The sequence below is a fragment of the Lactuca serriola genome, chromosome 6, assembly GCF_051521515.1.
Source record: "Lactuca serriola cultivar US96UC23 chromosome 6, Lser_US96UC23_V15, whole genome shotgun sequence".
Taxonomy (NCBI): Eukaryota; Viridiplantae; Streptophyta; class Magnoliopsida; order Asterales; family Asteraceae; genus Lactuca; species Lactuca serriola.
Genome location: NC_136413.1, coordinates 14,966,522 through 15,038,610, shown reverse-complemented (window position 1 = coordinate 15,038,610; position 72,089 = coordinate 14,966,522). Strand labels below are relative to the sequence as shown.

General features: G+C 34.9%; 4 protein-coding genes and 1 non-coding gene across 5 annotated transcripts; 2 read left to right on the top strand and 3 right to left on the bottom strand.

Moving 5' to 3' along the window:
• Positions 1-21,825: 21,825 nt before the first annotated feature.
• LOC145058335 (Nuclear transport factor 2 (NTF2) family protein) lies at positions 21,826-23,830 on the bottom strand. Its single transcript, XM_079006254.1, has 3 exons — positions 23,158-23,830; positions 22,425-22,621; positions 21,826-22,354 (listed from the first exon to the last, which is right to left on the bottom strand). The coding sequence occupies exons 1-3, from the start codon at positions 23,551-23,553 to the stop codon at positions 22,099-22,101; spliced, it is 849 nt and encodes a 282-aa protein (XP_078862380.1). The 5' UTR covers positions 23,554-23,830; the 3' UTR covers positions 21,826-22,098.
• A 5,328-nt stretch (positions 23,831-29,158) lies between these two features.
• On the top strand, positions 29,159-29,242 carry TRNAY-GUA (transfer RNA tyrosine (anticodon GUA)). The gene has a single exon. It is a non-coding gene; the product is annotated as a tRNA-Tyr (tRNA).
• Positions 29,243-55,247: 26,005 nt separating this feature from the next.
• On the top strand, positions 55,248-59,250 carry LOC145057762 (polygalacturonase At1g48100-like). Its single transcript, XM_079005652.1, has 6 exons — positions 55,248-55,641; positions 57,308-57,439; positions 57,565-57,840; positions 58,010-58,217; positions 58,292-58,482; positions 58,617-59,250. The coding sequence occupies exons 1-6, from the start codon at positions 55,303-55,305 to the stop codon at positions 59,007-59,009; spliced, it is 1,539 nt and encodes a 512-aa protein (XP_078861778.1). The 5' UTR covers positions 55,248-55,302; the 3' UTR covers positions 59,010-59,250.
• On the bottom strand, positions 58,647-66,059 carry LOC145057761 (RING/U-box protein). Its single transcript, XM_079005651.1, has 14 exons — positions 65,870-66,059; positions 65,680-65,748; positions 65,047-65,147; positions 64,822-64,912; positions 64,650-64,699; positions 64,388-64,457; positions 63,978-64,087; positions 63,811-63,876; positions 63,533-63,741; positions 63,166-63,445; positions 62,092-63,085; positions 61,940-62,014; positions 60,784-61,668; positions 58,647-59,794 (listed from the first exon to the last, which is right to left on the bottom strand). Exons 2-14 carry the CDS (start codon positions 65,746-65,748, stop codon positions 59,576-59,578), a joined length of 3,219 nt encoding a protein of 1,072 aa, XP_078861777.1. The 5' UTR covers positions 65,870-66,059; the 3' UTR covers positions 58,647-59,575.
• Positions 66,060-67,406: 1,347 nt separating this feature from the next.
• Positions 67,407-69,605, bottom strand: LOC145057763 (GDSL esterase/lipase 7-like). The gene is made up of 5 exons (XM_079005653.1): positions 69,012-69,605; positions 68,749-68,876; positions 68,429-68,668; positions 68,084-68,339; positions 67,407-67,854 (listed from the first exon to the last, which is right to left on the bottom strand). The coding sequence occupies exons 1-5, from the start codon at positions 69,526-69,528 to the stop codon at positions 67,634-67,636; spliced, it is 1,362 nt and encodes a 453-aa protein (XP_078861779.1). The 5' UTR covers positions 69,529-69,605; the 3' UTR covers positions 67,407-67,633.
• Positions 69,606-72,089: the final 2,484 nt, after the last annotated feature.

Here is a 72,089-nt window from a genome sequence, read left to right as displayed (position 1 = left end):
CAAGCTTAAAGATAAGCATCGTCCCCGATGCTCGGAGAGGGTGGAACAACCTAATCACCGGAAGGTGGTGCGGGATGGTAGTCGGGTCCAAAACAGTTATAAGTACACACATATTAAATTTTAAAGCAAAATATGAACGATTAAAGATATGGAAAGAATTCACCGAATCGTTCTTAGAGCCTTGCAGTTGGTGGTGACAACCTCCTCCTCAACCTTCCCAAGCTTGCCTACATAAAGTATCAAGCCCAAAAGCACAAAACAAATTGTGAAAATTTCGGACCTAGGGGTTCTTGGAAGAGAGAAATTGTTTTGGGGTGAGTTATGGGTGAATGGGGGTAATAAAAACCGACTTTTATACTTATAACACATTTGGTCTGCAGCACGAACATGGCCCATGTAGGGGGTTTAAAATTCTGAAAATTGTTGAACACGGCCCGTGTTGGGCATAAGGGAAAAATGACACGGGTCGTGTACCCCTCTGACTGCGAAAATGTTTGCCTCGTTTGAACAAGACCCATGTTCAATATATGACAAAAATGAACACGGGCCGTCTACGGCTCTGTTTGCCACTTCCCACTTTTTGAACCCAAAAAAATCCCTCTCATTCAAACGAAATGGTTTTGCATCCCGAGGTCCGTTTGGTGATTTGAAAACATGCTTAAATGCATTTGGAACATTAAAAACCAAAAACTTCAAAGAAATGGAAATTGTTTTTTTAGAAATGACAAAAATACCCCTGGGTTGCCTCCTGGTAAGTTGCCCTTGTTTTAAGTCGTTGGCTCGACTTTGCCCCCGCATATGCTTCGTTCTAAGTATGTGGGCCTCTCCAACACATCAATCTTCTTGCCACCTCCTTCAAATGAACCTTCAACCTTCCGTTGGATTTCTTTTTACGAACAAACCAAAAAGGACTTAACCCTTTAATATCATAGATTGTCCACTCAATCCTTTTTTGGTATTTGTTCAGCATGGTTATCAACTCACTCTCTTCCTTCTTCGATAGTTTATTTGATTTGATGACCGGTTGAGTGCTCTCCTTCTCGACATGTATTAGCTTTATAGGGTCCTGTGGAGTTTTTGCTCCCGGATCTAGTGCTTGTTCCACCGGTGGAAGGATTTTAACTTTGGTGGATGGCTTAGGTTTTATATCATCACTCCTCACATGCTTCTTGTCATCAATAAACTTCAAACTCTCCAACACCTCATTGTCCATATCGACCTCCTTTGCAAGCTCCTTGGCTTTGTCCCTGTCTAGTTTTCCTTGCAAAACTAACTCTAGAAATTCATTGTTAGACAAACTTAAACCCTTTTCAGTTGAAGGCTCGATCAAATTCACAAAATTGACGGATTGAACCTCGGAAGGAACCTTTTTTGCTTCATCAACATTGAAGTTGATAACTTGACCATCAAATTCCATACTTAAAGTTCCATTGTAGACATCAATTTTTGTTTTGGAAGTTTTAAGAAAAGGTATACCTAAAGTATGGAACTTGAACATGGAGAGTCATCATCTCCCATATCTAAGACATAAAAATCAGCCGGAAAGATAAATTCATCGACTTGCACTAACACGTTCTCTAGTACACCCTTTGGGTGTACCAAAGACCGGCCGGCAAGTTGGATGCTCACACCGGTTTTTCTCAATGTTCCTACACCAATTGATTTGAAAAGAGAATATGGTAGGACATTTACGGATGCACCTAGATCGAGCATGGCTCGGGGTACATGAAGATTCCCCGATTTGCAAGGTACGGTCAAGACACCGGGATCCTTGTGTAGGGTTTTGAGCAATCTAACACTTCCTAAGTGTGCATGCAACCCTAATAAACCTTGGATCTATGTTTTCTTCTAAAATACATGCAAATAATAACTTCCAAGGTTTCTTCCTAACTAGCATAGCATAAGGATTATGAATCATAAAAGTACTAGTAGAAATACATACCTTTTGATGATGGTTGATTGTTTGGAGTTTGAGGGCCAAGCACCAATAGTGTGAATGCCTCAAATGGAATCACAAATCACCACAAACACTTGGAAAACTTTGAGAGAGTAGTATACTTTCTTGTGGAATCGGCCACCACTAAGTCTCACACTACTAGTGTCCCATTTCTTGCATCATATGCTTCTTTATATAGTGTGCATGGTTAGGGTGAAACCATAATAACCCATGTCTTTTCCTTTCCAAGGATCCATGGGTTAAAAGCTCCATGGACCATCCATGGACTTCCATATTAGCTTAGCCCATTAACAAATGAGTATTAGCCCACACTATATAAAATATAATAGCCCATAATTTAATCAGTCTTCTTTTTAATCTCTAAATTAATTCATAATTAATTTAAGACTAAAACTAATTAAATAACATGACTTCATATTAATATATTATAACTTATAACATATTAATAAATCGTAAGTATACAATTCTCATAAAATTATCCGTAAATCGTTTGGGTGAAGTGCAACCCAAATGGACCATGTCGAGCCGGGTCAAGTATCTACCAAATAAGTTATGGACTTAGACACATTATCCAACAGACTCCCACTTGGATAAGTCTAATAACTATATTTGCGTATGTTACTTCAGGAACCAACCAGCAATCGTAGCTCTCGAAAACTCTGTTGAACTATGAAGCGCCATTTTAGATAAGTGATCATATAATCCTCTGTTCTCATGATATCAGCCGGACAAATACATGGAACAACGTCGTACTTATTGTCCAGCAGTTTGTTTCCCGATTTTCGATTTGTTTGACAAAGAACTTAATCGAACACATCAATTTAGTTCTGACCGGCCGGTACATAGGTCACAACAAAATCATCGAGGGGCCCAGATATCACTTCTATTTCTAGAAGGAACAGATAAACTTCGACTCATATGCTTGTTCTACTACTTGTTGAATTGTACACAAAGGCACGTTTTATAACATCAAGTTACTGATGCGTTTACGTGCAATCAATGCACAACCAACTCATAGGTAACAACTCATATCTCTAGGTTTGAAGATTTATATGATATTACCGTCTCACGATCACTCGAGATAAATTCCATGAAGTGATACAAGTGAGCGTGGGTTTATTCCAATACTCATAACTTATGAGCACTCATGAATGTTGTAGCAACCATTGCTATGACTAAACCCATTTAGCCATCTACAAACTCAATTCATGACAGTCTTGATTCATACCTACTTCCAACATATGAACGATTGTGGAGTGTTTAAATAACTTAGTCATTCGGAAAGAATAACCTAGCTATTTTGGAAGTCAAAACATGCAAAGTGAAACACAATAATAATCGAATCCAATATGGTCTCAGAACCCTTTTGAATATAAATAGAACCACCTTTTATTTATCACCATATTGATTACACATTATTCATTGTATAATGTTTCAAACAATCAACTTTAAGACTTGAATAAAAAAAACAACAGTCGTCCCATGCTCCTAGCATGTACACTTTGTTTTTCTAAACAATAGTTATGCCATACTCCAAGTATGCACACTATGTTTGTCTATGATCCTTACATTGTGATGTAGATCAATTGATCTACATCAAAACCTTGATTTTAAACTTGTATGCAATGTACCTCTTGTAATGATTATGCACCAAGTCACCAAAACCTTGTCACCAGTCATTACAGAGTATTCCAAAGAAGGTCAACCTCTATGGAACAGAAGTCTCATATTCAAAGTACATTGCTTTGAACATCCTTCTTGCATTAAGGTTTTCTAATCTTACATAGATTGAATAACTTCCACCTATGGAGACATTTCCATAGTCCCATTTTGACTATCACTTCCGAACAAGAGTTACTTCTTTTCAGAATATGTCAATATGGTCCTTTCCGATAACTTACATCATACTTCCAACTGTCCCTGAGCAACCAATCTTTGGCGAACCTCAGATTTGTCCTCGACAATTGCTTAATCACTTTAGTCATATCCAGTTCTATACTTTTCCCTTCTCAATGCCTTAAGCATTTGGAAAATTTAGAAAAGATGAATATTATAGCACATGCAATCGATCCTATATCCGAAGCATATGGGACACGATTCATGATGTTTGACATAAAGACATGACACTAGACCAGTCTTTTGCTACAATATTTTTTATTTGTCATGTTTTCAAAATTTAACTATGAAGGGGGATGTCGTAGTCATAATTGAATTTTGATAACGCAATATATATAGAATTTCCTTAAGTCGAACCATTCAGACATAAAATTCATATATATGTCCTTGACTAAAGATGATTAAAATCTCAATCTAAGCTTCTAGAATTGAAATGAAGTATAATTTCTTCTCCCTTAATTATAGCAAAACGACTTTTTCAACCCCTGCAACTTCATGAATTGAAACTTTTGTTTTTCTATAATTAACATTGCTAGCTTGCAATACTAATCATAATTATCATGCTCCCACTAACATGATGATTATTAGCAAAACACTTATGCTCCCACTAGCTCTGACATATTTCTAGAAATCTGTTGGACTTCTGAAATTTAGATTCATACACCCTTTCTTAGATAGCTCACATGTGTGTCTAATCAATTTCAAGAACTATGAAAAGGGATGTCGTAATCATAGTCTCAATTTCTTAGACCTTTGTCATTTCTCACAAGTCCATGTTAGTGTGCCGGTTAACCACACACACTCCACTAACGACTTTTGAAAATGCGAATAACACAATTGATATCTACCTAAAATCTACTTAGTGAAAGCGTTTCCTCACCATCATTTTCATGAATCGGAGAGAAACCTTATGACACTTAGATTTTATAGTGTATGAGTTCCTATCCATGTGAATTTGTCAAAACCATAATCACAAGATAAGGTTAGTGACAAATTCAGCCTTACATGGATTAAACTTGTTCAATCTTAGTTTCTTGTCACCTTGGTAGCACAAGGCCAACCAATGCTTCCAATTTGATCTCTGATAACTCACATGCAAATTCAACTTATTTGAAGTAGGTACAGAAACAAGGATTATGTCAACACGATAGGTTGCAAACCTTAAGTTGTGTGCTAATGATAAATTACAGGTTTTACTCTTGATTAAATCTTGAAACTCTTTCAGGATCTTTAAGGCTCCCACTGTCCCCTTAACATATAAGTTTCCCCAGTCAAGAACCATTCCTTGACAAAACAAATATTCAAGGGATAGTGCGGATTCTTATCAAGACTAACACTTCACACAATTGGTCTTAGTTGGTCTTTGTCTCATCCAAGACATCACAGCTTACCAATCTCAAATGTACAAGGGTAGAAACATTCTACACTACATTTGATAAGTGTTTTAAACCTTACTTTATGTCACTCAATGTTACAATCTTGGAGTATGACTCTAAGAATTGTTTTGGAACGAAGTATGACTCATCTTCTCGATCTTAACCAATCCAGCAATTCATGACCTCTCTTCTTATCCATAACAATGCACTAAGACGTCCTTAGAGTATGAATTTGTGATATGGTTTCATAATCATTAAGATGATCATGAAATACGATACTAAAGTACTCTCCCATCCTTTCAGATTTGAGAAACTTTTATCTTTCTGCTTAATTTGATTCTTGTCATTTGGTTTGTCATACATTGTAACCTTTCCAATGTTACAGAATTATACTTAACCTTATAAGTATAATCATATTTACTAATCTTTAGTAAATCATGACAAAAAATAATCTTTGTGGTGGACCTTGACCAGCGCACACCCAGTGTACCTAATTCCTTAGTCCTTCAATTGGCTCACATATACATGTGATCAAAGAATTAGTCTTAATTTTCAAATATGAAAATTCTCATTCATCATACAATACAACTTGTATGATTCCAAGTTTCTGTCCAATTGAAACTTGGGTGATGAAAAACTTTCTTCATTTGGTAAATTCAGACACTACCACAAATGAAAGAATCAAATCCACTTTCCAATATTGCTATTACTAGAAACATATAAGCAACAATTTTCCACAGATGCCATTGTAAGGATATTTTTAAAATAAATAAAATTAAAACCCCTTTTTTTCTTTTATTTTAAAACTTTGCGGAAAAACTTATCCTTACAATCCACATGAAAACCTTGTTGTTATCTATTCATAAGCAATATATTATAACTCTTAAGCAACAGCTCAAAATTCTGATTGCCGAACCATGCGATCGAAACCCACCTTTGCAATCAGAATCAACATATACTTACTTTAAGCTTCCTATCTTTTCTTTGATTCTTAAAAACATCAGCATGTGACCCATCCACATTATGTAATAAGAATCTCCAAATAGGAACTTAATAGAGTTAGACAGTGGACCTTACCCGAAGTAGAGTCAAACCTCTTGACTTGATCAACCTTATGACCTTTCAGGTGAATAGGGCAGCTTCGCAACCAATGCCCCTTCCTTTGGCAACAAAACACATGGACCCTTTGGTAATGGCACATGAGACTATCTCAGACTTAGCCTTTCTCTTTACCATTTGGTTAACTGAGTTGACTATGGCCGATCCCTTTCCATTGGGAAGAGAAATCCTTTTCTAGATATCCAATGCTACCATTGTCAATGTCCATGTAGACTTGGGAAGTTGTTCTTTTAATCAAATTTGCTTTACTGGTGTTCCAAATCATTGCTGATTCCACAACACCAAGAAAAAAGATAACATCATTAAGGGTCATGTCATAGTCTGCCTCATAGTAGTCCCAAAGAGACTCACTATGTTACTAAGAAAGTGATTGAACATCCAACTTTCACGAGACTTTGACACCCAACTCTCCCGACTTGTCAATATGTGACTTTATCTTCAAGATGTGAGCACACATAGACTATGCTTGCCAATAGGGATTGAGTGACTTTAAACTTTTCAAGAACTTGTGGGTGAGGTAGAATAATTGGAGGAGGTGGAGGAAGTGAAGCATGATGTTGAGGGACACCATCTTCAAGAGATTTGGGAAGATCATAGTTGTCTGAACCATACATCTATAATGGGAGAAAATCAAGTTAGTTGATTCAAAGTCCTTAATATAACACCCAATATGAAATATTAAGGCTAGGACCCAACACAATATTTTATAATTTGGAAGAGGGATGCCGTAATCCAAGCTATAAAATATTTGAAGGTAGGCGAATGACGATTCACCAATTTCCACCATGAAAAATGAAATAATTTATTAGGTTTTAATTGGATTTGAAATTCCTAGATCTTTTGAGATTCATTGAACTTTTCAATGACATGTTTCAATCTCGAGTGTGCCCTCTCAAATTTTGTGACTGGGATGCCGAGGATCACAAAACAAGGTGTGAATAACCATACCAATTCACTTGGTACCCTTAATATTATCACCCAATCAATGTGTCTGTTAACCACACACGCTCCATTGATCTATGAAAAACATTAAGTCACCCTTCGTAATCCTTACTAGTCCAAGTTAGTGTGTCGGTTAACTACACACGCTCCACCAACGACTTGGTAAGGTACAAAGTGTGAATTCCATGGGCTAGCACCAAATTCACATTTTTCCTAAAGTAACTAAGATTGGGAATTAAATAAAACATTTAGTTACTTTATAATAATCATTATACTTTTAATGAGAATTTAAAGTCATTGTCCTACCCGTTCGGCTAACGACCCTCCACCAGTCAAGCAAGCGGTGGGTGAGAGTGGACACTCATTAAGTCGCCATTTTATAGGCAACAACCTTATACCCACCTTATAGACCGGCTTCGTGAATGAGGCCTACTAACGGTAAAACGACTTGTTCTTATACATATATATAATAATTAACCATTAATCTTATAATAGTATAAGGGTAGAATTTTAACTTTTAAAACTTCTAGCGTATGGAATTAAAGTTTGTGTGAGACTTTACAAATTCCAAAACTTGAGGGCAAGTTTTGAACAATTCATAAACTTTTGGATATTCATAACTTATGAGTTTTAATTAAGTGTTTAATACTTTTAATGAAGAGTCTCTTGGAAATCCATAACTCGAGGACAAGTTATGAAGTCCATAAAAGCATTTATTAGAAAAACTCTTCTAAAGTGTAACTTATGACTTCTTAAAAAAAACATTTAAAAGAAAAAACTTTTGGAATTCCATAACTTGAGGACAAATTATGAATTCCATTAAAACACATTAAGATCAAGAATTAACTAACAAACAATTTGCAAATAATTCCTATGATCTAACAAAACTCATATGAACATGAACATCCACATCAACAATTTCAAGAATCATATGAACACATATAAACTTGAAATTTTGATTATAACTTTGAAATTGGTCCACCATCATCATTACCACATCAAAAACAGGTTTTATGAGTCCAAAACAGTTTAAGGTAATGATTCTAGACCAATTCCAGCACCAAAACTCGAAGATATGCTATCTGGGGTTCCAACTTGTCGAGTGCATGAACCAACTCGCCGAGTTGGATGAATTTTGTTTTGGACTCGTCGAGTCCCTTCATGGACTCGACGAGTCTGCTGTGCAGACAGCACATAAACTTCGATTTTCAGCAATCTGCATCAAATATTCAAGAAAACAAGCCTAGGCTCTGATACCACTGTTGGGCTTTGAGCAATCTAACACTTCCTAAGTGTGCATGCAACCCTAATAAACCTTGGATCTATGTTTTCTTCTAAAATACATGCAAATAATAACTTCCAAGGTTTCTTCCTAACTAGCATAGCATAAGGATTATGAATCATAAAAGTACTAGTAGAAATACATACCTTTTGATGATGGTTGATTGTTTGGAGTTTGAGGGCCAAGCACCAATAGTGTGAATGCCTCAAATGGAATCACAAATCACCACAAACACTTGGAAAACTTTGAGAGAGTAGTATACTTTCTTGTGGAATCGGCCACCACTAAGTCTCACACTACTAGTGTCCCATTTCTTGCATCATATGCTTCTTTATATAGTGTGCATGGTTAGGGTGAAACCATAATAACCCATGTCTTTTCCTTTCCAAGGATCCATGGGTTAAAAGCTCCTTGGACCATCCATGGACTTCCATATTAGCTTAGCCCATTAACAAATGAGTATTAGCCCACACTATATAAAATATAATAGCCCATAATTTAATCAGTCTTCTTTTTAATCTCTAAATTAATTCATAATTAATTTAAGACTAAAACTAATTAAATAACATGACTTCATATTAATATATTATAACTTATAATATATTAATAAATCGTAAGTATACAATTCTCATAAAATTATCCATAAATCGTTTGGGTGAAGTGCAACCCAAATGGACCATGCCGGGCCGGGTCAAGTATGTACCAAATAAGTTATGGACTTAGACACCTTATCCAACACCTTGCACTTCGGGGGTATCCTCTTTTGCAAAACCCCAGATACATGTTCCCCAATTGTTACGACTTGATTTCCTTTTAATTTCTTTTTAATACACAAAGATCCTTAAGGAACCTTGCATATCTAGGTACCTGCTTGATGGCCTCAAGGAGTGGAATGTTGATTTGAACTCTCTTGAACATTTGCATGATCTCATTCTCCTCCCGTTCTTTCTTCATTCTCTTTAATCTTTTGGGAAATGGAGCAGGTGTGGATTTAGACTCAGTGATGAAGGGCTTCTTTTCGATTGTTTTCTCTTCCTTCTTCTCTTCTTTGGCTGCCTCTTCGACCACTATTTCTTCTTCCTTTAGATCAACCGACACTTTTGGACCATCATAACTCTTTCTGCCTATCAATGTGATGGCACACACGTTGTGCCTTGGGTTTCTTTCAGTTTGTGCAGGTAACTTTCCTTGAGATTCTAATTTTCTTACGGAAGTAGCAAGTTGTGAAACTTGTTTATCTAATTTCTTTATGCTTGCTTTTGTCTCTTGTTGGAAAGCTTGTGTACTAGTTGCCAAACTCTTCACTATGTCCTCTAAGGACATACTTGATGAACCTGATTGTTGAGGAGGGTGTTGTGGTTGCCTTGGCTGAAAGTTTTGTGATGGAAAAGGTGGTCTTTGTTGGTATTGATGTGGTTGACTTGGTTGATAATTTCCTTGTTGATTTCCTCCCCAACCTTGATTGTTACTCCATCTTTGATCACCCTATGGCTGCTCATATCCCCTTTGATTAGACCCAAGAAAACCTCCCATGGCGTTTGCTTCTTCATAATCTTCCTCTTGAAGTTGAGGGCACATGTCGGTTGGATGCCCCACTTGAGTACAAATACCGCATGGGCAGGGTGTGGGCTACACACCTTTGTCTTTGGCTAGCATCATAACCACTTTCGTAAGCTCGGACAATTGAGCTTCAATTTGAGGAGTTTGGACCTCCTTTACACCTCGGGGTGCATCCGTGTACCATTCTTCATCATGGCTTGAATGTTTGGAATCTTCAGCCATGTTCTTGATTAGATTGCGGATTTCAGTAGGAGTCTTGTCGGGTAAAGATCCGCCACTGGAGGCATTAAGAAGCCTTCTTTCCATTGGAGTCATTCCTTCAATGAAATATTGGAGAAGCTAAATGAGTGAATTAGATTCAGATTTTGTAAGGACTCCAATTTCATGTATGACAACTTAGCAATGTGACTCAAAGATGACACAATATTCGTTCAATTCTATCTAAGTTGGTACTTGAAAGTGCTAATAAGCTTTAACACTTCCCATTCACCATATTAATTAACCAAAACAAGCTCATTTATTAACACTAACCTTATTAACCTAATCTAAATAAGCTCTTAGAATTAGATTATAAGATTACATGAAGCTTTAAGTGAATGTTCCCAACAACACCCAATACTCCTCATAAGCTCGGGAGTGTAAAAGTGTATGAATAAGATTTACACTAAATTCATTCAATAGAGGTCAATTTAATGCTTGTTACTTGTTCAATTTCACAAAACAATTACATATTTTGTAAAAGAGATAACTTAAATGACCTAACCCTAATTCAAATGGCCAATAAGAATCACAATTAGAATCAAACATTCGATTGAAGCAAAATCAAATTCATTAGATAGAAATTAAGAACAAACATCATGTCATATGATTGAAGTCACTACTAAGAAGTTAAAACATGAAATTGGAGAAACTAGGGTTCTAGCCACACATGGCTAGAACAAGATCACAAGAATAAAAGATGGAATTAAAGTGCAATTACAACTTACAAATACTAAAAATAATGTTTCCAAATGATTGCTAATCAAACCATTGCAAAAACCTTTGAAAATCCTCCTCCAAATGTGCTCTGATATGTTGTCTTCTTGTAAAAATGGCCCTTAACCCGTAATATGAAAGATAGGAAAAACTGCCAAAAGTTGGTTTCTGGGTCGAACACGGCCCGTGTTAGACATAGAGTAAATCTGACACGGCCCGTCAACATAGTTCGTGTTGGACATTGAGTAAAACTGACACGGCCCGTGTTCAGTATGGTCAACAACTCCCATTTTGGTCAACACGGCCCGTGTTGAATTTTTAGTGTAAATCCAACACAGCCTGTGTACCCCTCTGACTCCGAATCCAAACTTGATTTTTCCAACTTTTTCGTTCTTCGCCCGATCATCCTGAAATCTTCACCAATGCTTCCCGACACTTCCTAAAGCGCGCTCCAACCTCCAGTTTACCTGAAAAAGACATGAAAATGTGCAAATAAGGTTGTTCTAGAGACTAGCATGAAATATGATGAAATGCAAGACAAATGAATGACAATTATGCTAAATAGATGCATGAAATGGGACTAAAAGGTGCACAAAATGCACCTAACACTGAGGATGGAATCAACACCAGTAGTGGAAAGTAGTTGGTTGCTTATAATGTTATCCGGAGTTTCGGAAATCATGGTTTTCCCAATCATTTGGAGTATCACAAAGGTTTGGGATGTGTGATCGGATTTGGAATCCATAAGTTCTTAGTTACTGTTCGGGATGTGAGAACTATGACAGCTCGTTTAAGAGGAATGGAACTTAGAGAACCCACAAGGGGTTCAGAGGATGTTTAAGACTAAGTTGTAAGAATGGATTTCGAGGAAGAAATCTAATTTAAGTGGGGGAGAGTTGTAACGCCTGGTTTCTCATATCCTAATTATGAAGTTATTGCCATTTTTGGGTTGGCCACAACGTGGTGAATGGATCGCCACGACGTGACAACGTGCATGATACATTCTTATCATTAGTGCCTCCCACGATGTGACAACGTGCATGATACATTCTTATCATTAGTGCCTCCCACGGCGTGGCCATAGGGCACCACGACATGGCGACAACTGTTTGAGCAAAACCCTAATTTTCGGACTATAAGCCATATTTAAAGGAAGTGGTAGCTAGGGTTTCACTCCCTTATCGGCCTCCATCACCCCCCAGCACTAAGAAACCCATTCCCAAGCATCTTTTGTTTTTTGTGAGCTCATTTTTGTGCTTTTAGTGATCTTAGAGGAAGAAGAAGGAAGTATGGTGCAAGACTCGGCAAGAAATTCATCTCCACTCCTTGTGTTCACTCTCTGGACCTTTGGTGAGCTTTCTAGTTCCATTCTTGTTGGATTATCTTCATAGATCTAGATTTCTATCATATTTTGGACTCTTGTTTGTATTTGGCAAGATAAAAGGGATAAATTTTGCAACTTTATGACTCTTAAGGATCCCAAGAATATTATATCTCATGGATCTGAGATTTGGTTGTTTTTTGACATCCATGCATGAATTTTGGTCACCTTTATACCCATTTTGACCTAATTTGGGTTCTACATATTTTTTGGGTATGCATGTCTATAAAGCTTCCACCTTTATGATAGACCAGGTATTATAAAACCCTTCTGGAGTGGTTTGGTTAAGGACTTTTCAGATTGAGGACTTATTGGTTAAGAAATTGTGGTTTTGGCTTTACTTTGGACCTAGGGTTTAAGTTTGGACCTTTTGGATGGTCCTTAGGGGTAAAGCTATAAACTTTGTCCTTCTAGATCATGTTTTGAGTGAGATCTGAGCTTTGTAGCTTGAGAGATTGTAAGAAACAACTTAATCATTTACGTTGTTTGGAACCCCATTTCCACGACGTGGTGTCAGGTCACCACGGCGTGGCGCCTGTGGGTCATATCGTCTGTTTTGTCCTTTAGGGACCATGACATGGTGAAGGACCACCACGATGTGACAAGTCAATGTTGACCACTGACTTTTTGACCAGTTTTACTTTTTGTCAAACTTGTGTATAATTGAGCATTTAACTAAGGATTTATCTTATTTTGGCTTTAGGAAGCTTGAGTTTACTATTTTGTTGCTGAGGTAACGGGTAGAGCTGATATTCAGAGTCGTGACTTATTCTGCTAATGGTTCATACTGAGAGGTGAGTCTCATCCTAATGTTTAGCGGGTCGAAGGCACCAATGCCAATCCATGGATTATGGTTATTATTATGCTAGTTGTATGTGTGACTCTTGCATATGTTGTATGTGTTTGTATGTATACCAGGTGGAGCCTGATGAATGTACTAGGCGGTCCTGATGTCAGGTGGGTCCTGATAAATGTACTAGTCGGGGTCTGATGAATGTACCGGGCAGAGCCTGATGTATGTATGTATGATATGTATGGTATGTGGTATTTTGTGGAACTCATTAAGCTTTGTGCTTACGGTTTTCTGGTTTAAACATTTTCAGGTACTTCCAGTTTTAAAAAGAAGAGCATGGCTTGATCACACTGCATCTCCTGAAGATTTGTCCCACAATGATTATTTATCATTTTACTCTGATGTTTTGAAAATACTTTTACTCTAATCGTCTTTTTGGAGAAGATATGAATGATTTTGACTTATTAAAAATGAAAATTTTACTCGGTATTTTGTGACTTTACAATTACAAAAAATGATACATATAGTTTTCAATTCGATTTTAGCCTAAAGCATTACAAACAACAACATATTCAACTCAAATTCATGCTCCCACAAAAGAAGGTCACAAAAAGCCAATGATTGGAACAAAGCACACACCATCTTTCTAATTGTTAATTTGTTATACTTGTGGTATTATGTAAACTAACCATTATATATTAAAAGATTAAAAAACTATAATATGTTTGTATAAACAATGTCATGTTCGCTTATATATAGTTTAATCACAATAAGAACTCAAAAATTGTTTAATGGTTAATCTCTTAAGAATATAAATATTTCTGTATTTTAAAGATTTTGATTATATTTAGAAGTAACAGTTGTAAACAAAAAAAATCTAGATGCATGTAGACATACAATTCCAATTTTTGCATTTAAATAATATGTTTAATTATTATCATCGCAAATTAGAGTGATTAATTTATAATAAAAGTACAAATTCAATAATTTATCAATAAAAATGATAAAACATTAAGGTTAGATTGATTGAGGAAATTAGCACATGGTAGGAACTAGGAAGGGACAAGGAAAGAAAAGAGCAAATTTGGGTGGGACTTCATGTGAATACAATCATGAGAAGAAAAGATTTTCTAATTAGTGGGAGTGGAATCAAGTCTCCATCATCATACATCTTAGTAGATTCTTCTTATGTGCTCTCTTGTTCGCATTTCGTTCTTTACTAATAAAATCAGGCCAGATTAAAAACTTATTTTATGTGCTCTCTTGAGAGTTACGTATTCATTTATTTGCATTTATGGTCCCTAAAATATAGTTTCTTTGCGTTTTATCGTCCCTAACCCAGTAGCTTCGACCACATTAAAAAGCTGATCCAATGAGTTTAAGCAAAATAACTAAATAATATCTGGTTTAGTGGTATTATTGTAGCGTTTGAATAGTAAAAGAAGAAATGAAAAGGAACATTACAGATTTACATCCAAATAAAAAAAATTGTTTGTTGACACTATAAAACATTAACATATTCTCTCTCTCTCTCTCTCTCTCTCTCTCTCTCTCTCTATATATATATATATATATATATATATATATATATATATATATATATATATATATATATTAGGTTATAACCCGTGAAAACCACAGTTGACAAAGTAAAATAAAATAGCCACTATAAAAATCATAATCATTAATTTATAAATTACCAAACAATTAAAATGGTACAACAATAATATTGAAAATGAAAAAACATGAAATTAGTATATTACATGAATAGTGCGTGTCAAAAATATTACACAAATGGTTAAAAACACAATGTGTAACATGCACATCCTAAATACAATTTACAGAATATGTCCATGTTCAAAAAAAATGGACAAAAAGGGAAGAAATGACATTATTTAAAAAAAAATATTTATACTAATTGTTTAATTATTTTTAAATTTTGGTATACAGATAGAATAGTTAATGTCAACATTTTTAACAGCTTAAAGTTGGATTGCTAAACGATTTCATGAGACACCATGGACAATCATAAGGGTCGTTATGGATATCAAACAATATTATAACATGATACTTGCATTTAATGTTACACAATTCGGAGACGTTACACAACTTCAAGCAAATCAAAGGCCGAAGCAATTCTGCTATATTTACATATCATATAATTTGTTTTACACATATATTCAAGCAAATCAAAGGTTGAAGTAGATGTTTCAATACACTGCTATAATTGGCTAGATATTTCAAAGCATAATGACTTAATAATAAATTTATGAGATATTATGCATGAATCATTAGACTTACCAACTGGACCATTAATTAATGGCAAAATAACTATTTTGATATCGTCTTTTATGTGTCTTTCAAGAAGCCCAAAATCAAACATAATCATGAAAGTATGAAAAAATTATTCAGATAATAGTATGAAGTAATAGAAACATGAGATACATACAGGGCCCATACATAGAAACGAAAATTGAGAAGTAGCATTACATAAGGATGAAAGTAGAATGTTATAAATGATAGATTTTTCAAATTCATCATCTTTATAAGAATATTTTAAAAATACAATGTTGTGAGAATAAGAAATGGAATTATGATGTTATAGTAGACAAATAAATGAAAGTGTGTTGTTATTTCTTGCACTTAGGCATGTTTATAAATAAGAGTAAATACGAAATACAATTGGAATGCTTAGTATTAGAGAAATGAAAACAAAGTTGGCCATATTTGATTTTTTTTTTAACTTAATGATATACCATTTGCAAGCGTTGGGGTAAAAATCAAAAGACAGAAAAAATGGGTTGTAAACTGTATGAGTCGGTTTTCTCCCATGCACTCATGTTTCCACCATTACCAATAAATAATCAGATTATATAACAAAATTAGCTAATAATATATTGGATGCATATAGAAAATATGAATTAAATCAGACTTTAATGGTTGTTGAAAACAAATAAAAGTTGCTATATTTATCATCAATGAGATCATTAGACTTCAAACGTTGGTTGCTACTTATCATCTTTTTGACCAAGAATCACCTGATTTCCAGTTGGCTTATATGAGCTCTTAAATTTTGATTATTTTCTTTTAGCCCTTCAATTATCTTGTTATCGTTATCTTTAAGAAACAATATTGGATTTAGCGTTAAATAATATATGTAGGTGGAGTTAGCAGTACCCAAGCATAAAAAATGGGGAAACCAAACATTTCATGATATTAACCGTATAACCAACATTAAAAAGTATCAAGTCAAAGGTCAACACTCTGGTCAAATTCAACATTTGGGTCCAAGTCAACATTCTGGTTGCCTCAACTCGCCGAGTTGGTCCATCAACTCGTCGAGTTCCATGATCCATAAAACCCTGAAATCTAGATCCTACTCGTCGAGTTCTTTCATGAGCTAGTTGAGTTCCCCTTCATATAAGTCGAGGCATTTCACTCACAACTCACCGAGTTCTTCCTTAAACTCGTCGAGTTCCTCTTCATATCAGTTGGGACATTTTGCTCTTAACTCGTCGATTTCATCCTTAAACTCTTCAAGTTCCTCTTCATATCAGTTGGGACATTTTGCTCTTAACTCGCCGAGTTTATTCTTGACTCGTCGAGTTCTTTGACATTCAAGTCCATAAACACGTCCAACTCGCTGAGTCATCTTCTAAACTCAACGAGTTTGCTTGGTATCGGAAAAGGTTGGGGGGCCACGACCCAACTCACCGAGTCATATGAACAACTCGTCGAGTCCCCCAAAGTCCAAATCCATACAATCAGGCTTAATTCATCTAAAACATAGATCTGGCCTCCTAGGGTCGATACACGTAAAGTTACAAACTTTACGTTCATGCATGGGCTATCTAGCTCAAAATCCCTAAAAAGTGGTTCATATGATGCATGGGACTACCATGGCCATAAAGTTGTGACCTTTATGTCATGGAGTCCCTCAAAGTCTCTGGATCTGAAGTTATTACACCAAAACATGCTTGCCTCCATGAATGGTTCCATAATATGCTCCATATGGCCCTAAACTACCTGATGAAGAGATCTAGTAAACAAATAGACAAGGTACAGACTTTATACCTCAAATGAACTGGAAATGAAGTTCTTCTTCTGGATCCAAAGCTCTTTCCTTCAACCATACACTTCTAGCTTCCACTCCTTCAAGAAAACACCAAATAATCACTTTTACACTCACACACACTCACAAAGCTCAAGATCACGATTTAGAGTTTTGGAGTATGGGAGGCGACGAGGAAGCCACAATGGGGGTGGTAAGGTCTTTAAATAGGGTGCAAACCCTGAAAATTAAGGTTTCACTTTGGCAGCCTTAAGTGTATAAAGATTTATCCATGTTATTGCATGTAAAACCCATCAGGATAGACTCGGGGGCAACGAGTCAAATATGTAAAGATCACTCCAACCATGTATTTTCCCGCCAAAAACCCACTGATGACATCATGATCATGTAGATATCGGTTGTGTCCAATAACTACCATGTTTTTGCATGATTTTTGGTTTAACCGATTTTAACCACTTTTTCCTCAAGTATAAATCAGATATGGATGTTCCCAAAAAACGATTGAACATTCATATACTCAAAATTATATCATAATTTCTCTATCTTTTAAGAACACATGAAGCAATGTATTTTGTGTTTTCAATTCAAATTAGACATGTAATTCGAATTAGTTTATTCTTGGATTATTCCACTTCTGAATTCGTGTACCCCAGACAAAATGGACGAATTATAGATTTTTGAAAGTGTTTGATAAACATGATCCTTGAATCTATCCAAGTTTGTTTTTATTGTTATTTTGATCCCTTATTTTCTAACAACGTAAACATGTATCCATAGCTATGCTTGCAACATAGCGAATAGAACAGAAAGGATGAAGTATGGACCGAAGAAGATAAAATTACATTGCTAACAATTTAGTTTAATAAATTTGTTTATGCTTGATCTTTTCTTTTATGTACGTTAATAGGCTATTTGTTGTTTCGTTTTTTTAATATTTTATCTAATTTGGAATTTAAACTACTATTCCGAGGACTATATTAAATTCTTATTGCTTCAAGATGATTAGAAGAATCATGCATTAATGTGAGTAGATAGTTTTAGTGCTTGGCTCGTTTTAATATTTTTATTATTTGCAACCTTTTTTCAATATTCAATGTTCCATCTATCTGGGGAAGTCTTAAGGTCTAAAGAACATATTTTTAATCTTCCATCTACTCGGTGTAGTTTTTGTGTCACAAATTTTTCTCCTCTATTCATCCTTAACCCCCTTGAAATTCCAAAAAAAATTGGTTTGATTCTTTTATATATATATATATATATATATATATATATATATATATATATATATATATATATATATATATATATATATATATATATATATATATATATAGTAATTAAAGTTTAAAAGAATTTTACATTCATTTTACATAATGCCTCTTATTCTGTTTGCAAGTCAGATTATTTTTTAAAAAAAAATGAAGGCTTTTTTATTTTATTTTATTTTTAGTAGATACACGTTGGAAACGAATCAAGAAGGAGATGACGATTCTTTCAAGAATTTCAAGAATGTTTTTTTAAGGTTTTTTTTTTTTTTTTTTTTTGATGTATTTTAGTTTCTAATTGTATTTTAAATTCATTATCATCAAAATATTCTCATAAAAAAGTAAACTCTATTCTGTAAGAATATGTTTTACATTAACATCTTTACCATTCAAATTTTATGTTATTCGACCCATTCTTAGAGATTAATTCATGAATGATATGATATGATATTTATACTTACTGTTGTTCTTAGTTCCTTATATTCGTTCTTACTTTTGTAGTTAGTTTCTTATGGTTGGTACTTTTATAGAATGTTATTCTAACAGAATAAAATTGGTTATGATTAAAGATTACGTTAGAATTAAAACAAATTAATTGAAAAAATAGATTTTTAAAATTAATAGAATCAATTAACCCTTAAAATCCGATAAATTCTTTTTTTAAAATATAGTTTGATTGACTAAAATACACTTGCAACGAAATTTGTATGATTATATAGTAAATATTATCCCATTGTAATATCATAGACCTTCATATCATAGTGATTCATTATTTTAATCTATTGGTTTAGAATTGTCATTATGATTACACAATAGATCACATTCACATTATAACCTCTATATATATATATATATATATATATATATATATATATATATATATATATATATATATATATATATATATATATATATTGCTAGGTTATAACTACATGATGATAATCAATGATACATAAGAAAATTGTTTAATATTAGCAAAGCATGTTTTTTGATTTTTTTTATTATAAAAACTTAAATTTAAAAGTGGTTAAGGATGTGAAAAAAAACCGTTTGTTAAAAACCACATTTAAATCTATATTACCATAACACCCTCTCATTTAATTTATTATCTTTAATTTATTGCTAATAAATTTAATTACCAAAGTACATGTGATTGATTTTTATAAGGGAAGTGATTCGTACACAATAGTTTTTTTTTCATATACAACAATTCATGCATTATATAGTTGTACAATACAACATTTTAAAGCACCAATTGTTGTGTATGGAGAAAAACTGTTGTGTACGGATCAACTCCCTTTTTAAAAGATAAAATTTATTTTCACATTTTCGCAAAGTACGTATGTTTTCGCATTAACATATATATATATAATGAGAAGGAGAGAGACCTAAGGCCGCCCCATGGATTTGGGCAAGCTGGGCGCCCTAACTCCCCAATTGCCAAAGGACCCCCATTTTATATAGTTATATAGGGTTATACATTGACAACACATTAAGTTTAAGCCTAATGGACTAGTTTTCAAATGCCAAATACTCTAATATGGTGAGGTGACAAGTCCAAAAGAGGGAGTGGAGATGAGAATTATACCAACATTTCCACTTTCCAAGGCGTCGTTATCTTTTGATTCCCAGAAGGCAACTCCCAACAGTTAATAGTAACTTCTCCTTCTTCCATTTATTAATTCGTATTCAAGCTAATCGATTTCTTTCATATGTAAAATTCGAGAATCTGATTGTGATTTGTGAATTTGTGTAAGTTGTAGCCATCTTCAAATTCAATTTTTTATGTTAATTAGTAATATATCTTATTGTAAATGTTAATATATGCAATTTGCTTTTTCCATTGAATCTCAATTTTTGTAAATATGATTATTGCCTATCTTTCTAAACATTAGATATTTGTATTGAACTTTTCCAACAGCTCAGAGGATATTAACCACAACCACAACACCCAATATGTACTCTCTTAGTTTTCGTTTCACTTTTTTTTTTTTGTTATTTAATTATCTATGATTGTTATTTTTTTAAAAATGGTTCCTAGAAAATATGTCTAGACTTTGCATCTAAAAAAATTTGTAAATGTGAAATTCTTTATTATTCTTTTTTTGCTATGTTTATGTATTTGAGTATGTTTTGGCATTTTTAATTTATTATTTTGTAATTTATAGTTGTTAGGTTGTTTCGCTTTTGGGGCTTGTTTTGGAGCTTTTTTTCTATATATGGGTGGTTTAGGGCAGTGGTTCAAGGGTTTAAGGTTGCAGAGGGAGAGGCGGAGGGAGGTGATGCATGAAGAGGAGTAACGGAGGGAAGTGGAGAAAGTCACGATGATGTTCTGGAGGCTTCGACTGACGGTTTCGATGACATCGACTGATGGTACAAGAGACTGGTTCCACGGTGACATTCGAAGATTCTGGTGGTGGTGCATCTTTTTTAATGAAACAGAGAATAGGAGAATGATATCTGATCTTAGGTTTTAGAAATGGTATTAAATTGAGGGTGAGAATTTGGCAAGGTTTTATATTACTTGTTTAAATTACAATCATATATAAATAATATATAAATTATGAAAAAAAAATAAAGATAGTATTGTCTTTTTATCTTTGTAATGAACGAAAATGTAAAAAATAGTAATGGACTAAACATACAATTTTAATAAAATAAGGATGTCTATTTATCTTTGAAAAGGACCTCAATTGTCCTGGAGAGGCCCTATACCATGGTGGTGGTGATGTTTTCAATTACCACTTTACAAGAAATTGTAAGCGGAAGATCTTTTTTAGACACAATCGACCACTTTTTGGTAGTGGAAAGATTTTATATACTAGTCGCTTAAGAAACAATTTAAAACGGGAGGTATATATGATATATCCATCAGCCCTTTTACAACCTAAGTTCCCTTTGTTTTTTTATATATATGAGTGCAAGTGCAAAAATGAATATTCGATTTGCGGAGAAGATGGAATTTTGGTCCAAAAGACGCTATTAAACCCGCATTCACTGGAAGAAAATGACGACTTTAACATTTATACTATTTTTAATTGGTTCTAATAGAAACCCAACATAATTATAGAAAGATGTAAATAATATCGGTAAAAGCTGAATTATTTGCATGAAAATGCAGCAAGTTGGAAAGGTTGAGAGCCTAGTGCCTATTGTATTGTAGCATAAAACCACCTCCATTGTTACCCTGATAAATCAAAACCAGAAGGAGAAAGCAAGCAACAGTAGCTTTCCTTTATTTTTGGGTTTAATTTTCTCCATCTCTTCTTCACCTTTTAGTGTATGAGTTATAACTTTTAAGCATATGCATATTACAGGTGGAGACTTCTATCTTTAAGCATATGCAATAAAGATAGAAGATTGGGTTTGCCATTATATGAAAAGTATGTCGAACCCTATTTGGGAATTCCACCTGCCAAGTGTTTGATGAAATGCCCAAAAGAGATTCCCATTACAACATGGAAGTTTGACAAAAACAGTTCAACCCAGCAAAGGTGGCAATTCACCATCATTGAACATCATCTCTGAGCTGTGATGGTGAACCAAGAACCAGTGACCATTGTGAAACTCAAACACATTGGTCAAGTTCAAACCACTATGGTCCATGGCAATGTAGGCTTTCATGGTGACCCATGCCATGTCAGACATAACACGTGCACTTACATCTTGAATCTGGAAATCAATCCCTAACTCCCAGTTAAAAGCAAGCTGCCAGCTTCTTATAACCCTGGTATAACTGCATGCAAAACTAAATGTCAGGTTTTTTTTTTAAAAAAAAATGGTGTGATAAATGAAAAGGTTGTTACCCTGTGAAAATATCCCCGGATGCATGAACACATTTGACATAATCAGCATTAAGCCAAAGTTGTCCCATTTGTATAATAGATCTTTCTCTAATGATGTCAAAAAAACGGTGATTGATGTTTACTATTGCTCTAGTGGCTGCGTAGTATGCCTTCCATCCATTACCAGGTCTTATACCATCTTGTTCTGTTGTAAAATCCTGGGAATTTCAATATATATATGTCAATTGTACAAGTGAAGTTACAGTTTACAAACTGAAATGTATGATTAGCTGCTATGATCATCTCATCATCTCCTTTGATCAAGGGTTTGGCATATCAACAAGTCCTCGGTTTCTTAATGTTTATCACTCACACAATTAAAGCACTTGAAAGTCCTTCAATGATATTGATTTCGATGAAACAGAATGCAAGAATTTTTCAATCAATTCTACTCACAAATCCATACAAGCATCCCAAACTTAGCATACGTAATCCAACTCCGATCAATAAAAGCCACATAATGAAAATACTCCAAGTTTCATACAGATAGAGGTAAGGTGTTAATCAGCATAAAGCAATCAGTTAGTTATTCCATCCCACCTCTAGCCAGCCGATCCCCAAAAGTGTAATCAAATATGAATTGTATAAAAAGAAAAAAAATCAACGATTAAGTAAGAATTCTAACATACAGTTCAACAGACAGATGATACGAGTAGCAACGTAACAACGAGAAGTTGGAAAAAGAAAACACAACCTTGTGATAAAGCGTTTTCCAAGCATTATCATCGTTTGCAGCTCTCCTCATTGAAGAATTCGTCATTGAAAGACTACAGAGACTCCGGTAATCCAAGTAACTCAAAACATGTGTCGTGATCTCCGGAACCAACTGTTCCATCATCGAGGCGCCAACCGTCTGTTGCCGCTCCCTCTCCAACACCATCAGCTCCCCACCACCATTCAACATCCTAGCCATCAAATCAGAACTTGAACAAACGCACTTACAAGCCTTTCGTTTGTTCGATTGGGAGAATGCGAGTATGATGAAGGGGAAGAAGAACAACAAAGAACAGAAAAAAGGGAGCATTAGGGCTAGAAAGAGAGAAAGTAATTTGAAATATTCGTGATCGGAGAAAGTAAACGATATCTCCATTGATGATGATTATGAGACATTAAAACTTCAGCGAACGTAAACCCTAAAGCGATAGAAGTGTTTAAAAACCGGTGACGAAGCTCTCTGTTGTTGTCTCTGAAAGGTCTAATGTTGCGGTTACGCGATGGCATCATAAATCATTGATCGATGATCATAATTCATACATCCATTTTAAGGGAGTAAAAGTCGAATCAAACTTCTTGGCTCTTGCGGAATATAACTGCGAGCCGTGTCCTTTTTCGTTGGGTTGGTTGGGTCGATCTTGTTGTTGGAACTCGGAACAAGGGAGTAAAAATGGTTTACTTCCATAATCAAATCGCCTGTACATTTTTTTTTCTGTAAGAAAATTAAATAACTTTTATTTATTTTTATCTACAAATTAAAATATTATTAAATAAACACTAAATATTATAAATATCACTACTTAATTGGGTATGGATTTGTAGAGAAAAAAATATATAAAAATATTTAATTTCTCTTTTTTTTTTTTTAAGTTTTAGTCTAAAGGGTTAATGGCATAAAAGCCCTCAAGTTTTTATGAAATATTTTGTTTTACCCTTTTAGATATTTTAGGTTAATTCAAGCTTGAAGTTTTCGAAATTTTTTTGCGTTTTAGTCCTCTTAGTCGGTTACCCGGTTTCCAACCAGTTTGCTAAATACGTGGAGTGTCACATATGCGATTGATTGAGCTGATGTTGCGTCGTTGAGGCGCTGTTTCTTATTTAAAAAATTATGCACAAAATATTATTAGGAAGAGAAAAATTCGCTTTTTTAGTAAGCCCTATTAGCTAGTAGGGGGTGGGTTGAAAAAGTAAAGAAGGAAGAATCCAAACGAATGCATGGGCAGGTGAAATGAGCCCTTTTTTTTAATATCATCGTCACCTACTAGTGAGTCGAAAAGCCTAGGGACACCTCTTGTTCCTCTTCCCCCATTTGACAACCGTATCTCGTTCGGATGATTTTCTGAAACCCCCTTAACTAAGAGAGAGAAAAGCGAAGGGAAGTTCGGAAAAGCTTAGCAAACGAGACTATCAACTTCTTCCTATTAAGAAAGCGAGACTCGAACCAAACACCTCCTAGAGGACCTCCAAGACAAACGTCTTACCATTAAGCTGCAACGATTTTGCTGTCTTAAAGCCTATCATTAAATATAAAGTATAACCGCTTAAAAATAATAATAATAATAATAACTATTATTATTATTATTATTATTATTATATAATTACATTATACAAATATATAAATATATTTATAGAACATATTTATATATTTAAAAATATAGTTTTTTATGTTTAAAAAACATATTTATATCTTTAAAATCGTAGTTATACATTTAAAACTATATAAAGAAAGCGGGCAAACAAGAAGATCTGACTGAGTTGATGATGGACCGGATCTCGAAAGGCGAGAGGCTTTCATAAAGACGTATGAGAAACGGAGGGTCGAGAGAGGCTTATTGCACGATCCACCCAACCGCTAATAAATGTTGCATAAGATAAGAGAGTGGGAGGCCGGCCCCCGCCCATCTGGAAGTGCACACCCATTTATGAACATATACAAAGGGCTAAAGAGAGAAGTCCATGGAGAACTACCAAATCCAATGACTTTGATTTGTTCGTACCATTCTGTCATCGATCACTGCTGGGTCGGTTGGTGAGTCACCCAAAAAAAGCATCGAGAAAGGTCAAGCATATATGTTTTATGAAATGATCAGCGGTTTCATTTATGCTATGCCCTGCATCGTGTTCGTTTGTGTTTATTGAGCTTTCAGCGCCATGCGCTTTGCTTCGCTTTATAAAAGAGAGAGAGCCTTGTCTTGAGAGTGAAAAGAAAGGGCAAGCGATAGAAAGGATAGTCCCTCGCGCGTTCGCGAGAACTACTAGAAAATGGTGAGATCATTAGATCATTAGTGAAAGAAGGACCAACGACGATCCTATCCTAAAGGAGAAGAAGGAGTAGGAGGAGTCAGTTTTCTTTGAAGATCGAGGAATCAATCTCCCAGTTATGCCATTCGGAAGAAGTCTTCTACAGAGGGAAAGCCTGTTACGAGTAAGTGGAGACGTGAATAAGTAAACAGTTAAATTGGTTGGTTGAACTTGAAAATTAACTCATTGAAATTGAATAAGTAAACAATTAAATTGGATTCGGTTGGATGGTACTAACAAAATCGTGTGCTAACTCTCCTTTCTTTTGAATTAACCGATCAACTTGACATCAGAGATTTATTTTGAATGCGATCCTGTTCGCAAAAAATTTCGAGATTTTTTACTTTATTGTTATATTATGAATATGAGAATGAATCCTACTACTTCTGGTTCTGGGGTTACCATGCTTGACAAAAAGACACTGGGGCGTATCGCCCAAATCATTGGTCCGGTACTAGATGTAGCCTTTCCGCCAGGCAAAATGCCTAATATTTATAACGCTCTGGTAGTTAAGGGTCGAGATATTGCTGGTCAACCAATTAATGTGACTTGTGAGGTACAGCAATTATTAGGAAACAATCGAGTTAGGGCCGTAGCTATGAGTGCTACAGATGGTCTAACGAGAGGGATAGACATAATTGATATGGGAGCTCCACTAAGTGTTCCGGTTGGTAGAGCGACTCTCGGACGAATTTTCAACGTGCTTGGTGAGCCTGTTGATAATTTAGGTCCTGTAGATACTAGTACAACATTTCCTATTCATAGATCTGCGCCTGCCTTTATACAGTTAGATACATAATTATCTATTTTTGAAACCGGAATTAAAGTAGTAGATCTTTTAGCCCCTTATCGCCGTGGAGGAAAAATCGGACTATTCGGGGGAGCTGGCGTGGGTAAAACAATACTCCTTATGGAATTGATTAACAATATTGCCAAAGCTCACGGAGGCGTATATGTATTTGGCGGAGTCGGTGAACGGACTCGTGAAGGAAATGATCTTTACATGGAAATGAAAGAATCTGGAGTAATTAATGAAAAAAATATTCCAGAATCAAAAGTAGCTCTAGTTTACGGTCAGATGAATGAACCACCGGGAGCTCGTATGAGAGTTGGAATTTCCTGCCGCTACCATATAGTATTCATCTCTGCCCGGTGATAAATAAAGCATCTGCGCCCCTTTTGATCTCTCAGAAATTTTATAAAACGGACTTTCTAGAGACCCCCAACGACCAATCCTGGCATGAATTGCTAAGGATCCAATAAGTCCAACATTTATTCCTTCAGATGTGTCAATTGGGCAAATACGCCCATAGTGACTAGGATGAATATCTCGTATTGGAAAAGTAGCAGTTCGCGCAGTCAATCCCCCCGGGCCCAAATAACTCAATTTTCTCCCATGAACTATTTGTGTCAATGGATTAGTTCGATCCAAAACTTGAGATAATGGGTGTAAACAGAAAAAAACTTTATAAGTATCTGTTAATGGGGTTGAATTTACCAAGTTCTGAGGAGTTGGTGTCCAGTTATGCTTAAGTGCTGCATATATGTTTCCTCGAGCCATATTTTCTAAACGAACCAAGGCCAATCCAAATTGCTCTTGTAAAAGATCTGCTACAGAACGAATACGTTTATTTTGCAAATGATTCATATCGTCAAGTGTACCCATTCCAAATTTGATTCGAATCAAACGATCCGCGGCTGCCAATATATCTCGCGGTAACAAAAATGTATTGTTCTGGGGTATATCAAGGTTCAGTCTCCGATTCATATTTCGTCGACCAATCCCTCCCAATTCACATCTTTGTTGAAAGAATTTTTTTTGTAAATCCTTAGATAAGGATTCAGAAAATACCGGATCTCCCTCTACACAAGCAAATTGTTGATAAAACTCCAAAATAGCATTTTCTTTTGACCCTATTTGGTTTTTATCATTCAGAAAAGACAAAAATAGTTCAGGATAGCAAACATTCTCTAGAATTTCTCTTATATTTAACCCCATAGCTGATAATAGAACTAGAATAGATAGTTTTTGTTGCCTACTCACGCGAACCTATATCCTTGTTTTTCTATCAATCTCTAATTCTAATCTTGCTCCCCAATCTGATATTATGTTGCCGGTATAGACGGAAATTCCATTATCGTTCAATTCTGACTGGTAATAAATACCGGGACTTTGCAATATTTGATTGATCACAATTCTATATATTCCATTTACTATAAAAGCTCCCAGAGAAGTCATTAGAGGGATCTTTCCTATCAAAATTGTTTGTTCTTGGATATACCTACGCCTATCGTTTTTCCAAATTAGTCTCGCAGATACATATAATTCAGAAGAATATGTGAGTGATTCATACACAGCATCTCTTTCCTTTATCGAGGGTTCTACCAATTGATATCTTTCCAAAAATAATTCAAAGTCAATTTCTTGATTTGTATCTTCAATTTTTGGAAACTTAGAAAGTTCTTCTGTCAAACCCTGATCAATCAACCTACAAAATCCTTCAAATTGTATCTGATTAAATCCAGGTATTGTGGACATTGCGTCTATCCCGGATTATTTTGAAATTGTCAGTTATTTATATTCATCCATCTCGAATTCTCCAAAAACAAAAAAAAACAAAAAAAAAGAAATACCATTTTGGCTGGCTCATTATCCATCAAATCCTATAGCAATGATGGAATTTCGATTCCATGAATCTTTGACTGGAATCTATGAGATAGGTGGAATTCAAATTTATACTTAATTTCAATTTCATTTAAATTGTCATTTTTAAGAGATGCAAATGGAACGGAATTGAGAAAACAGTCCTAGAAACAGAATTCTCCTGCTTAGTCTTACTATGCTTTGGGATTTTTTTTATAATATAAAAACTGAGTCAGTTTCTTATATTATAATGTAAAATGTAAAACGGTATTGATATTCTAATCTACTTGAATATTTAATACCATAAAACTAAAGGAATGTTGTATTGATGAACCCGGCGGATATACCTAATGTCTTTTCTCTTCTTTTATTTTTTATTGTCCTCCTGTCGTCAATTGACAGTTGACAGTATTATATATATATATATATATATATATATATATATATATATATATATATAATTTGATATGGCTTTGATATGATTTAGGGCTCAATAAAATTCCCAAATCAGACTTTGGTAAATCATTTTTTTTTGCATCTCCAGCTCTGCTGATTCAGAGGTACCGTATCTTGGATCCAATGCAAAACTCTTTCTGAATGAGAGAGATAAAGACGAGAAAAACCAATGAAATAAAGTTGAAAGATTGTATAGTTTAATGGTAAAGTTTGATTACCATTAACCCCTAGAAAATTTAACGAGTTTTTCGGTTTGATTCATATCCTATTCATCTTCTAAAGGTGTCCCTCGGCTGATTTATATTTAAGTTAAGGTGGCCTTAGGCCTTATTCCCTATTGTATTTGTATTGTGTAGTGCTTTTTGATTTCCTAAAGGTGGCCATAGGCCCCTATGGTCCATTGGTGACCTTATGGTCCAGTGGTTACGACCTCTCTCTTTCACGGAGAAAATGAGGGTTCAAGTCCCTCTAGGGGTATACCAAGACCATAGGAGTAGGATTTTATCAAAAGTGAAATGTATTTGTCAAGTCCGCCTGGTAGACGAAAGGAAGTTGATTATGGAACGTCTAATTAGGCGTTGGGTCGATGCCCGAGTGGTTAATGGGGACGGACTGTAAATTCGTTGACAATATGTCTACGCTGGTTCAAATCCAGCTCGGCCCAAAAATTCGCCAATATACTATCAAATGGTAGAACCCTCTTGTTCTTAAGAAATACCTGATAAGAGAGAATAAAAAAGAAGCCAAATTTTCTGTTAGATCTCTTCTTATTTCCCTGAGATTGTAGTTCAATAGGCAAGAGCACCGCCCTGTCAAGGCGGACGTTGCGGGTTCGAGCCCCGTCAGTCCCGACGGATCCAATAAGTACATCAATTCACCTCTCCATTTTATGTGAAATGAAAGAAGGGACAGAGATCATAATTTAATTCCGAAGGGGTTTCCACTCTTTTTTTCAGGATTCTGTCGAAGAAAGAACAAACACTAAACTAAAATAAAATGAAAATAACTAAAATAGTGAAGTTGATAGAATATTCCATCTTTTCTCCCGCGACTCCTCTTTCTCATACTTCTTTGTCTTCCAAATAAAATTGGATCATTCAAATTTACAACCTAATTCCTCTCTTTTTCCACTTCGCTTGTATTTTTTGTTGGCGTTTTGTAGTTAATGGAAATGGAAACGGACGAGGATACTTCATTTGATGGTTCTATACAGAAGACCTAAGGTAGGTTATAGAAAAGAAAGAACAGAAAAGAAGGATAAATAAAGGAATTTTTGATTGGTCCGGGAATCCAATTTTGGATTCGGTATGGATAAAAGATCTTCGTATGTTATACTATTCAATTCTCGACGACGAATTAATTTAATAGCTCAGATATTGTTATTCATGATATTGATCCGATTCAAGATCATCGATAGGTAATGCATTCATGGAATTGACAGGTGAAAGATTTATCATCTCTATGGGATTAAATCCCGAGTTATTGTGAAATAAATAAAAAACGATGAGATTGAGATTATGGAAGTAAATATTCTTGCATTTATTGCTACTGCACTGTTCATTTTAGTTCCTACTGCTTTTCTACTTATCATTTACGTAAAAACAGTCAGTCAAAATAATTAATTACTTGAAATGAAACTTCACTTCTAAGTTCTTATCAATAGTTGAAGAAATCAAATCAATAATGTATAAATAAGTTTGTAAATGTATTCAAACATACGTATATGTATTTATTCTTTTAAAAAAATATATGTATACATATTTTTTTATGTATTTATATATTTTAAAGCATATTTATGCATATTAAAAACTTATTTATATGTATCTATATAGTTTTTTAAATGTATAAACACATATAAATATGTATAATTACGTTTAAAACATTAAACTGCATAAACATATTTTTAATGCATATAAATATGTTTTTAATATATAAATAAGTTTTTATAAATATAAGTCATGTTTTTTTTATATGTATAACACTTTTTATTTGAAAAAAATACATATTCAAATGATAAAATACACAGATAATATGTTTCTATACATATTTTTATATAACGTTTGCATATGTTTTTATACATTTTTTATACATATAAAACGCTAAATATGTTTAAACAAGTTTATATATATATATATATATATATATATATATATATATATATATATATATATATATATATATACTCTTAAATATTTTTAAAAACGTATTTATGTGTTTATATATTTAAAAAATATATTAATATGTATATACATTTTTAAAATATAAACATACATATAAGTATGTATAAATACCTTTATACTATATTTATATCTTTTAGAAAATAATTTATATATTTAAAAACATATTTATACATCTATAAACGTATTTTATATATTAATAAACATATTTGTACTTATATTTAAAATAATAATAATATTTTAATTCTTTATGTGTTTGTTAGGTGCAATTTGTGCACCTTTTTGCACACCTTTTAGTCTCATTTCATGCATCTATTTAGTATAATTGTTCTTCATTTTTCTTGCATTTCATCATATTCATGTTAGTCTCTAGAACAACTTTATTTGCACATTTTCATGTCTTTTCCAGGTAAACCGGAACTTGGAACGCGCTTTGGGAGGTGCCGAGAAGCATTGGTAAAGATTTCGAGATGATCGGGCGAAGAACGAAAAAGTTGGAAAAAAATCAAGTTTGGATTCGGAGTCAGAGGGGTACACGGGCCGTGTTGGATTTACACTGCAAAATCAACATGGGCCGTGTTGACCAAAATGGGAGTTGTTGACCATGCTGAACACGGGCCGTGTCAGTTTAGTACAAATCAACACGGGCCGTGTTGGCTGCTGAACACGGGCCGTGTTCGACCCAAAAACCAACTTTTGACAGTTTTTTCTATCTTTCATATTACGGGTTGAGGGTCATTTTTACACACATACAACATATCAGAGCACATTTTGAGAGGAAATTTGGAAGGTTTTTGCAAGGGTTTGATCAGTAATCATTTGGAAACATTATTTCTAGTATTTGTAGGTTATAATTGCACTTTAATTCCATATTTTATTCTTGTGATCTTGTTCTAGCCCTGTGTGGCTAGAACCCTAACTTCTCCAATTTCATGTTTTGACTTTTTGGTTGTGAATCAAATCATACGACCTGATGTTTGTGTTTAATTTCTATCTTGTGAAACTGATTTTACTTCAATCGAATGTTTGATTCTAATAATGATTCTTATTGGCCATTTGAATTAGGGTTAGGTCATTCAAGTTATTCATTTTGCAAAATCCGTAATTGTTTTGTGAATTCAACTAAGTAACAAGCATTAAATTGATTTCTTATGAATGAATTTAGTGTAAATCTTTTCACACATTCTTACGCTCCCGAGCTTGTAAGGAGTATAGGGTGTTGTTGGGAACATCCACAATAAGCTTAATGCAATCTTTTAATCTACTTCTAAGAGCTTGTTTAGATTAGGTTAGTAAGGTTAGGATTAATCAAAGAGCTCGTTTTGATTGATTAATGTGGTGAATGGAAAGTATTATAGATTGTTAACACTTTCAAGTACTAACTTAGATAGAATGAAACAAATGTCTTGTCATCTTTGATTCATATTGCTGGATTGTCATACATGGAGTTGGAATCCTTACAAAATCTGAACTTAATTCATTCGTTTAGTTGTTTACTTGCGTTTTAAATTTGTTTGCTACATCATTACACGCAACCCCCCTATTTAATCTTTTGTGAACAAATACCTTACGCAAAGAGGTATATACTAATTATCCCGTGTCTCTGTGGATCGACCCTACTTGCCTTGTACTGTCTTTTAGTGCAATATAGTAGGATTATTTTGGAGTATATCGTACCCCTATTATTTGTTGGGTTTGACACACCTAACAGTGTTATACATTATATACGATATATGAGGTTTGAAAAAACAAAAGATTCTCCGGTCTAGGGGTAAGTGATGTTGTTTGTGAGTAGAAGATGTTAAGATCATTTCTTGGTAGCCCAAGGTCTCACTCTTTTCGAATTTTTAAAATAAGTAATGATGTGGCACTCGATATCTTCGTCATGTCAGCCAAATTAATCTAATCATCACCGACGTGTCGTTGCCACGTGTCTAGGCAACCGAATTGTAACCGGCTAACCCAATGTCAGCCAAATTAATCCAATCAGCACCGACGTGTCATTGTCACGTGTGTAGGCAACCGACTTGTAACCGGCTAACCCCTTAAAAGAGGGTTAAAGTACAAACTTCAGGCTTTAATGAACCTAAAATACCCAAAAGGGTAAAATCGAATATTTTGTGAAAACTTAAGTGCTTCTATGTCATTAGCCCTTAGTCTAAATCTTGATTTTTTTTTTGGCTACATGATATTTTTGAGCTAGTTTTGTTGTAGTTTATAGTCCCTCAGTAAACTGAAATTGCTGTAATACTTTTGGGGTATTTATTTTCTATATTTTTTAAAATTTTTTAAATCCAATACTTATTAATTTATTTAAATAATTAAAAAATAAGAAGGTCTCTCTCTCTCTCTCTCTATATATATATATATATATATATATATATATATATACTTGTTCTTTATTGTTGAATATTATGAACACCAAGGCAAATTTTTGCAGTCTGCAGACCACATCTATAAACATCTGCAGTAGAAGAAGTGGACCAAACGTCCGCAGTCTGAAAGAAGAAGACTGTATGTTTTTTAACATATGTAGGCTGTTAGAATAAACTAAAATCTAATTAAACCGATTTTTTTAACTTCAAAGATTTTTTCAGTAATTTTATGATTTTATTATAGATAATTAACGAATGTAGATCAACTTTTATATATTATTATATAAAAATTGAAAATAAAATTGTACAAATTAATGAATATATTTGATAAAAACCAACAAATTTTGGTCGTAAAGATATACTTAAACATTGTAATTAAGGATAAAAGAATTTAACATGTAAAATGGATGAAAATAAACCTTGATTTTAAATGAAATTTTCAAAATTTTCATTTTATCTTTTCAATTAAATCAATTAAAAACTGGCTATAAATATTTATCCTAAGAAATGAATAATATTTGCAATAACTAATGTTTTATAAAATTTGGCAGAAAAAATACGAGACAATATTACGATTTTTTTTCATATCTATATAAACAGCTCCAACGACCATTATTGTAATTAAATTTTTATTTATAAATTTATCACAAAAGTCATTATTGTGTTGTCGAACCTTTTTTCTTCAAGTATTGTAACTTTTTTTTTTCAAAAGTGTTTATCATAGATAAAGTTGGAAAAATCTATGTTTAAGAAAAAAAAACCCAAAGATATATGTGTTTTTTAGGCTAGAAGATGTCTGAAAAGGTTTGAAGAATCTGGTCTACACCTGCGCCAAGAAGAGGACGTACAGACCATTTTAGGTCTGCAGTCTTTAAAAAACAAAGAGTCTGTGAAGCCTAATGTTTATGTGTGGTCTGCGCGCCACAGACAGAGGAGGCCAAGAAGATCTACAGACAAAAAACAAACAGCACCCAAGTGTTCAGAGACTATATTTCATTTCCTACCTTCCATCACCACTAACACCATTGTCCACCTCGTACCACCTTCATGAATAAAAGATTTTTCTGCAAACTAAAGTTTTTCAAAACACTCAAACTAGAAAAAAAAATTCTCAAGAACATTTAAGAATAGAATATTTCTATAAACTTGATTTTTTTTAGATCACAAGAACAAGAATACATTTTTCAGATTTGTAAAATCAAAAACCCTAGAATCAAGAACTAAATTTTACAGATCTTCAAACAAAAACTCTGAAAATTCAGTTTTCGAGATCTGTAAACCTCCAGAAAATGAGAATGACAAACAAATTGATTATATGAAATGTCGTCGCCGCCATACTGTCATCGTTACCATTCATCTTCCTTCTCTTCCGCTTCAATTTTCATCAAGTGCAACCCTTCATCTTCTCTTTCTTCCATTTCTAAATCCCCAAACCCTCATCGCTGAAGATCTCATTTGAAGATCTAGAAATCCTAACCTTGTTCTTCATAGCTGCCACCCTTCATTGCAGATCTAGAATGTCGTTATCTCTGGTAATGGAACCCCTAGATCTTTGTTAGTTGGCATGGAGGTGGCGTTCCAGTGCAAATATGTAACACCGTTATCTGTCTATCACACACAAACAAATGAAGATCACTAGAAACACAAGTTATGTGAAGAAGATCTCATTTCGTCGTGAACGAGGTCTGTTAGGTGTGGCAGAGTTCAAATCTACAAGAACAAGGTCCATTTGTTCGCCGAAGTTTAGATCTAGAATGCCTCGTTGGATTTCAGATCGACGCTTTTTTTCCTGAACAACTCAAGTGAAGCGAACGTAGTGGTGGTGTTGGTCGAGTTCAGTTTTCTCACTCCTTCAGATCCACGCGAACGCCCTCTCCGCCGGAAGATACTGTTGCAAATCAGAACCAACAGACACGCAAGGATATCGAAAAATAATATGGAGAATTATATGTTGATTAATTGCGAATAATAAATCCAATTATTATTAATATGATTACCAAGTTTTGTCCATATACCAGATCAATCCTTCTCGATTAGATCTGATTATAAGAAAGGTAGAAGGAAAGTGTCATGTTAATGGATGAAATTAAACGCATGACAGTAATGTAAAACCGACCTATTGATGGCTAATCTTAAACGTGGAATAATTATACGGATCGACTCCTGTCCTTAAAAGTTTTTACTTCGCTTCTTTTCTTGCTTTCATTGTAGCGACTCATGCATTTTGTAATTTTTTTCTTTTTCATCAATCATCCGTTCTTAACGATGGATTGTTACGGTAAAGTCCCTACCGTAGAGGAATTTCGACTACTGCAAGAAAAATTTGGTTTCTTGCCAGAGCATGGTGTGATGATTCCGACGAAGGGATCATCGATCTATGACTGCCCTCAAGGGAAAGTGGGGGTTCCTGTTCCTCTGTTCAAAGCGGGATTACGCCTGCCAACGTCTGACTTCTTTGATATGATTGTGCACCACTATGGCTTTTCTGTTGAAGAATTAACCCCAAGTGTCGTCAATAAGCTCGTAGGCTTCGTACTGATATGTCGGTCCCGGGGTTGTATACCTACTTGTTAGGTCTTCAGTTACTTCTTTTGAGCGTCTACGAACTCCAACGTCCGCACGCTGGCGAAAAAGCAGGACATTCGTGTGACATCCCCAATTTCTCGGCCAGAAAAGACCGATTTAATTTATGCTTTTAAAATAAAATCGGAGTAATCTTTTAAAAGATGTTGCGGAATTTGTCCCCAAAACAAAACATGATAAGAATTTATCAAAACATTTCTTAAAGAAATATATATTTTCATTATATATCAATACAACGGGATGTCATGTTCCGATACAGACCAAAAGCATAAATAGTACATTATAAGCCTTACAACAATTATTTACATCTACTGTCCTATAATCCAAAAATCTCTCTTCAATATCCAACTATGTTATGGGTCCATTACCTATAATACAGAAAGCTTAGTGGGTCAGGCTTAGGAGCCTGGTGAGCATATAGGGTTTTCAACCCACAATAAATAAATTTATTAATTTCATCAAACAACAATAACCCGATTAACCATTATCGTTATCCTCACTTTACGTCCCTAAAACAACTATCACAAGGGACCTAGCCTAAGGATTTTCATCGGGGCGACAACAATGCTTTGGGGGTTTCCCAACAATTTATGTCAATTAAGGCAACCATGTGGGGGATGGAGTACAGGAATGAACACCCAAGCTCATTAACACCTACAAGTTGCGAGCTTGTCAGCGTTCCACAGGACTATCTAGAAAAGTCTGTGGTTGTCATCCATACTCTGCTAGATGACTGGATCACAATAACATCGAGATCTCTCATCATTTTATTTCATCACACATCAACTATCTACCCATGTTTTACCCAACATTTTTGTAGATAAAAATACATATACAGTTTAAAACCTATATAAAACATTCATTCAACATTCATCTCAAATAAACGAACAATATAATTACACATAACACGTATTTTATAGAAAATACTTCATATCTATGTGTAAGATGAAAGTGACTATACACTCACTTGATTTAATGATAATCGAGCAACACTTCGTTTCTTAAAATGACCGTTTCCGATGAAATCGTGAGCTTTAATAAGAAACCGGGCCTTGCGAAGGTTGAGCTTCAAACCGAAAAGATAAATTTCTCGGGCACTTCGAAATGTATTTCGAGTGTTAGGTATGATCTCGGGGCTTCGTGGGATTGAAATTGGCTTAAAATAGGCTTTAAAGTGAAAAAGTATGCAAATTTTCAACAAAAACCGGGAGGGTTCGCACCCTCCCTTATATAGTCGAGGCTTCGGACCGAGGACAGAAGAGGGAAGGACACATGACTGTTCGCAGGCAAAGGGGAGGGCACGTGGCAGCGAGGGCGAGGGTCCAGGCATCAGAAGGAGAGGTTGCGCATGGTGACTCAACAGCTTCGTGACACAGCAGCCTCGGACACGGGGCAATATGTGAGGATCCGGGTGACGTGGCCAAAGTCTTACCATGCAAAATTTCTCGGATTTGGGATTTTTCTCGAATTTTGTGCCCCAAACTTCATAAATCCATAACTTTCGCATACGAGCTCCGTTTTTGACGCTCTTTATATACACGCGTAGGTGAAATTATGCTTTATAACTTTAGTTTAGACTTCGTCGGCTAATTTTGATTTATTTTTAATATTATTATTTTTAACAGACCAGGACAGGAAAAATCCGTTAAAAACTCATAACTTCTTCATCTGACGTCTGTTTTATTTTATTTATATGTTGTTTATGATATTTATTTGTCATATTATGTGTTTTGTTTAGGATCGTTCCATGTGAACGGTATTCCAGTTCAGGTGTTGTTCGATTCAGGTGCTACCCGATCATTTGTCTCTCTTGCACTTAGCAAGAGGTTCCCTGAGTCTTCGGGAATGTCAGATTGCCCTCTAAAGGTCGAGATTGTCGATCACCGATCAGTACAACCATTAGAGGTTTTTAGAGAGTGTGTTCTGAGAGTGTATGAGGAGAGCTACCTGGTAGACTTGGTTCTCATTCTGTTGCGTAGGAACAAGGTTAGTACAGGCATGGATCGGTTGAGCCCCAATGAGGCAGTGATTGACTGCACGCAACTGTTAGTACGGGTCAGAACCCCAAGTGGGGGAGAGCTGGTGATCCAGGGCAAGAGGCCACAATGTGGACCAGCTTTATGCTCAACAGTGAAGCCTAGCGCTACCTTCAGCAAGGTTGCGCAGGGTATGTCGCCTATGTTATGGATACCCGGGAAGCGGGTAGGGTGACGGTGAGCGATGTACCAGTGGTGCGAGAGTACACGGATGTGTTCCTAGAGGAGCTGTCTGGGATACCTCCGGAGAGACAGGTAGAATTCAGGATCGAACTGGTCCATGGTGCGACTCTGATAGCCAAGGCACCATATCGGTTGGCTCCTCTCGAGATGAAGGAGTTGTATACACAGATGTAGGAGCTGTTAGACAAGGGATTCATTAGACCGAGCAGTTCACCTTGGGGAGCCCCGGTCCTGTTTGTGAAGAAGAAGGACGAGTCGCATCAAATGTGTATAGACTACCGGGAGCTGAACAAGGTAACGGTGAAGAACCGTTACCCACTCCCGATGATTGATGATCTCTTCGACCAGCTTCAGGGGGCATCTTGGTTTTCCAAGATTGATTTGCGGTCAGGCTACCATCATATGAGGGTCGGAGATGAGGACATACAGAAGACTATTTTCCGTACTCGCTATAGCCACTACAAGTTCGTGGCGATGCCCTTCGGGCTCACCAATGCTCCTGCCAGATTCATGGACCTCATGAACCGCATATGCAGACCGATGCTGGATCTGTCTGTGATAGTTTTTATTGATGATATCTTGGTTTACTCCTAGACACAGGAGCAGCATGAGGAGCACTTGCGAGAGGTTTTAAATACCATGAGGATGGAGAGCTTGTACGCTAAGTTCTCCAAGTGTGAGTTATGGTTTGCGTGAGGTGCAGTTTCTTGGGCACCTTGTCAACCAGAACGGTATTCTGGTCTACCCGACTAAAGTAGAGGTTGTGATGAGATGGGAGGTTCCAAAGTCTCCATCTGAGATTCGAAATTTCCTAGGATTGGCAGGGTATTACCGGAGATTCATTCAGGACTTCTCCAAGATAGTCATACCCTTGACTCGGTTGACGAAGAAATTTGTGGTCTTTCGCTAGGGGCTGAGCAGCATGCAACGTTCGAGACATTGAGGCAGAGGCTATGCGAGTCGTCGATCCTCGCCCTGCCAAAGGACGTGGAGGATTTTATGGTATACTGCGATGCGTCAATCTCAGGGTTGGGCGCGGTATTGATGCAGAGAGGGCATGTTATCGCCTATGCCTCGATGCAACTGAAGCCTCACGAGGCAAACTACCCAACGCACGATTTGGAATTGGGGGCGGTTGTCTTTGCCCTCAAGATTTGGTGACACTACCTTTTATGGGGTCCGATGTACCATTCACACGGACCACAAGAGTTTGAGGTACCTCATGGATCAGTCGAATCTGAACATGAGGCAGCGTCGGTGGCGAGATGTGGTGAATGATTACAATTGTGAGATCCTCTACCACTGGGGAAAGGCCAATGTGGTGGTTGATGCTCTTAGCCGCAAGGCTGCCCCGATCAGAGACATTTGCTTATGGATGACAGTAGTGACTCCAATGTTGGAGTAGATCCGAGAGGCCCAACAGGAGGCTATGAAGGAGGAACATCGAAAGAGCGAGCGTATTGTGGGGCAGGTTTCCTCCTTCGACTATGATAGTCGTGGGTTGTTGACACTACACCGTAGGGTGTGGGCTCCGTATCATGGAGGTGTGCGCCAGGTGCTGATGGAGGAGGCGCACAAATCCATGTTTTTTTATACATCTTGGGGTGACAAAGATGTACAGAGATCTTCGTCCTAATTACTGGTGGCCCTGCATGAAGTGGGATGTAGCCTGGTACGTCGAGAGATGACTGACCTACAGGAAGTTCAAGGCCAAGCACCAATGACCTCATGGCAAGACGCAGCTGTTAGATATCCCTATGTGAAAATAGGAAGATATTACTATGGATTTCATCACCAAGCTTCCCAGGACCGCACGGGGAGTGGATTCCATATGGGTCATCGTGGATCGGTTGAACAAGAGTGCACATTTCATACCGATCCAGGAGAGCATCTCGGTCGAGAAGCTGGCCAACATCTATATCCGGGAGGTGGTAGCCCGACACGGAGTGCCAGTCTCTGTGATTTCAGATAGGGACGTGCGGTTTACTTCCAGATTCTAGAAGAAATCTCATGACAAGTTGGGTACTCGTCTGCACTTTAGCAATGCTTCTCACCCATAGATAGATGGTCAGAGCGAGCGGACCATTCAGACATTGGAGGATATGTTGTGGGCTTGTTTCCTAAACTTCGGTGGTAGTTGGGATACCTACCTTCCCTTGGCAGAGTTCTCCTTCAACAATAGCTACCACACGAGTATTGACCGCCCTCCCTTCGAGATGTAATACGGGAGGAAGAGCAAAACCCCGATATGTTGGGGTGAGGTGGGACAGAGGGTCATGGGGAGTACCGAAGTGGTACTCAAGACGACAGAGAGGGTCCAACAAGTGCGAAGCAGGCTTCAGACTGCTCAAAGTCGGCATAAAAGTTATGTCGACAAGCGTTGTTTGGACCTAGAGTTCCAGGTTAGGGATATGGTCCTCCTGAAGGTGTCACCTTAGAAAGGTGTCATTCGATTCAGGAAGCAGGGCAAGTTGGGACCTAGGTACATTGGGCCTTTCAGGGTTGCAGCTCGGGTGGGCAAGGTGGCATACAGGCTGGATCTGCCAGCCGAGTTAAGTCATATTCACAGTACCTTTCACGTCTCCAAGCTACGGAAGTGCCTGGTAGACGACTCTGCAGTGGTTCCTATAGAGGATATTCAGGTGGATGACATCCTGAACTACATTGAGCAGTCAGTAGCTATCATCGATAGGAAGTTGAAAGATCTGAGGAACAAGAGGGTCGAGCTGGTGAAGGTGCAATGGCAGTATCGCAAGGGCTCATAATGGACTTGGGAGTTAGAGGACGAGATGAAGGAGCACTACCTTGAGCTTTTTCTAGATGCAGCAACAGCAGACTTGGACGGAGTCTAAAATAAGTGGGAGAGATTTGTAACGCCCGGTTCCCGGTACGTATTTTTATTAGAGGTTTTGCACATTTATACAGGGACTCGACGAGTTGGAGGCCCAACTCATCGAGTAGATGCGAAGGATTGGACGCGGGTGGAAGAGTCTACTCGCCGAGTCAGAAGCCCCGACTCAACGAGTAAACCTGTCTGGATGAAACCCAAAAATTTAGGGTTTGCACCATATTTAAACACTTACTGGCCTCCATTCCCAGGGCCGGCCCTAAGGGTGTGCAAAGTGTGCAGCCGCACAGGGCCCCTGAGAAAAATAGGGCCCAATTTTAACCAAATTATATATATTAAATATATTAATATATTTTGTTTTATACAGCAAAATAAACAAAGTTTAGGTAGTTCAGATGGCTTGGAGGATTAAGTATGCGCGCTTGTTAACTTCGTGACGAGGGTTCGATTCTTTTTCCCTCTATCTTAAAAGTCATCTTATTTGTTTTCATAAGTTTTAGTTTTGCCCCTTTAGTTTTAGTAGTTAGTTTTGCTTAATGAACTAGTTTTCAAAATGTATATATATACCCTCTAAAATTTTATAATTTCGCATTGACCATTTTTCATTAATTAAATTTATATTTTAATTTTTCTTTCCACAATTCATCATTCTTGAATTATATATATATATATATATATATATATATATATATATATATATATATATAGGTTCAAATGTTTTCACTATCTATTGTGTGCATGTATGACTGATTCTCGACCAATCATTTTAGTTATTTTAAGAAAGTAATTAATATATATTAAATGCTGAAGATGTAATTAATATTCATTATATCTTCAACATGTAATATGCATTAATTACTTTCTAAAAATAACTAAAATGATTGGTCCAGAAGCAGTCATACATACACACAATAGATAATGAAAACAAAATAACCTAACCCTATATATATATATATATATATATATATATATATATATATATATATATATATGGGTCCATTTTCATGTTTCGTACAGGGCCTTCAAAAACAAGGGATCGGCCCTGTCCACTCCAGCCTCCAACACCCTCATACCCTATCCTTGAAACCCTAATCGAATATTGAGTGTTCTTGAACTTTTTGTGCCATTTGTGTGTATTTGAAGTTTGAGAAGAAGAAGGAAGCTTGGGAGATCAAGAGGAAGCAAGTAGATCCATAGGTTTTAACACATTCCCAACTCATTTGAGGTATAAAGCTAATACCTTGGCTATTCATTTCTTAGATCCCCATTTATGGCTATTTTCTACCTTTTCTAAGTCTTAGTGAAGTCATGTTCGGGATTATGAGTATCAATGGAGTCGTACTTCAGATCTTGGACCTTTAAGGGTTCCCATGGCATAAAGATGCCAACTTTATGGCCATGGGAGTCCCATGCACCTTGTAGACTTCATTTTGGGTCCTTATGAGCTAGTTAACCCATGCATGCACGTAAAGTTTGTAACTTTACGTGCTATATCAATCCTAGGAGGTCAGATCTATGTTCTGGATGCATTGAGCCCGACTAAAATCGACTTGGTAGACTTGGACTTTGGGGGATTCGATGAGTCGCTCATAGGACTCAGTGAGTCGGGTTATGGTTCTCCAAACTTTTTGGCTTCTGATCGTACTAGTTGAGTCTAGAAGAGGACTCAACAAGATGGATGTGAATATGGACTTGAAGATCATGGAACTCGACGAGTTCAAGAACAAAACTCGCTCAGTTCAAGAATAAGTCCCAACTACATGAAGACGAACTCGACGAGTTCATAAGGAACTCGGCGAGTCCAGGACTACACGTGTCTTCTTGCATGAAGAAGGACTCGATGAGTTCAAGGATGAACTCGGCGAGTCAGTGGTAGAAAGTCCCAACCTTGTATGAGGAAGGAATCGACGAGTTCAAGGATGAACTCGGTGAGTCAGTGGTAGAAAGTACTGAACTTGTATGAAGGAGAACTCGACGAGTTCTTGAAAGACTCGGCGAGTTGGTGGGTCAACCCAACAAGTTGAGTCAACTAGATGTTGACTTTGACCCAGAGTTGACTTTGACCAAGGTGTTGACCTTGACTTTGACTTCAACATGAGTTGAACATGAAATGGTAATTAAGGAAGATTGTTATGTGTAGGAATCAAGAGGAGTTGATCCCGGCAGCGAGGACAGTTCAGACACCTCACGATACTGAGGTGAGTTACCTTCCAGTAGAAGTGGGTCTAAGGCACCAAGGCCGACCCACTAGTAAGAGTTATCGTAGAGATAATTGTCTTCATGATAATTATTTGGTATGTTGTTATGTGTCATGATTATGTGCTAGCATGATATGATGTGATAGTACATAGTAAGGGGAATAGTCCCCATGTTACGGTCGTAAGGACCGAAGGGTAGGTCGGCCACCCCAGATATGTATGACAGTATGTTTATGCTATGCTATTAGGTGATAATTGTAGGGGTGAAATAGTCCCTGTGGCCGTTTGAGATAAACCGAAGGGTAGGTCGACGCCCTAGAATTGCCAGACAGGGTAGGTCGGCACCCCAGATTTGCTAGACAAAGTAGGTCGGCACCCCAGAATTGTCAGACATGGTAGGTCGGGCACCCCAGAATTGCTCGGAAGTATGCATGTTATATGGTATGTGGTATGATGGGGGAACTCACTAAGCTTTGTGCTTACAACTTTCAGTTTTGTTTTAGGTACCTCTTCAGCGAAGGGGAAGGAGCCGACACAGTAGCAGTGCATCGCACACACATGATTTTCGCACTATGATGTTCCTGGGATTGTACTCAGACATTATTATTATTCCACGACACGTTTTATGATATTTGACTTATGGGATTATCGTTTATTATGATATCGATGATGTTTTCCGTAAACTGCTTTATAAGTTACTTAATTAAAAAAAACAAAATTTTTGGTCTTGAAAATTAGGATGTTACACTCAACGTTTGTTATATTTTCGTTCGGGCGCTCTGTTGTAGCTACCTTGTCATAGCCGTGTGTCCTTTTCTCATTTCCTCAAAGTGTTACTCGCTAACTTGGGGTTCCTTTCTGTTTCCTGTAACGTCCGCGTTTCGGGGCTACGCATTTTAGACGATGTAATAATCTAGGTCAACTACTGTAACACTTTTTGAGATAATAAAGATGAAATATTTGAGTATTATGTGAATTATGTGAATTTATATGCTTATTACTTATTTATAAATGTGTAATAAATAAAGAATAAAAATAAGCGTCAAAACTAAAGTGTGAGATAAGCCCGATATATTTACATAAAGTTGTAGTGGTCGAAACAAGGATTCCGGGGATATAAAGAACGCCGAAATTCGAGTTATAACGAAAAAGTTATGACTCGTCGAAGTTTCACGACGGAACCGGTGCGACACCGGGAAGCGTAAATAGTGAATTTACGATAGAGCGACTTTTAGCCTTAGCAATCTAAACGAAAGTCGTAGAATATGTTAAACCGAGAGCGTCCATAAAAAAACGCCCAAATCTGACTTCGTATGAGGTAGTTATGATTTTTCGAAGTTTCGACTTAGCGGTGTACAACCCGAAGTTCGAGTATTAGATTGAGTGGTTTTTATCCGACACAACCTAAACGAGAATCGAATATCTCATTATTAGTAGCGTAACGATAAAAAGACAGATGAAAATGGACTTCGGATGAAGAAGTTATGAGATTTTAACGGACCAATCCTGTCCCGGCCTGTTAAAAATATAACTTTAAAAATAAAGTCAAAATTAGCCGACGGAGTCTAAACGAAAATTGTAGAGTACGTCTCCACCTACGCGTGGATATAAATAACGTAAAAAACGGAGTTCGTATGAACGAGTTACAAATTATAATAGCATATTTACGTATTAAAATAAAGTATAAATCATATATACGTACACACACACACACACACACACACATATATATATATATATATATATATATATATCATTAGAAAGGTATCGACAATGCGATCATTATAAGACTAATGTTGAGTTCTTTCGACATTAGTTTAGTACAAATATCGTTAAATCTATTTAAAATAATATTATAAAAGGGTGTTTAGTTATTTATATAACTATAAGGTCTTTCTCTTCTTATCCCCCCGCGTATTTCGGTCCCTCGTGATTCGAATTCTCTTTCTGTAGTTTTAGCATAGTAAGGTGAGCGCTGAAGCCCTGTATGAATCTTTCTTAGAGAGATTCAGCGACGAAGTTCTGCCCCTGCAGAGCCCAACTCCTAGCGAAAATTCCCTTGTAAGTAAGTTATGCTTACCCTATTTTAAATATAGTCTATATTTAAAATTAGTATTGTTATTATGAACTTATAATATATATTTGAGCTATTATTATGACTTATATAAGTGTCGTTATAATATCTTTTTAACTACTCGCGGTACGGGGAATCTGGTTTAAAGGGCCGCTTAGGGTTGTTGGATTTCAGAAGTGTTATATGCCAAAATGGTTCTGCCCTCCAGTGTTTTATGTTTGGTCCATGTCTGTACATAGTGGTTGGAAAGTATTGTTTAAACGCTTATATAATAATAATAAGACTAATAATTAGTCGCGGTAAATATTAGACTAAAATCTAGTGGTAATAATACTAGGTTTCGTCGAAGGAAATCATTTTAAAGTAAACGAAGCGCTGTCCGAGTACCGAGTCACCACCTTATCAAGTGAGTGCATAGTTACTTTCAGCTTACACATAGATATGAAGTATTTTATATAAATTATGTGATGTGTGTGCATATTATCTGTATACTTGCTATCTATGCTGGATGAACAATTTTATACATGTTTTAAATGATTTAAACTGTATATGTATTTTATATCTACAAAATGTGTTGGGTAAAATATGGGTAGATGTAATAGTTGTTGTGTGACAAAATAAAATGATGAGAGGCCTCGTTATAGATGTATTGATTATCCAGTCATCTAGCAGAGTATAGATGACGACCAATGACTATTCTAGATAGTCTAGTGGAACGCTAGCAGGCTCACAACTTGTAGGTGTCTATTTGAACTTCGTGTTTATTTGAACTGTGTGCTCACCAGGTGTACTCCATCCCCCACATGGTTGCCTTAAGGACATTTATTGCTGAGGAATCCCCTTAGCAGTAGTGTCCATCCCGATGATGATCCTTAGGCTAGGTCCCTTATGATAGGTGTTTAGGGACGTAATGAGAGGATAACGAGAATGGGTAATCGGGTTATTGTTGATTGATGAAATTAATAAACTTATTTATTGTGGGTTGAAAACCCTATGTGCTCACTAGGCTCCCAAGTCTGACCCACTCAGTTTCTTGTATTACAGGTAGTGGCACATGAGCATAGATAAGATGTCTTGGGATGAGAGATTAAGGGATTTTAGGCCTCTAAATACGGAATAATGTAGTAAGGCCTATGTTGTATTGTTTATGCTTACGATCTGTATCGAACATGACATCCCGAGTCTTTTTAATGAAATACATTTCTATGGAAATGCTTTTGATAAATCTTTATCATATTTTGTTTTGGGACAAATTCCGCAACACTTTTATTTAAATGTTACTCTGATTTTCAAACAAAGTATAAACAAAATCGGTCTTTTTTGGCCGTGAAAATGGGGATGTCACAGTTGGTATCAGAGCATTAGTTTAAGCGAACTAGGAATTTGTAGGATTTCTAGACTTAAACTTAGAATGCTAAGTGATGATTGTGAGATGTGAGCACTAGTTTATTTTAGGAATTATGCCTAAAATGCTTTTATGTGCTAAATTTTGTGTGCCTGATATGTTGTTATTTGTTCGGATCTATGGTCTGTTGCCGACTGGATCTGGAAACCTTATGTGTTTAGGATTCTAAACGTACGACTACGATATTAGAACTAACATGTAAACGTTTCGGAGTGATAAGGATGATTTGAATGTCAGTCCTAAATAAAGATGTAAATTCACCTTATTCGGTGTATAGATCAAGATGGCAAGGACCCGTAGCGAAAACGTGAATGCAAATGGGAACCGAGATCAACCCCCAGTGATACAGCAAATACCAATCGTAGTAGAAGTTGCACCTAAGCCAATCACCATGGCTGTAGTACAAGCCATGATGCGGGCTTTGTTAGCTGAACAAAGGGAAGAAATGAGGCGGATGATGCAAGAGAACAGGGACGAAGCCACCGTGCCCATTGTGCAACAGGAGACGATTCCCGAACAATCGGAGGAAGGAAACTACAGTAGGTCAGTAGGCTAAGCTGATCCGCCAGTTAATAGGAGAAACGGCCAAGATGATGTAGTCGAGAGAAATGTATGCAAGTACAAGGATTTTCTGACTTGCAAGCCATCAAATTTCACTAGAAAGGAAGATCCGATCGGAGTCATGGATTGGATCTCATAAATGGAGTTAGCTTTTATGACGTGCGGTTGCAGAGGCAAGCTGCAAACTACCTTTGCAGTGCGTCAGTTCCGAGGAAGCGCTGTGCGTTGGTAGAATACCCTGGGGAAGACTCTGAGCCCCAATGAGCCCATGCAACTGACATGGGCAGAGTTTTTGGTGCATTTCAAACGAAAGTACTGCTCAGCCCAAAACTTGCTCGAGCTAGAGAACCAGTTCTTGACCCTGAAGAAGGGAAGCATGTCAATCGATGAATACACGAACAAATTCACAGAGAAGATGGAGTTTGCCTTGCGTCTTGTGCCGGATGAATTGACGAAAATCGACAAGTATGCAAAGGGACTTCCATGGGAATACGCAGTGTCGGTGCCTCAGGCACCTACTCTGGAGGCAGCTATATGGGCTGCCAAATCTGTGGAGGATATGATCAAGGGAAGAGCCGCCAACAAGGTTGAGGTTAGCGAGAAGAGGAAATTTGAAGGGTCTGCTAAACCTAACAAAAAGAAGAGCAAGTTTAGTTCAAAGAAGTTCGGGGGAGGAGGAAATGAATCGAAATGGTGCGAGAAGTGCAAGAAGAAGCACTCGGGAAAATATAGCGAGGAAGTAACCTGCTACAAGTGTGGGAAAACGGTGCATCCCAAAGAGAAAACCTGCTACAAGCTAAAGAAGAAATTATGTGAATCGTTCGAGAAGCTAAAGAAGGAAATTTTTTTCATTCATGATTCATAGAAAATGTGGTGATTTAGGGAGCGCCCTTAAAGTGTTTGATGAAATGCCAAAGAGAAATATGGCGGTCTCAGATTGTATTCATGGTTTGTGATGGAATATTTATTGTTGTGCATCCCATCTCCAAAGGTAAAGAAAATCAAAACAGGGAATTATGTTATTCTATCATACTTAAATTTAGAATTCCTCTCATTTTCTTTCAATATTGAAAAAGAGGAAACCATTTTTCGAGTATGAAACATATTAGGTATTGGTTGGACGATTAGAGCTGGGGTTTGCATTCTTGAAGGTATAGTTTCTAGAGAACATTTTGGCCCTGCTATAGCCTTTTCTTTCCTTATTGCTAGTATTAATTTGTATTTTAAAATGGGTTTATTTTTGTGAAATTTAAATGCATTCTATATTATATTCCCTTTAAGCTAATTAAGCTAATTCTGTGAGAATGACTTTCTTTCCTCATCATTGGATGTTTATTCTTATCTCTAATTGTTTCATTCTTTAAGAATAATTATTTTATTATTTAAAAATATTATGTATCTAATGTATTCTTCTATTTGAATAACGTGTAGAGAATATTATAATCTTGGAGAATCGCATAAGAATGATTATGCCAGAATTGTATTTGCAGTATAATCACACAAGAATGATTATGGTAGAATCACATAAGAATGATTTTGCAAGGGTTGTATTGCAATTAGTTGATGTTTAAACATGATTTTTGTTTCTTATGTTTTTTTTTATGTTTCAAGTTTACCTAGGGATCACTTACCATCCTCGAGTTTATCTCCTTTTGCAGCTCCCTGTATAAAATCATTCTCATGCAATACAATTATGATAGAATGTCAATCTCACAAAATGTCAATCTCATAGAATGCTAGCATATTTTCAAGTGGCTTAGAGGTCAAGCATATACAAGACATCTAGGAACGAAACAAGAAAGTGAATGAGTATTCTTTCAAGAATGTCAATATTTTTTTTGCAAGAGATTTCAATAATGAAGGTAATTTATGTTCATAATTGTATTCTTTAAGAATGGATGTAATTACTTATTCTAAACTATTAAACTTCGTCTTATATAAAATTTGTATTCATTAAAAATTATTGGTCTTAATAATATGTGTTTATAATATTATGTTCATAGTTGTATACCATTCTGACAGAATTACAGAACATCGTTCTAACAAAATAACATTATGATAGAATAAAATCGGTTTATGCTTACAAATTACGTTTGAAATTGAATTAATTTGAAAAAAAAATCAGATTTTTTAAATCAAAATCATTAATTATCCCATAAATCTTGATTTTTCCTTTTTTAAATTTGTCTCAATTGACTAAAATGTTGTTATGCTGAAATTTGTGTGATTATATGGTACATGTTATCTTATTGTAATATCATATACCCTTAGATTATGACATTTGATTCTATTTCATTCGGTGGTCCAAATCTATACATTCTGGCACATAATATTTAGTAAAAACATAATATATATATATATATATATATATATATATATATATATATATATATATATATATATATATATATATATATATATATATATATATATATATATGGCTCAGATGTATCTGCAGATATACAATATATCAACCTTCAATTCAACCACACAAGGGTACAACATGCATGATCTATACAAATGATTAATATTAAATACTAAAGACAGAAAGGTTCATAAAATAGCCTACGTCCCTAGTCCCTACCGTTTGCCTTCAATTGCGGTTTCATGATTAAAAAAAAGAAAAAAAAAAAAAAAAGAAAGGATAGCAATAGCATCATATTCATAGCAATAATAATATCATGTTGTCCCAAAAACCAGATAATGTCGAGATTTTGGGGCCTCAAAAAGACCACAAAAGTAATCCGTGAAGCCCTACTACTCTTCCGGATAGCATTGGCGCTGTTGGCAATGAATTTGATAGGCCCAGCTCCTCCTGTGAGTCTTTGATGCATAAAAACAAACACTTGGTGACAAAATGACAACAAAATTTTGTTCTCAAAAAATTATTGCACGCTACAACACTATCCTCATTCACATGTCAAACAAGTTTTATATTTGCATCTTCAGTCTGATTATTATATCTCAACATCATCTACACTTCTTACTGCATAAGGTACAAATTACTATTAGTCATCTTTATTAAATAGCATTCCATAAAATATATAAAAAGATGGTACTATATAATACCATAAATTAAAATTACTGTCATAAAGATCTTACAATAAATACTTTAAGAAACAATTAGAATGACAAGTTTAAAAATTATCTAAATGATTGAGATATAACCTAAGAAAGTTGAATCAGCCGCTCGTACAGATAAATCATGAATGAACTGTAACGAACTTTAGTCTTTTCATGCATATACGGCCACGATCATTCTTTTAAATTGTCAGCAATGTCAAACTTCACCATGTCCATGTGACATCTTGATCCTCCAATTCATGAGAGAGGTCAAAGTTTTTTGGTAACTAGTAACATGTAAAAACAAAGTACATAAATAGTTAAGAAAAAAAAAACATTTGTCTTGAAAAACATAATGATCTTCCATATGAATCCAAAAAAAACTTTTTGTTTCCTAGTTGTTTATGAGGTTTTTTTATTCTTTTGTAGCAATTTGTTTCCTTATAGTTTTAGGATCATTACTAGTATAAATAGGATAATACGTACATAGTTTTTTTATTTCAAGTTATTGAGTTGATTTTTAATAAAGGTTTATAAGAATTAAAGTTTAATTTATATATAAAAACAGTTTTTTTATGTACTTACAAGATCTATTATATCAAAGTTTTCAAGTCTTACGAGAATTAAAAGAAAGTGTTTATACATATTTTTTAAAGGTAAATAAGTGATGAAGGACACGTAGCAATGCATAATTGATGGTGTTTTTAAAAAAATCGATTGGGCCCTGACAAGTCTAGGAGAGAAATAGAAAAAAAGTCACGAGAGGACTCAAAGTTCACGTGCATTTTTCCACAAAAGGACACCTTAGAAGGTCTGTAAAACATACTATAACATCCTACTATTCTCACTAAACATAAGGACAAATCAGTAATTTCATCACTGAATTCGATCGATTGTACATTTTCAAAGGACGACACATAAAAACAGAAAACCTCGTAAGTACGTATTCCTTACCTTTGATTAGCGAATCTTTTTAAAATCTAGCTTATGACATGCATTATTTTATATAATTTCCAAATAGGAATTATGGATCAAAAAATTGAATTGTACTATATGCATTGAAAATTGTATGTGACCTCTGTTCTAGTCATGCAATATGTGTTAGAAGGGGACTTGGAATTTGGTGGTCCGAATTGACTTTATGACCCGATCTGAATTGAAGTGAAGAAACCTGAATGGCAAAATCGAAAGGATAAGCGGTATGTACTTGTTCAGTTATTTCATATTTACTTGTATATGGGTGTCACCCAATAGTTGTTAGGGTTTTTGGTTATAAATATTAACAGCCAGTGTTACAATGTATTATAAACAGTTGAATAACAGGACAAATCTCCCAAGGTCATATCGACCGAACAACATTAATTATTTGTATTATTTTATTGTTTTTCTTCGATTAACAATATGTTATATAATCCTCTCTTGTTGTAAGAGGTTGTTTTATAAGTGATGATATGTGAATAGAATCATTCACAAGTCATTGTGAATCTGTCGACATTCAATGCTTTTGATATAGTTTTTGGACGAATCAAAAAACTCGAAACGGTTGAAATGTACATTTTTCTAACCAATAAGATGTTAGAATACTTTATCACTAAATGATTCTTATAAACATGTAGATTTTCTTATTATTTGAAATTTGGAAAGAACCACCAAGTACAGTTATAGAAAACTGTGGGTGCATATCATTTTCAAAGAATTTTTGTGCAGTCTGGTATTGCAAGGTACCTTTCATTGTACAACCATTCAGAGAATCACTATGTGGGGGATCAATAATCAAATACAAATTCTTCTATTGTCTCTAACCTTTTTCTAAATATAAAATTTTAATTAAATTTGGTTCACGCATCCCTTGTGTCACAAGTGTTAACATGTACTGCAGATTATACATTTAAATTTTTTAGAAAAATAGGGTAAACATCATGGATTTATAACACTTATTAGGAGAAATCAATACGTAACAATGACAAACTAAAATTTTATTATACTTTTATAAAAACAATGATTTTGTATATAATAAAATTCAAATATAGTAATTTATATTGTTAATCTTATATTCTAATATGCTATGTTTGAAAACAAAATATGTTAATCTGTTTGCTTGTAGATTATCAACATTATAGAGTAACATATGTGTTAGTTCAACTGTTCATATATTATTATTATTATTATTATTATTATTATTATTATTATTATTATTATTATTATAAGCAACATGTGTTTTATGATATAAATAAACCTGAATGCTTGAGAAATACTTTAGTTAGTGAAAATATTAACTTCTAATTTTGAAGGAATAAGGTGTAAATTGTAATGGAATTCAGTGGATTTAGAAAGGAAAGTGAAATTTTGAAAATGACACTAATATCCATGGACAGTCACGGAAATGTGAATATGAGTCCACCAAATAAAGAACACACTAGAACTTTTAAGTTTATAAATTTTTTAAGATTGGTTGAGCAATTTACTCTTATTTTGTATTTTTGCTTTAGATTTTTTTTTATCATTTTCTTTTTGGAGTAGTTTAAATTCCTTGGAGATAATTATAATACTAAACATAAATTACGAAAGTAGTAAATAATAATAAAGTTTAAGTTTATCTGTGTATGTAAAAGTCGCAAATCTGATTGTAAGATTGTATTATCCTATGAACTTAATATTTAAAAAACAAAGATATTAATCGCAATAAAATGGGTTAGATATAAGAACGATATAATGGTTTGGATTGCCGATGGTTTGTGAGTTAATAATGTATATTATTGCTTTTTATTTTTAGAATTTCAGAATGTGACTTCTGTTTTGGTCGATTACTATTTTTACAATTACTATTTTCACGATGGTCGACAAAGAGAATTTTTTTTTTGTTTTAATATCATGTGTCATATATTTGCTTTCGGTATATGTGGTGGGAAAGCTCGAGGAATTAAATTTTATTTTACTTTGGAAAAGAAATAATGTTGATGTATCATTCGTCATCTTAGATTATATAACATAATAGCATTTATCGTTTTTGTTTAAGCTTATCATTCGTGTTTTAAACTTTATATCATTCCTTTTGAAAGTAGAGAACGAAATTGCATTGGAAAGAAAGTTTGTCACGACCGCGGTGTCTATATTATGAGGTTTTTTTTTTTTTTTTTTTTTTTTTTTTTTTTTTTTTTTTTTTTTTTAATTCTCTAAACTAACTGTTTTAAACTCATACTCCCAAACAAAACATTTTTCTTTAATACGAGTTTATTTCAAAAACTCATTGTCAAATACGTCCAATTTTTCTGTTTTAGTCGGTAGAAAAAAGGGAGGGAAGAGGAGAGGGGTTCAAAAGGAAAGAAATTGAGTTGGTGGTTTTGGAAATTAGGATAGTGGGTTTGGGTGAGGGTGCATCGATCAATAGAGACCAATGATCGGGAGTGGTTTTATAAGACAAAAGTACAAAAGCTCGTGAATGGTTGCATGTGAGCCTTCTTACATTGACCCACTCACGTGTCCTTACTCATTTTGGCCTTTTTTACACTCTTACTTTAGGGGAAAATTGTTAATACAACTTTTGCTATACCTTAGTAAAAGTAATACTACAAAGTATTTCATCTTCTAAGTTATAAAAAAGTAGAGGTCACAATTCGTCTATTTGGATAAAATGGCAAACCAAGCAATTTTGTGGTACACGATGATTGATTTTATATGTTTCTCTCTAATTTTTTTGTTTGAGTTACATATGATATAAAATTTATATTATTATGATAATAACATAATTTTATCTGTAAAACATGTAATGAGTATATATATATATATATATATATATATATATATATATATATATATATATATATATATATATATATATATATATATATATATTAAAACAGAAGTTTGTTTAATCACTTTCAATTATGAGGTATTTGATCTACAAGTTTGCTCAATTTTTGTTTTAATGCTTTATATGTTGTTAATATATTGTATGATATTGAACCTATGATCTCATAATAGAATATTAATAAGTAACTTTAATCTTAAAACAAAAATAGCAAATAGTATGTCTTTTGGTGAAGGCATCTAAATTCTAATATTGAAAAAAAATGGAATATAGTGGTTAAAAGGAATAAAACAGAATATTTGGCATCATTAACCCATCTTTGTTTTTCATAACTACAACTACAATGCTAGCATAGGCTGTCGACTATCTTACAAAACCTCACTTTGTCAAACGGGCTAGATATACAAACAAAAACAAACAAAAACCTTATATATATATATATATATATATATATATATATATATATATATATATATATATATATATATATATATATATATATATATAATTTCTATTTTTATTGGACTGTTATATCTTAAAAGAATTATTAAATTATAATTATTAAAATATGATATTAGTTCTTGAATTAAAAGAGTATATCTTTTTAGATATTATTATCAAAGAGTCATGTACATCTTTGTTTGTTTCGTAAGAGACCTTTTTTTTGCATGTATAGTAGATACAATCGAAGTATGTTGATATCATGTTTAAAAAAAATAGGCTTGTTGATATGTTAAAATGGAGTATTTTCTATAATATGTTATAATTACATAAAAGAAAAAACTAAATATGTTGTTTATAAAATCAATCCACTGTTTAAACTTGGAAGTAAATATTTCTTTTTAATTACATAGTCATATAACTTACATTGAATTAAATTTCGATTGAGTAAATAACAAATTTGGTTCAAGTGTTTTACTCAAAATCACGAGTTTAGCCATATTTTAAAATTATTTTGATGTTAGTCCTTCTGCATTTCATTGCAAATATATCCTTAAATTTACACAAAATTGCAAGTTGGGTTCAAAATATGAAATCATTTTATATTGATCAGAAAATGTATATCCGCAATAAAATGTAAACTTAAAGGCAATAATGGGGCAATTTTAAAATACGTACTGAACTTTGGGTAAAACATAAGAGCCAAACTTGTAATTTACTCATTTTGTTTTGATCATGATTTTAATTTCTTGTTTTTAAAGACAATGTAAGAAAATAATGCAACCAACAATAAGTACAAAAAGTAATAAATATTTTTGTTAACATACAACAATTAAAAACATAAAATAAAAAGCAGCCATAAAGTTTGAAAGAAAAATAATTCATTATATTATATAAATACCAAATCATCTGCCTCTCTTAACTCATCTTCTTCATCACACTCTCCCTCCACACACCCCTTTCTGTAAAAAAATGACAATTTCGAGTTTCAGAAGCTTCACATTAGCGATTCTCGTCGCCATTTTAGTGTGGAGTTCAGCAACTCATAATTCCTGCAATGCAACAAGAAGTGGTAGGCATTGGAGGAAGAATCGAAGCACCTCTACTACGTTATCCAAGAAGAAATCCGGCAACAACCACCACAACGGCGGTGGCGGAAAATCGAAGTCGAAATCTTCTTCTCATAAAGCACCACCGGCTTCAGCCCCTGCACCGCCGGAGCATGACGACGGTGGTGTCCCTGCCGCTGCAAATACTTACAATGTGTTGAATTTTGGCGCCAAAGGAGATGGAATTGCCGATGATACAAAGGTAAAGTACTCGATTTCTATGATTTCTTCAGATTTTAACAAGTTTCTTCACCAAATATGTCATTGTTTTTCTTCTAATTGTTGACGAAATTAGAAGCCAAAAAAGTCATTTTGCTTGAAAGCATGTTTCAGTGAAAAAAGGGAAAATACGTTTTATAAAACAATTGACATTTTTATTTGTGGTTGCAGAATAACAACCTAATGTGATTTGATAAAAATTTAAATTAGTTTATACATATAACCCGTCATAGTTTGCTGGTTTTGCGAGTTTTTTAAATTGTCATGAAAAAACCAAATTCAAAAAGCTACTTTTCATTAGTTTTTTTTTCTAAATATACCCTTTCAATTACTTATGAAAAACACATTTTTTTAAATGACTTTTATATCATTTTATATATGTTTCAATTATTCAGATTTTATTAAACATTATTTTTTATCAACCAACTTTTTCGGCTACGTCATATATTAATAATGTTTTTGTCAATTTATGCAATAAAACTATATTTAGAGGAAGTATACAATCCTATTATTTTATTTTAAGACAAATATGCAAAAATTTTCTAACATGTTTACTCAATAATAGGACGATTTTATAATTGGTGTTATTTGCATAAAATGGTTAAAAAAAAAAGTAAAATTTGTTGCAAAAATTGATAAAAACCGATGAGCAATTGTTGTAGAAAATGGTAATAAAATAAAACATTATTATGTGAACATACTTTTAATCATTGTCATGTCATGTTTAAATAAAACATAATTTTTTATTTAATCTGTTAATATAAATTAGAAAAATAAGATATATTTCATTTTTTTCGTGTAATATAAGAGTAATATTAATTAAAATTATTAAAATTTATTGCAAATAAAAACAAAAAAAACAAATCTATATAATAAAAGGCCACAGATGGACCAGATATAAATGATTCTGTTATTTTAGTTACAGCACCCGATTGGCCGATTCTGTCCAAACTTCCAACACCTGTAAAATCTGAATATATAACTTTTTTAATTCTGAATAAAATTTACAACTTTATAGTAAAATGTACAATAATTTGGTATATAAATAATGACTCTGAAAAGTTTAAAAATTATGATACAAAAGTTTCAAGGGATCAGAACTTCAAAAGCATAAAGTGAGCCAGAAATCTTATAATAGTGTACCGAAATTTATTTATTGGATGTAAATTTGATTTAGGACAAAAAACGAGTATAATAAAATGCATGTTCAATACTATTGAGATGAAGGATATACGGGATTCCCTTTTATATATATTATTGCCAATAATCATTATTATAATATTTATTGATACTATTAGCTTTGATCAACAAGATTCCTCATTTTTTGTCTTTCTTAAATAGCAATTTGGATGTTATTAATAGTCAAACATTTATATGAAAATATATATATATATATATATATATATATATATATATATATATATATATATATATTAAAAGTTGTAGTCCTTTCTTCCAAAAAATTATACAACACTTTATATTATATAGTACTTCTCAATTAAAATTTCCTTTTCATGTTAACAATCCATGAATACAGCCATATTTAGGAACATAAATCTATGATTTATTTTTATTGTCTAGAAAAAATTAATGTTCATTATTTTCTATTTGTAATATATTAATATGTTGAATTTTGTTTATTTAAACAGGCTTTTGAAGGTGCTTGGGCAGTTGCATGTAAAGTGAAGGGATCAAAAATTATTGTTCCATCACCATATAAATTCCTTCTGGGCCCCATCACATTTTCTGGTCCTTATTGCCAACCAAACATTGTTTTCCAGGTAATTTATTGTAGACACGTGATCTTAAAATCTTTCGCTTTCTACCCTTCTACTTATATTACAAATTTACCCCTAAACTATCAACACATTTTCACAATTTGAAACTTTACATGGAATTTTGACAGGTTGATGGCACCATAATTGCTCCATCAAGCTTCAAACCTTATGGGTCAGGATTGTTTCAATGGATTCTTTTCACAAAACTAGTAGGACTCACTATTCAAGGGGGAGGCACCATTGATGGAAGTGGCTCAATTTGGTGGAAAAGCACTCCCTTCGATGATCCACTAGACGATGAACTAAAACTAATCATTCCTATCAATGGAACAACCGGAAAAAAGATCTTACATTCATCCATAACCGACTCACTTGGAGGCATAATGCCGAGCATAAAACCAACCGTAAGTACATAAATATTTGTATTCGAGTTTCAGCAACAAGAGTGTGGAAGTTTCAATTCCAATGTGGATTGACCCGGACGTTGCGGGAAGAATAACCGTTTTACATAAATATCACAAGAGTTTTGAGCTTTTATTGACCTTCACATATGTTTTTATTGTGTTGAAACAGGCAGTGAGGTTTTACGGGAGCTTTGATGTGACGGTGACCGGGATAACAATCCAAAACAGCCCTCAGTGTCACCTCAAGTTCGATAACTGTGTAGGAGTCTCGGTGTATAACTTCAAAGTCTCATCACCTGGTGATAGCCCAAATACAGATGGGATCCATTTACAAAACTCAAAGGATGTGTTGATCCACACTACCGATCTCTCATGTGGTAATTCAGCACTTGAATAAAATCTTGATGGTTATAATATAAGATCGATTTTTAACATGTTACTTGATCTGTAGGAGACGACTGTGTTTCTATACAAACTGGGTGTTCAAACATTTACATACACAACGTGAATTGCGGCCCGGGTCATGGTATCAGTATCGGAAGCTTAGGAAAAGACAACACGAAAGCTTGTGTCTCGAATGTCACGGTTCGAGATGTCATGATGACTAACACCATGAACGGTGTACGAATCAAAACATGGCAGGTAATGTGACAATTTTTTTTTTGTCATATCTTACCTCTCAAGTCTAATGTTTCAGCTAGTTGGTCTATGTAGACCAACTAACTGAATGGTCAGTTGATTCTTCAATGAATAACTTTATTTTTATCATGCTGCAGGGTGGATCAGGGTCCGTCAAAGGAATAATGTTTTCAAATATTCAAGTTTCGGAAGTTCAATTACCGATAGTAATCGATCAATTCTACTGCGATAAAAGCACGTGTAAAAACCAATCGTCTGCAGTCGCTTTATCGGGGATTAGCTACGAGCGTATTAGGGGGACCTACACAGTCAAACCAGTTCATTTCGCATGTAGTGATAACATGCCATGTACGGATGTGAATCTAAATGGTATAAATTTAAAACCGGTTCAAGAGCGATACCACATGTATGACCCGTTTTGTTGGAAGACATTTGGCGAGCTGTTATCGCCAGCTGTCCCACCGGTTGAGTGTCTGCAGATTGGTAAGCCGTCAAGCAGCCATGTCCAGGCCGATCATGATTCATGTTAGTGGAACCATTGTGGTCAATGGTGCATGATGTGGGTCCGACCTTTTGACTTTTAGGAAGTCAAGAAATGCATATTCTTTGTAGTAATAGATTATACAGATGTTAGTAGTATTGGTAGTAGGTAAGATCTTGATGCCATGAGTGCAGAGTCTATGGGGTGACTCTGGATTCATATAGATATATATATGTATAAGTGTTTGTTTTGCTTTGTGTGAGATAATGAAAAAGCCCATTACTCTTCAAGTTTCATTCTTTCGTTCCTAAACAACCAACATACTAGAAAAAAGGTTAAATATGCATTTATGCAACAATTTTTTTTTTTTTTTTTTTAATTTATGGAACAATATCGCTTTTTATACAAATTTTGAAACATTTTACCCGTAAACTATGCGGGCGGATGAAAGAAACGTGGGTGCATAATTCGGGTGAGATGCATTTCGGGCAGCTGAAGGGTGAACACAATGATCTTCAATTCTTCATAAAACTTACCCTTTGTGATCTTTTAATATTCGGGCAGGCTGCCCGATTCATTCTTCAAAAAATTTGGAAGCAAAAATGGAACATGAAGTTATTTGTTATTTTCAAGCTTTTGGGCAGCTTCAACATATTGTTCAGCAAGTTTCTTGACTTTTTCCCCTTCTTTGATGAGGAAATTTGCATTGGTATCTTTGGAATGGAACTTCATGATTTTGTCGGTTGTTTTTCCCACAGCCCATCTGTATTGGTCAACTGTGATCACTCCACTTTTGCACAATGGTCTGATGTGCTCTTTTATGTATGCTTCAACCTGATTCACATATTTACAAACATATAATTACCTTCATAACAATCTCCAGTGAAAAGCTACAAAAAACACATATTTAGCACCAAATTTTTTTCCAATTCCAACCCCACACTAAAAGCACAGACCATGTTCTTATTAGTATTATATTACATTATTTAAACTTGCCAATTATGATATGTAATTAGTTATTTATTAAATTCTAAAATATTTATGTTATGAGAAAATTACACTTTTGGTCCCTGTGTTTAGCTAATTTTGGTCCAAAAAAGTTTTCTCATGCAATTTTGGTTCTTATTTGAGGTTCTTGTAACGTTTTTGGTCTCTATTGAAAGTAAAATGAATATTTTTGGTCCCAAAAAGTTTTCTCATGCAATTTTGGTCCTTTATTTGAGGTTTTTGGTCCCTATTCCAAATAAAATGAATATTTTTTTGGTCCTTAAGTATAGCTGATTTTTGCAATTTTGTTCCCAAAAATATAATCATTATATTAGCACAGGAACCAAAAACCTCAAATAAAGACCAATATTGCAAGAGAACTTTTTGGAACCAAAATTGGAAAAATCAGCTGTACTTGGTGACCAAAAATGTAAGTGAATGAAAAATCTATCAATATAAAAAACAAATCAAGAGCTTTCAAACAAGTACAATATCGAATACTATGCTTAAAAGTATTAATATACATTCAAAATTTATCAATTTTCTTTAATCAAATGTTCATAACATAAATACTTTAAAAACTAAGAAATAACTAATTACATATCATAAGTCTGTTACAATTTAATAAAAGGGCTAGATACTAACAGGTTTATGCTTTTTTTAGCATTTGTATAGTGGACTCTCTTTTGGACAGAGGGAGTAAAAAGCTTTTGGAAGTAAGATTTGGAAAACTATAGGCAGTCTGAATTTTCAGAAATACATGGACATGGACTACTTATTATGCCACATAGAATGCAAACTTCTAAAGAAAAATGATAAAGAAATGCACTACTAACCTTCTTAAACACAGAACTGTGTTTTTCAGACTGCTGCTTCTTGTCAGGGTGAGATTTTTTGTCCTTTGCTTCTACTATTTCTACAGGCTTATTTGTGGCATCAGAATCAGATGCCTTGGCTTCTATGTTTACTTGTGAAACAATGTTTTCAGTTACGAAATCAAGTGGTTTTATTTCAGGATACTTGTTAATAAGAGGTTCTTTATCAGGGCCATATAATTCTTCACATTCATCAACTTCATCTTCTTCACCTTTTGTTTTATCTTCATTTGTATTTTCCATTATTACCGGTGGTGCTTCTTCATGATCTTCAAACCTCCAATCACTATCTGACCTCTTGGAATCAAGTGTTGAAAAAACCATTTTTATTTTCGTATCATCATCTTGAAGTTTTTTTGAAGCTTTTTTAATCGCATCACTCACACCAATAAAGTTTTCTTCCTCCAGATCATACTCAAAATCACCGTATATATCAAGTTCTTGTTCATCATCTATTTCAAATACATTATCAGGACCATCATCTTCTTCCGTTTTTTCACAAACTGGAGGACTACCTGGGGGTGAATCCGACAATAAACCAGCATTTCTAAGCGCTTCATTAACATCCACATCAGCATCCACGTCAGCACTGGTTGTTGTTTCTGAGTTATCAGCAATGACAGGTGTAGATTTAGGTTCTGAATCAATACTATTATTATCTGATCTGTGTAATAACTCCTGGGAGCATAAATTGACATAAACTAGCTTGCTGTTTGATCTATCTGCAACTGACTTTTCAATATTGATAGCATCTGCAACAGCCAACTCTATTTCTGCAGTTGGCCGAGTAGTGATTGGCATGTTTGTTTTTTTCAGGAAATGCTCCGTGATGCGGTGAAGTTGAGCCTATAAAATCAAAGGTCCAGAAACAATCAATTGAAGGGATTGATTAAGCTTATTATAGTATAATAGGAGGAAATGAAAGTAGGGATGCTATGATAAGCAAATAAATGAAAGTATGTTGCTAGTTCTTGGATTCAACCCATAAGGATTTTCAAAGCCATTTTCACAAAGCAAATTTCATTACTATATTAGGGTAAATTTCTCGAAGCCATTTTCACTAAATGCAAGAAATAGCATCTACTTCTACTTATTATAAGCATTTTACACATCATACCTGCCTAACTGAAATGGGGATTTTATTATGTCGGCTAGTTGCCAAACTTGGTCGCATTTCAACGGGCAATTTAGCCTGCAATACAAAAAAAAAATGATATTAAAGAAATAAAACTAGCTACAAGATTAGTAGATAATAAAATGTTGATATACCAGTAGAGGATAATTTCCTTTAAGAGCCACATTATCTTGCCCCTGTGTGGAATTGTTTCCGGAGACAGCTGTCTTTCTTGCAAGAACCTCCATAGCCCATTTCCTTTTGTCGACTTTAACATCACTAGATCCATTGCCTGATTCCTTTTGGGCATTCATAGATGACTTCTCTGAGCTCTTATTCAGATTTACCTTTTTACCCTTGGTCCCATGCACCAAAGAATCAGTTGGTTTCACAGACGCCTCAATTACATCCGGAGATTTCAGGGCAGAAAGAGGCTTAATATCAGCCTTCCTCGGAAAAACAGACGAATCCGCAACATACAGTCTCGAAAGAATCGAAGCAGGGGCATTTTCGGTATTTTCCTTTTTGACCTCTATAACCTCGGGACCCTTTCTTAAAAGATCAAGAACAGATTTCAAAGTTTGAATTTTTTCAGGCTTTGATACTACATTTGAGACTCGATGCTTCCAAAATTCAATCTCACAATCACGCGTCCATGCTCGCTTCCTTTTTCCACCAACCCCATAAATTTTTTTGGTTAAATTCTCACGTGTAGTTCCCTTTTGCAACAAGGCCTTTTTTGCTTTCATATTTAAGGGTGGTGGTGGTCTTTTTGTTTCTGTTTGTCCACCTGTCAAAGCTGTTCTGAATGCAGCCAAAAGCTTTGGATCAAAAAGATTATCTCCTATTTCTTTTGATGATCTGTTACGAACAGCTTCTCTAATTTCCTTCCTTAAGTTCTGAACTACCATTAATGACTCTTTATCATCGGCTGCTCTTCTCATAATCTTTTTTATCCTTAACCCTTTATCTTCCGAAGGTTTGTGGTATGGCCCCTGAACTATATCTCTTATGTCAGTTTCAACCCTTTGCTTTTTCGCCACTGCTTTATTTGATCTTTTAGAGTAATGAGGTTCATTCACAGAATGAGCAACACGACTTCTTTCTGTTTTAACAATCTTCTTCACTTTTGTTTCTCCTTCATCCCCACTTGAAAAAAGTATATAATTATGTATCAGATACAAGAATAAGATACACAAATAAAGAAGTAAGCATGCGAGAAAATAAACCTGAAATCTCTTTGCTTTCTCTTGCCACCTGTATTTCCACCAGATTTTCTTTTCTTGTCAGGTGAAAGCAATTCATCAGAGACACTTGTTTCTTCTTTAAAGTTTGATGATGGAAGATCCTCCTCCACTGGCTCTAACTTTGGTTTCTTGATAATTTTCTCAGATAATTGTTTTTCCAATTTGTGATTATCATCAATATCATCCTTAGTGTTGTCAATCCCCATGTCTTCACAAACATCTGACAACATTATCTGATTCCATTCTTCATTTTCTTGATTCCCTTCAGGCAATAAGAGCAGCAGAATCTTTAATAAATATAGACACAATGACTTGTCATCATGAACACCAAAACAATATCTGATCATACCAATTTGCAAGTTATTTATGCTTGAAAACATGTTTTCATCTTCTGCTTTTGTTTGTTGATTTCCATCAATGATGGAGACAACGACAGCTGTCTCTCCTGCATCAGCCACAGATACAGATACATTCATGGGGAAAGCAGCATCCCCTAATTGCTCATGTGTATTGCTTGACCCTAATTCTGACTTTTTTGATGCCTCATCAGCTAAACACCTGTAGAAAGAAATGAAGATTATTTTATGTGATGAAATGATAATCTGGAAAGAATAGGAAAAATGATACCTTGGGCACAGCCACGAATTTTCACAACTCCCATCAGGATCGAATCCAACACATATAGCATGATACCTATTTCCATGCAATAAGAAACCAATTCATGAAAGAATATTGTAGGATAGAACTACATATTTGTTATGTGAAGATTATTAATCTAAGAACAATAACTATACCACAGATCACATGAATCACAAGCAATTGATGTATCAAGATCTGGATCTTCTTCAAGATTTGCAGACTGGCCTCGAATTTTGCAGCTGTCTCCTTCCAAGCAGCTGACTGCCTACATGATGATAGCAATGTACTTTAACTTATTTGTTTTTTATAGCATCTTACTTTCGTTTTCTGTTATTAAGACATTTTCCTTTGAAAAGTCTACTCAATTATAGAAGTGAATATCTATTGTACTTGGATGACATTGCTATAACTGGGTAGATTGTTTCAAGGTTTGCTTATGTTTTGTAACATGCAAAATTATTGTGTAGTCAGCACATATATCTTAGAGCAAATTACTATTCATATAGCATTTGATGGGTTTAATGAGATAGCTTCTGAAACTAAGGTTCCCTTTAATGAGACGTACATTTTCATCAATATAGTATGATGGAAAAGAAAGTGTGTTATTGTTTCCTTCAACAGACCAATCATCATCTCTGCATTGAAGAGACAAAAAGAAATCAAATTAGATACTGCTGCAAATTTAAACTATTAGTAGTGAGGAATATCAAATCAACAACACAAAATAGATTAAATCTTTGCAGATTACAGTCAGTTTTGTGGTCTTGAAGTCATCTAAAATGATAGTAAAGGGGGGAGGGTGTAAAATAATACTTAAAAGGGAGTACCTTGCATATGATTCATCATCAACCTGAACGTTTCCAATAGTATCATATACCTTCAAAACAATCAAGTTCAGGAAAAATATTAGTCAATGTACAGAGACATTCGAAATTTCTAATTAATAATTCTACAAAAAGGAGAAGCCCTAGTAAAAAAAACAGATAGTGCATAACTCACAGGAACACAAGTGATCAATTGAAATTCACTCTGGCAAAGTGGACATAGGTTAGTGATACTAGCCCAGTTGTCAATGCATGAAAAACAGTACCTGAATTGAAGGAATTAAGAGTGAATATCTCTGATGAAGTGATAGCAATGGCAATCATGATGATATACTAACAAACTATGCCCACCCCCAAACCCCAAATTAAAGAAAAAGATTGATAATATGAGGCATATTACCAATGCTGACAGCAATCTAAAACTCCTCTATCAACAACAACATCCATGCAAATCCCACATCTTTGACCTTCATCACCCTCAAACACTAGCTGTTCTTGTTCCTGCATATAAGGCACATGTACACAACAGTATCAATGTGAAAGCTACATTTGAACATCTATTCAACAAATTCCAACTATAAACAGATGTACATCATCCATTATATTAGTCACATTTAATCAATATTATATACACTTGATCTAGCATATCTACATATACTCCCACCACTATAATGGAAAGAAATACACTTTAGCTTTTGATATTAAACCACCAATGCGTTCCCAAACTCTTGTTATGCTTTTCTTACAAAACTCAGAGAGACATTTCTAATTGCAGGAACTATTATCTTAACTTATTGACCACATTTCTGTTCATCATTTCAAGCAGTGATAACAATTTTGAAGTTGAAATGCGTGTATCACCTCCAAAGTCCAATTCGTCATTTGTTTTATAGGAGGGAATGCGCTTTTGCACATCCACGATCAATTTAGCAAGTGCTACTTTTTTAGTGGAAAAAAATATCGTCGAGCTAAATCTACTAATAGACAACAGAACAAAACTAGAATAACTAAACCGAAGATAACATAAACTCACATTATCATCATCTTCAGCTCCAAAAGTATAATCATCCTCGGCGCAGTCAGTGAACAGTTCAAATTCCATCTATTGTCATAAAAATCCGCAAAATACAGCAATCAACAAATACGAATTCAAATCTCATGATCATCGCCATTATTACCCAGATATAATTTCACATCGAAATTTTCATTATTCATCGACATACCTAGAGTTGCTGAAATCGCTTTACATGCAATTAAGGGAGATTTTACTGCTTAGAAATTCATCACCAAGATGATTCTGCTGATTTTATTCTCGTTTTGGGGAATAATCGAAGAAAATGAACGCAACGTACAACCAAATGAGAGTCCGATTAACGTTTGATGACGATATTTTATTTCAATGAATCGTGAGAAAATAAAATTTCGCACGGTAAGACAGGGGTGACCATCCCGAACCGGGGCGGGACCGGTTTACATGCATCGGGCCGGTTATTGGTTCTTATTAAGCTGCTATATTGGTTTCGGTTTTTTTACTACTGTTTCGGGTAAAAACCGGTTTAAACTGGAAATTATGTAAATTTCTTTAAATGCTATAGCTCATTTGTTTTAATCGGATTAACAGTATTTCTTTCCCAACATATGGTTTAATGTTTCGATTTCATTTTAGGCTAGAATTTCAGTTTTTTGATTACATATTAATTGAGTTACAGTTATCTGAAAATCGAATATCAAAACTGAAAGTTTTTCATCATCTTGCATATTGTGTAATCTGTGAAATACTTTAAAATGTTATAACTCATTCCTCTAAAGTCAAATTGACATAATATATTTCCTAACATGTAGTTCATTTTCCGTTCATGGCCAAGTGAAGTGAACAACAATGGGGAACATGGGAGGTGAATATAGAGTCGTCTGGAGAAATTGAAGAATGAGGCCTTGTGTAAGTAGGTTATTAGTAAAGGGTTGATAACTATAAATAGTCAATTTAAAAACAAGATTCAAAGGTTGTGGTTCCCATGGTGGTTTTTAAACCATCACGATTCTCACGAACAATATATATATAATTTATGTTGTCAATTTTTTTTAACTTGCCTCCATTATGAGTTTAGTTTATGTAATCATACTCTTAACCATTAAACCATCTTCGACATACCTCTTTTTTTGCTCTAAAATTGAATAAAAATATTATTTCGTTTTCGATCTTATTCCATTTTTACTACAAAAAATATATTTTTAGTACTTTTTTTTAACTTATAAATATTGTCATAAGTACCTTTCAACTTATTAGTTTTTTGATATATTTATTAAATTTTATATGAACTCAATACATAAACAATAAATTTTATATTTATGATTAATTTATATCAATTAAATTATAGTTAATTAAAACAAAATAGGAATTGATAAACCTAAAATGTGAGAAACTAAAATTGATAAGCAAAAATTAAACTTCATTTTGGAGAAATGAATAATACAACTCTTTTTCATTTTGGAGAAATAAATAATACAACTCTGAATTTGTATCTGGAGAATTACTATTCCTTTACTCCTATAAAATTGGAAATTGATGGGGTTGGATATTGTTTAACTCTGTAATAGAATAAAAAATTGAGTTTGAATTAGGATTGGAGATGTTCTACGACATCCTTCAACAAATCATATATATGGTCATTACCAAACCCATATCAACAAACAAACCTTATGCCAAATGGATTCAATCTGACAACACATCAAATATACTTTATTATTTTTTTTTGTAAGATAAAACCATATCAACCATAATCATTTTGGAGTACATTCTATTTTTTTAAGTCGTCATACAAGTCCTGGTTTCTTTCAAAGTTAGTAATTCATATGAGTATATACAATTCTCTATTATCCATACCACCCATATTCTTCCAACCAAATACACCACGAGACTAGATAATTTCGTGATAGAATACAACTTAATTGAGTATCAAAGAATCAGTAACACCTAGAACCACATATTATTTCACCATGTCCTCCATGTTCATCGGATAGCACATGGGTGTGTGCAATCCAGACCACACGTTATCCGCCAAAATCTCATTCACCGCAGCCGTTGGATGAAATTGGTCCCACCAAAGATGACTAGAAGCATTCTCGCAAGCCATTTCAGGGCCCATGCACATCATCCAACCATTGTATGGCCCCACGCCGCAACAAGCTTCATTTGTCACACTAAATCCTTCAACAAATAAAACAAATTGTCAAATCACTACTCCGAAGAAGAAAAACTCTTAAGCTGGCCCACATTGCCACTAGATTACATGAGCATCATGTAAGATGTAATTCAAACCATAGCCCCAAAGATCCCAATCCACATTGGAACGGTAAATCCCACAGAGACTTGAACCCTTGACTATTTCTGCAAGTATATCATATCAGTAAGAAGAAAACAAAGGTTTTATTCTTACCATATTGATCAAAATTCTTTATTATATCCATGGACCCTTGATATGCATCACAAAAGATAATGTTGGCATCCGTGAGTTCTTTGCGAAGCTCTGATATTGTAAATCTCATAACAAAGTTAAATTCCATTATCATGTTGTTTATCACCTTGATACAATCTCCATCTTCACTCCCATATTGCCACAAATAATAAGGTGCACAACCAATAGGCGCTAATCCCATCACCACCACTTTTCTCACATTAGAATTGTACAAATTCTGCATCACAAATACAAAATCAAATGGGACCCACAAAATGATATCAAGAATGTAAAAAGATTACGGCTTCTTTTTTTTTTTTTTGTTACCTTTATCTCCTCCTTCATGGAGTAGGCTAAAAACTGGTTAAATTTCCATGATACATACTTGGATTGTACATCGGACACGTTAGGAAGATAGTAATGTATGTAATCATTAGTTCCAATTGAAATATAGATTATGGAGTTTGAGATGAAATTAGCAGCTGTTTGTTCGCCCATTTGTGTTATGAAAAGTTGAAAGGTGTCTATAGTCTGTTGAATTTGTTGGCCGAATGATACGTGTTGACCCTGCAAAACGTAGATAGTTTGGCTCTGATCCATTTAAAGAATCGGGAAAAATATAAATTTGGTTCATAAATTAAACCTACCAATTCTGATCCACTAGAGAAGATGATCCCAGCACCAGCAGAGGCATAATTGACACCATGGATCATATCTTCAATAGATCCGGCTTGACCTAGATAGCTTGGAACAAAAGGAAGCCCTAGACGCAGTGCTGATGAAAATTACCAAGAAAATTGAAAAGAAATGAGCAATCAGAATATGATGCTTGAAAATGCTAGACATTTGGTTGAACACCTAGAATGCAACTAGATTGTAACAATAAGGAAATAAAGAAACAGTTACTTACCAAGAAAATCCACAGGGATTCTTCCGTTGCAGAATCGTCCGGTGGGTTGATGTGTATCAAAATCACGTCCATAAGGAAGACGATCTGCACGAGCAAATGTTCCCAAGAAATTGTTGGTTCCACAGTCAACAGAAGAGTCACCAAGAACGAATAGCGCCCTAACTGGGGAAGCAGGCGGCGTAGACGGTGGAGATGGAGATGGAGGCGGTGGAGGTGGAGGTGGCGAGTATGGAGGCGATGGAGAAGGAGGTGGTGGGTTTGAAGGAGATGGGTGTGGAGGTGATGCAGTTGCCGGCTGTGAATCCGATGGTAGATAGGGTGATAGGGATGACGGTGGCACTGTCGATTGTGGTGGTGGAGCAGGAGAAATAGAGTTAACCGGCGATTTAATTGGAGGTTGTAAAGGGCTAAAACGAGAGACTTGATTGAGCTGAAGAGCCATTACTAAATCGAAATGGAAGAAGATGGCACCAGGGAAGATCAAGAATTGCAAGATTCGAAGTGTGAAGGACGCCATTGATGTGCGTACAGGAAATTGGCGGGTAAAAAGTAGTTTCAAGTTAACGATAGTCTGAATGTTGAGGTAGATGATGAATGATGATACAGGTTATGAGATTATGGGCTTTGTCCCTAACCGGGCCTAATTAAATATTGGACATTTTATTAGCCTTAACTATAAGCAAAACTCTAATAAGATAAATAATTTTAAAATTTTATTTCTATATCTATGAAATTTATTTTGCAAATGTTTAAGGTTACTTATAACATAAAAATAAGATGTAAAAATGAGTATGGAATTTATTTTGCAAGTTGTCTAATGTTAAAATATAATAAAAGTTGTAAAAACAAATGGAGAATTTACGTTGCAGAATTTTTAATGATCGAGATGTGCTTTTAACTAATGTTATAATTGATGTGCATTTTGTTTTATTCCATTCTAAGTTTATCCCAAACAAAAATGTTATTTGGTTTTTCGCCAAATTACCAAAAACCGATCAAGTTAAATCTCATACAGTCTGTTTTGTAGTTAATTTTGAAGTGTTGAAAAACTTATTAAACCAAATAACAAACTAAAACCACTTAAACTTAACCTCATAACACCCCTTTGTTTACTTTAACTAATGTATATGTTTAGGCCAAAAATCGAAGAAGAAAATGCAAGGAAAACAATTAGACTTGCATTCTAAAAAGGAAGAAAAAAAATTTTAAAAATGAAGAGGAATTCATTTAATCTTTTTTTCTTTTTCAATATACACAAAAACATAATAATATTAGTGATTTATACATATTGTACAATGCATACAACATAATTTAGTTGAATCGGTAGGTTTCTCACTTTAAATTGATAATTAAATGACAGTGTCACCTCACTACCAAAAGGTCATGGTGATATGATTTGTTAAACTAGAGAATGAATAATAATGAACTTTGTTCCTTGTGTTTTGTTGATGATTTTAGTCTAACCTTACATTTCGTGCAATTGGAACTAACATATGAACAAAGAGACTTATCATTTGTACTCTATATTATATGTTATGGCTAATGTGGAAATGCATGCATATATAAGATCGAATTATAATCTGGTACGACAGAAAGGTGGGGGTCAAGGGGGCGCATTCCCTTGCAAGGTCTTAGGGGCAGTGCCCCTAGCAAGGTCCAAGGGGCAGAGCCCATGGCGGTGGATAGAACCATTTTCAAGCTCTCCTTCCAAACGAACTCAAAACTCTCTGGCGATTTGGATTGTGTTTCTATGCTTAGATACACAAGTGTCCTTTTGGATTATCCTAAAATGGATTTCCTGTAACCCATACATTGTGTAACATCCCGGATTTTGTAGGTATTTTCGAATCCTCCCTTTATTATTATCCTTGTTATTTTAGTCCTTGGGGATGGAAGGGTGGAGCCATGAGATGCCCTAATGGCTAAAGTTGCAACTTTGGATCATGAGGAGCACGCTAAGCGTACATAAGGGTACGCTGAGCGTACTAGGCGCGCCCTAGTACGCTGGGTGTACACTTGTGTACGTTGGGCGTACTCACGTCAGGGGAAAACCCTAATATTTAGGGTTTGAGTGGTATGTAAGTATCCGTTATGAGCTCATAACCCTCTACCATTTCAGCCTCCATAGTTTTGAGCCGTTTTCCCCCAAACCCTAACCTCTCTCTTGAGTGTATGAGCTAAAAGTGTGTGTTTTGAGTTGTTGAAGAAGAAGTTGCATCAAGGTGTTGGAGAAGTGAGGCAAACTTGAAGATCTAAGATTATCTTGTCCATTAGAAGCTCCAGGAGGTAAAAATCTTCTGCCTTTATGCTTATATGACATAGATCTTGCCTTGATAGCTTTATGACACCCTTCTTGTCCCAAAAAGTCTCAATATTGTGCATGTTATGTTTTGGATGTATTAAGTTGTCCTTTCAGACCCTAAGAAGGATTCTAAGTGATAAAAATGAGGTCCCAATGGCTAGAAGTGTCTCATGCAAGTGGTAGAAAGGTCTTAATGGATTAAGACCTTGCATTAAGGGCTTTCTGGACGTTCAAAGTCTTAAAGTTTGAGACTTATGGTTCTTGCCCAGAGCATTTGAGGGTTCGGTTCATGTTGAACCAGCTTCGCTTGGGAGCGAAGAACTGGTGGAAGTTTGTGACAGCCAGTTTTACTCCTGCAGAGCATACAACAGTGACTTGAGAGAAGTTTACATTGATGTTCCAAGATGAGTATGTTCCCCCTGTGGAAAGGAGCGGTTGTCCCAGGAGTTCCTGTCTCTCAAGCAGAAGACTGAGTCGGTGACTGAGATTACACAGATGTTTCACGTGTAGCACCTGGTTCCTGGTACGTAAATCTTATTTGAGTATTTCTCTTCTTTTAGCCTTGGACTCAGCGAGTCATAGGTCCGACTCACCGAGTAGATACGGGACCCGGGACACGTTTAAGTTGGTGACTCGGTGAGTCCATATTCCGGACTCGACGAGTCACCGATGTTGGATGAAACCCTAAGTTTTAGGGGTTTGCACCCTATTTAAACTCTCTTTCCGCCCCAATCTCGCCCCCATTCACCCTCAGAGCCCTGTATCTCTCTCTAGCC

Coding starts and splice junctions, on each gene's coding strand:
- LOC145058335 (XM_079006254.1), bottom strand. CDS start 23,553: ATGGAGATATCGTTTACTTTCTCCGATCACGAATATTTCAAATTACTT. Junction 22,622..23,157: donor GGAAAACGCTTTATCACAAG/GTTGTGTTTTCT, acceptor TGAAATTCCCAG/GATTTTACAACAGAACAAGA. Junction 22,355..22,424: donor TCCGGGGATATTTTCACAGG/GTAACAACCTTT, acceptor TTTTGCATGCAG/TTATACCAGGGTTATAAGAA.
- LOC145057762 (XM_079005652.1), top strand. CDS start 55,303: ATGACAATTTCGAGTTTCAGAAGCTTCACATTAGCGATTCTCGTCGCC. Junction 57,841..58,009: donor TGCCGAGCATAAAACCAACC/GTAAGTACATAA, acceptor GTGTTGAAACAG/GCAGTGAGGTTTTACGGGAG. Junction 58,218..58,291: donor CACTACCGATCTCTCATGTG/GTAATTCAGCAC, acceptor CTTGATCTGTAG/GAGACGACTGTGTTTCTATA.
- LOC145057761 (XM_079005651.1), bottom strand. CDS start 65,748: ATGGAATTTGAACTGTTCACTGACTGCGCCGAGGATGATTATACTTTT. Junction 65,148..65,679: donor GAGCTGAAGATGATGATAAT/GTGAGTTTATGT, acceptor CCTTATATGCAG/GAACAAGAACAGCTAGTGTT. Junction 64,700..64,821: donor AATTGATCACTTGTGTTCCT/GTGAGTTATGCA, acceptor ATTGTTTTGAAG/GTATATGATACTATTGGAAA.
- LOC145057763 (XM_079005653.1), bottom strand. CDS start 69,528: ATGGCGTCCTTCACACTTCGAATCTTGCAATTCTTGATCTTCCCTGGT. Junction 68,877..69,011: donor AATCCCTGTGGATTTTCTTG/GTAAGTAACTGT, acceptor AATTTTCATCAG/CACTGCGTCTAGGGCTTCCT. Junction 67,855..68,083: donor AAAGAATTTTGATCAATATG/GTAAGAATAAAA, acceptor TATTTGTTGAAG/GATTTAGTGTGACAAATGAA.